This window comes from Lygodium microphyllum, chromosome 1 (assembly GCF_053477565.2).
Source record: "Lygodium microphyllum isolate KBCC chromosome 1, Lygodium_microphyllum_v1.1.10, whole genome shotgun sequence".
In the NCBI taxonomy this organism is placed as follows: Eukaryota; Viridiplantae; Streptophyta; class Polypodiopsida; order Schizaeales; family Lygodiaceae; genus Lygodium; species Lygodium microphyllum.
In genome coordinates, this window is record NC_141135.1 from 106,141,404 (window position 1) to 106,213,492 (window position 72,089).

The following is a 72,089-nucleotide window of genomic DNA, read 5'->3' on the forward strand; positions in this document are numbered from 1 at the left end:
TGCGGAATCATCTGCTATGGAATCACCCATGTACACACTAAATTAATGAAACACCCGAAAAGGATAGGCATCCCCATCAACTTCTCGCACAAAGAATCCACTTTGTGTATGAGCCCCGGTCATCAAAGTTTACAGAATCCATCGTAAAACCTCACGGAATCCACCGTGGCACGGAATCCACCGTGGCACGGAATCCACCGTGAAATATGCCTCCTAGCATCAGTGTCACCCTCATACCCACATATCACATTCATTGATTAGATGATGGATATGCAATGTAACTGGATTTAGATTTGATGGTAGGTGAATTTCACAAGTTATTATCAATGGGTGAATTGTTTTATTAAGTGATCAACCTTTTTTTTTTTAATGGTAGTTCATTTTGTCCATTAAAGAAAATTATTACGTGTTCACATTGCATTAAACAAACCCCAGACTTTGAACGTGACTCTAAAGGTCTCTAAATACAAATTCATTTTTATAAATTATTATTTATGGAGCATATTTTTGCCAACACTTGGCAAGAGTGACAGCAAGTTTATTTTATTACAAATTAAAAATATGCATGTGTATTGCACACGTAGCACGCATGTAATGTGAACGATAGGTTTATTTTAGTTTATTTGAAATTATGTGTATTGAGTATAGATGCACACGAAAAAGATGATTGGCTGGTTCATTTTAGTAATTAAATGTGATTTGTGGTGCAACAAAACAAAAAGAAAATTTTAATACATGTAGAATCTGTGAATGCACCCTAATCTAAATGAGTATATGAAAATCAATTGATTGTCGAAAGGAAACCATAGCCATGAAGCAATCCCAAAATACAATCCAATCAGCTGAAAATTTATAAAGCCCAAGGGAAAAATAGTAAAAACACCACATGTAATTTTGTCGATATATTTTGGACTTTTTGAGTTTTTAAAATTTTCATTTGATTTGTTAGTTTCTGGATTTTATTTTTATCCAAATAGCAATAAAAAAGTTAGAATGGATCATGGATTTTTTTAAATTTTAAAGTTAAAATTTTGCTATTTTGAATTTTTAAGGATTTTGAATAGAATTTTTAAGTTTTTTTCCATTTTTTCTATTTTTTATTTTAACTTTTCAGTTTATATTGGTGTGCAAAAAGTTTAATGAATTTTTAGTTTTTTACTAATATTTTTTTGTGCTTTTTTGCTTTTAGTTGACTTATTATTGTTTATTTTGATTTTTTAATGTTTTTGTTATTTCAACATTTTAAATTTGTAGGAAGGCATGTACCAGGATTTGTTAAGCTGTGTGTGAACAGTAGTGTAGAGAGTCACAGCATGACTAACACCCCATGTGCATCCTAGCGCATGAACGATAGCTTAAACAGCACATTGCACAATCAAAGAAAATCTCTGCATGCAAACAGACCTTAATGAATGAAAAGAAAACGCATGGATCAACATACGACCATGTACCGGCGTGACAAGGGACCTCACAAGGGGATCTGTATGTTGATGCTGGGTTTCAGGTTGTTGGAAAAAATGGGAGGAACGGGGACTGGCAAGGGAGGGTGTGCTTGCGAGGGGAGGGAAGGGGGGGCTATGGAGGGTGGGGGAAAAGCGTGGGATAGGGAGGTTGTAATGGGGGTGTGGGAGGAGAAGGAGCAGGTGGACTATTGGAGGAGGAGGATGAAGAAGGGGTTGGAGGACGGAGCACACTAGCAGGCGGCGTGGGGTGCACTCAACGGAGACGAGTGAGCTGGAGGGGAGCATAAAGGCCAAGTAGGGGCAAGAGGAGCACAAGTTGGGTGGAGTGGGGCTGGCGCGGCATGGGGCGACCAAGGCAAATGCAGGCAGCGGGGGCCGCAAAGTGGTGGGGGTGTGGAAGAGGGTAGGAGGAGCGTGGCATTGAGGGGCGGCCGGGAAGGTGCAGAGGGAGGAAGGTGGGGGCAGGAGAAAGAGTGGAGGTGGGGAGAGAGGGAAAAGGGGAGGTAGAGGAGATGGAGGAGGGGGCGGAGAGAAGGGACAAGGAGAGAAGAAGGGATGAGGAGATGGAGGAGATGGAGGAGGGGGGAGGGGCAGAGAGAAGGGACGAGGAGAGAAGAAGAAGAAGAAGGAGGAGGAGGAGGAGAACAAAAAGAGGAGGGAGAGGAAACTTGAACAAGGAGGGTTTGTTTTTTTTTTTTAAGGTTTTTGTTTTTAAATGATTTTTTTAAAATAAAAATTAAAAAACCCTCTTCTCCCCCCATCTCACACACAAGCACAGGGCGGGGTAAAAAATTTGCGGTGTACGAATGAATGGAAGGGGAGGAACACGAGCAGGTTGGCGGCAAGATGTTGGACCTGATGATATGCATTTCAAGGTGAAAACCACCCATTCATGTGGACATACAAGGCCATGAGACAAAAAATTCATGGAAATTTTAATTTGAAAAGATCCAAGCCACATCCCATTATTGTCACGAATATCAACTTTAATGGTAATGGTGACCATGAGTCCACAGACCAACATGGTCGCTTGCTCTATGGAGTTCAATTGTCCCTATTATGTCTATATGCAAGATATATATCTTCATGTCTAAGTTAGCCAATGGCCCAAACGTCTTCAAGTTAGGCCCAAATGACTAGACTCTTCAATAGAGCATGTTGCAGATGCCCACCTCCACTCCCCATACCCCCGGTGCACCTCTCACGAGCTTGCCTAGCTCGCGTGGGTCTAGCACATTAGCACTCTCACTTATACACCCTAATCCTTTCCACTGGGGGGGGGGGGGGGGGGGGGGGGGGGTGTGTGTGCGCACAACCAAAATAATATAGTATAAATATGCATGTGTGTATGCACATGTACATGTATACTAAAAGTCCTAACACACACACACACATGATTAGTTCAAAGAAGTGTAACTATATTTATAGTCTATGAATATTAGTATTATAACAACATGATGTCAAGCTAGCAAACACATGCACAATGATAGATCAAGATGATTCTCTCTCTCTCTCTCTCTCTCTCTCTCTCTCTCTCTCTCTCTCTCTCTCTCTCTCTCTCTCTCTCTCTCTCTCTCTCTCTCTCTCTCTCTCTCTCTCTCTCTCTCTCTCTCTCTCTCTCTCTCTCTCTCTCTCTCTCTCTCTCTCTCTCTCTCTCTCTCTCTCTCTCTCTCTCTCTCTCTCTCTCATTGAGCATATTGATAGAGCATAGAAATTATACGTTTTCACCAATCAACATCCCTTCTTGCCACCACAATAAATTATCTAAAAATGTGTAAGCTGCTTTAATAATGAGTTTTGTTTTTTAACCAATGTTTAGTGAGGTCAATAGAGCCATATATAAAGAAAAATTCTAAGTTGTTAATGGATAATCTCATATGGTCCTTACTTTCACAAAAATGCCAACAAACTCATGAGCTAGGAGTGTGCTAGCCAAACAATTCCATGGATATACTTGATCTCATAGTAAATGATGAAAGTATACGAAGGAAAAGATAACCATTGAGACAAAATCCACTTATTTGGAGATTACAAGTCTTCTTCTAAATTAAGCTTCTGATATCCTTAATGAGAAAAGGGATTAGAATCAAAAGTTGAAGAACAATTGAGAAAAATCAAATGAAGGTTCTAATATCCTTAATGAGAAAAGGGATGCGAATCAAAAGTTGAAGAAGAATTGAGAAAAATGAAATGAAGTTTAGATCCCCTATCAAATATTTGGAGTTTAGTTAGAATACTTAATGGGGAAAAACTTCACAATGAAGAGATTTTTATGGTTATGAAGGCTATTAAAATTTGATGTTTTTTCTAACTAGCTTAAGTGCCTTGCAAGAGTGTTACAATGTACACATTGCAAAGAACCCAACCCAATATGTAATTGACAAGTTTTCATGGATTGTGTAAGAGAAGAGAAGGCATATTTGGCAAACCTGTAGTACTTGAACAAATATTTTCGTATTGCAAATGAGAGAGAGAGAGAGAGAGAGAGAGAGAGAGAGAGAGAGAGAGAGAGAGAGAGAGAGAGAACTATTTGTTGTAACACGTGTCAGAATCCAATGTAATATAGGTCCTATCAATTGAGAGTGCTCGCATAGATGTTTCTATTTTACAAACATGAGAGAGAGAGAGAGAGAGAGAGAGAGAGAGTGTGTGTGTGTGTGTGTGTGTGTGTGTGTGTGTGTGTGTGTGTGTGTGTGTGTGTGTGTGTGTGTGTGTGTGTGTGTGTGTGTGTTGTTTGCCCAACCCTAAACCTGATTGTTCACAAGTAGACAAGGGGAGACAGAGACACACATCGAGACTTGTTTGTCCAACAAAGACAATTATATATGAATAAAGAGACATAGAGAGAGAACTCTTTGCTACAACACTTTTTATAATATAATAAAATACAAATTTAACGTATTCGAAGTGCTCACGTGAATGATTTTGTGTTGCAAATGAGAGAGAGAGAGAGAGAGAGAGAGAGAGAGAGAGAGAGAGAGAGAGAGAGAGAGTGTGTGTGTGTGTGTGTGTGTGTGTGTGTGTGTGTGAACTATTTACGAGTAAAGAGAGAATTATTTATTGCAACACCTTTCATAATACAATGTAATATAGATTCAATCAATCCAGAGTGATAGTACGAATGATTTTTGGATTGCAAATATGAGAGAGAGAGAGAGAGAGAGAGGAGAGAAAGAAGGAGAGGAAGGAAGAGAACACGTTGCTTATGGATAGAGAGAGTGTGTGTGAGTGAGTGAGTGAGTGAGTGAGTGAGTGAGTGAGTGAGTGAGTGAAGGTGGTGGTGGTGGTGGTGGTGGTAGAAGTGGAAGTGGAGGTGGGTACATCTAAGGGTGTAATAAGTGAACTATATGAAAGAATAATACAGGGATTGCCAAAAAGCTCACTCAAAAATCTCACTTCTTACCCTTCCCCAAACAAGACAAGAGATTGTCGCTAAAGCAAGTAAAGAATAAAAGCCCGTTCAATGTCTTAGTTGTTGTGCATAGCCCAATATACCCCTCCCCCTTATATTGACCTTAATTATTTGATTTGATTTCTAAATTGTCAATGGTAAGAAATTACCTCTCTATATATTTATTATAGTCAGTAATATTCTAGCAACTCATGTTCTAGTAGAATACCACATTAGAAGATGTCACTAATAAGTCAACAAGTAAGCTGAGGCTACACTACTCTAAGAAAGAAAAATAATTTAACTTCTAATTAAATTTTAAGGTGGAAATTTGGGTGTTCTATTAAACACTCTAAAATTAACAACTAGAATTGTTTAAAAACTATATTGAGCATATAGATTAAGCTTGAGTAGTTGTTTTTAGCTCCAAAGTATACTATTTTTTGCATTTTCCTCTCTTTTTTTGTTTCCAAATATGTAATAGTGCAATGTGTATGTACTTTAGCTATTGACTATATCAAGATTCTAGAAGAAGTTACTAACAAGGCCAAAAAAAAAATCATTTAAGATTTGTAGCTTAAGAAGTGTAAACTATGATATTCAAGAAAAAATGTTTAATTTGTCTTTTTATTGAAAATGGAAGATTAAAATCTATTGAATTACATCCATAAGAATTAAATGAGTTCCAAGATATTATGGACCTTTCCAAATTGTACATAAGATTAATGACAATGCTTTCCATTTAGGTATTTCACCTCATTTGCAAAATACATAATTCTTTTGACATTAATCTATTGAAACCTTTTAAAGGAGCTCTTGATGCTATGATCAAGGCCCTTTTTTGCACTTATGTTCAAGCCGATGTTGGTGTTCCATCAAAGGGGCGCACATCACTTCTGGCATTTTCAATAATGTGAAGTGACATTCTACTATAGCCACCCACTTATAAGTATACAAATATTTTTTTATGTTGTTATATATAAATGATCATCTAGACAAAAATAAATAATGTGATGTATTGTTGTACATAAATATATTTTTGAACAAAAAATCCATGCACATGATGAGAAACCAACCCCTATAGCACTTGGAAGAAGCACTACAATTTTTTGTGTAGGGGAGAACATAAGCTATAAATCAAGTTACTAGTAATGTGGTGAAACTTTAATTCAAAGTTTTTTTAAAATTAATTTTTTGACTTAGAATCAATCGCATGTATCCTCATGTTTTAACAAGTGGATGCATGACAAAATAGGTAATAATAAGTACACTGGAGCCTAGTAAGGAAGACATCAATGGATCAACAAGGTAAACACTTCTCTTCTAAAAGAGCTTCAGAGCATGGAAACTTTGCACGAATGATGTACCTTGACCCCTACCTCAAGAGACAGTTAATCCGAAAGGATTTATATTTTTGAATTGCATTTTGTATTATTGTGGGCACAATTATCTACATAAGCACCAACAACATTAAGTTGTGCTATTATTGTAATATCATTGAGATCCCAGTTTGATCCCATGCAAATTGTAAAATACCCCAAAGTCAAACCCATAATGAATGAGCTTGTGGGCACTTTTCTTCTATTCACTTTTAAGAGAAACATTTTGACTGACATAAGGTGTATGCATGTATGAAAAGGGACTAGTCAAGAGTCTAGAAGGTAGAAAGGACACTGAACTTATGGAGGAAACCCTAAATCCCAAATCCATGTATTGAAAAGGGTTGGTCAATATTCTAGAAAGGGCATCTAAGTTATGGAGGGAACCCTAAAGCCAAAAAGTGAATAGTTCATTCTTATGTGTGAAACTTTAAGAGCTCTCATCTTCTTGCTTCCTTCCTATCTTCTTATGCACCATATTGAGAGTGAGAATGTGAGTGAGGTACTTGAAGAGTGAAGCTTCTCTCTTATCTTCCATTCTTTCTCTTCTTCTTCCATAGCTTGGAAGGTGAGAGATGGAATTGAGGTTGAGACCACCATATCTCCTTCTTCTTTATCTTTCCTCTTTCATTGGAGCACTAAGGATTAGAAGTCATGCTTGGATTGTGAGACCCCCTTCAAGTCTTTGAAGTATTTGAACTATAACAAGCAAGGGTGAGAAGGTGAGCCTATTATAATCTCTTGGTCGTTTGCTTTCTTGCTTAGTTGGAAGAGTGAGGGAAGAGTGAATGGCTTTGAGGGTGGATTGTGAGTTAACAGTGTGACAAGGATTCGAATCCAAGAGGACTGAAGCTCCTAAAACAATATGAGTTATATCCAAGTCCCATATTTTACAAGTTTAGCTTGAATAAGTCAAAACGATACATTAGAATCAATGTTGTAGTGAGGGAGAGAGTTTTGCCCACCAAATTTAGAAACTACTTGACTCCCACTACTTACTCATTGAATAATGCACCTCTATCTCCCATGCAATTTGTACAGCCCTACAAGCATATTGTTACAAATTCCATGAGTATATTGCAACTCATGAAATCAAGAGAGAAATATAAGAAAGTTTTGTGGTTATGATGAACATTACCCTCAGTCTTTATTGTCTTCACTTACATATGATTGTAGAGTGTGTACTTATACAAGGGGTATCCCCTAGTTATTGACCATTGTTCTTTACCCTAATAACCTCTCACTTAAAGATCAATGTGCCTTTATGGGACTATAAAAGAAAGTGAAAATACTATCTAACGTCCAATAGCGCTCGACAATGTGCAAAGTGCTCAAAAGGTAAACTCTTTGTGAGAATATTTGTGAGGTGCTTATCGTCTAGCACCTCTTTACCTTATGTGCTTTGACTTTCTATGAAAAACAAAGTTCCATGGCTCCTAAATGGCACTCTAACTATCATAATGTAATGGAGATACCTCTTCTACAATAACCAAGTCTCTTACTAGATTAGTAAGCCATAGCTTCCTTGTAGGCCTCAATGCTTACAACATCAGCAAGGGGAAGAAAGACATGTAATTAGCAGAAAAATCGCAACAAGAACCAAGATCCTGCAATCTGATACAGAGTGGTGCAACAATGGAAGCATAGACAAGTACTAAAATAAACTGATGAACACGAGATAGAAAAGAAAGGAAACAAAAGGACACTGCAAAGAAAGAGAACTCAAAGATGTGCTAGGGAAATGGAATCCATATACCAAAGAATTGCACGTGGAACAGTGTCATTGGCTGTGTGGGCATTGGCTCATTGGCTCCTCTCTCCAAAAAGAAGACCACCTGAAGAATGATGATGACTAAATGAGAGGAGCTACTGAATAAATAGGCCCAACATATGCCAAATATGGCAACAAGTTAGCCAACTATAAATGCATAAATAATCACTCATATAACCTCTATAAAATGCCTAAATTACCCAGTAATATTAGATATAGTCCAAATTCACACATGAGCTAACTAGATTGCTAACATATCTTGCCACATCACCAAGATGCATAATGTGAACATGGTACAAAGAAAGGTAAAGCTATTAGTTGTATGACAAACAAAATGCTTCAAAGGAACAACAATTTGAATGAAATTGCCAAAATGGAAGAGTTTGGAAAAGAAGAGAAATGGGTAGAATACCTTCATTTCCATGCATGTGTTTCATTTGTATCATTTGGCACACCCAAAGTATTATGTTAAAGATTGCGAAATATTATGGCATTATTGTTCCACACATATTTCAAGTGCCAAAGGAGAGGCAAGTATTATGTTAACTTTTAAGAAAAAATGAACGATTGCACAAAAGAGAGACCAATTTATCCAATAATAGAAAGCTACCAATGTGGTAATGAAGATAATAATCGACTTCTATTAAACATAGTAACTATGACTTGCATTGAATCTTGATTGGCTCTTAATAACTCATGCAAGAGTATTAACATGAAAGCAAGCAATATGGTAATGAAGATAATGATTAACTTCTATTAAACATAGCAAATGATTTGCATTGAACCTTGATTAGCTCTTAATAAACCATGCAAGAGTAATGCCAATATTAGATTGGTGTATAACACATGTCCAAATGAATTGTCCATGTGAAAATATTTATTTTCTATTAAATGTGACAATTATATCTAGGCCTTCCCAAATAGTCTAATGTTAGCACCTAGATTGGCTCTAAAGAGTTAGAAGAGCAACCCATTGCAACCTTGGGCCGTGCAATCACAATTCATCTCCAATCTTGGGACTTTAAATCCAATATGTCTCTATTATTACTAGACCAACGGAAGTACAATCTAGATTTTGGTTTAAGTTATGGTAGTAACATTCAATGTGGGATATTACATTTAAGTAATACCTACATGAGCTCTTACAAATGTTTACATCAGTTTTACAATCTCACAAGTGACATTGGCTACACCTCTATATTCAACTTTAATAGATGATAATGCAACTTTGGGTCATCGATTTATGGGTTGACAAATCAAGCAACTAAGCATGTGAGTCAAAGTTTGATTCAAGGTGGTGAGTGTAGAGAACTGTAGACTTAATCAGCCACCTTATATGATTGAAACTTGAATAACCTTCTTTGAGGTAATAGGTGGAGGTGCCCACATAAACAAACTACCAAATCTTTTACAATCTTGCCAAACATTGTCTTTTGAATCTTGCCAAAAGGCAAGACATAAGCACCACATCCTTGAACAAAAGCAACCAACATAACCATAAGTACAACCTCAACAAATATCACTGTGTGATTGGCTTAAGTATAAAAATTGAGACTACTTTTTATATATTCTATTTAGCATTTATTTGGATGACTATTCGATAGAGCAGCCAAAACCATTGCTCATGGTTTTCAACTATTTAAGATGATCCATGTAATCGTTGCTCATGGCACTTTTTGACTCATTCCCCTTCATTTACTTATACTATTAACATAATATTCTTCCACCTATTATAAGGATCATAGCTCTTGTTCATATGACAATCTTACCTCTTTATTCCCCCTCTCTAAATGTGTCAAGACCATAGCTAATCTTTGGCTCCAGTTAAACATAGATATTAGATACTTGAGTGTGATTCCCTTCATGTCTTCCCAAGTTCTTGAGCTGACTAATCAAAATGCAGATATGGATCAGATTCTAAAATCACGAAGTCCATGTCGGTACAATACATTAATTGTGTCTTAAGTTATTTCTCGCTGATTTCCCACTCTACCCACTTTCATGCCACCTCCAATCACCAGGAGATTCTACACAAATGAGAAAAATCTTTTGTGCACTACAACTCCATGATGGAATTTCTTTGTTGGATGGTCCACCAAGGAGGAGACTACATTTGGGAACTTCATCAGTCTTATCAACTCTGAACTTCCGAGTTGTTTACACATTTATCTCATGGGGTGTGATATATGCCCAAATTTACCACACGAGAACCAAACATGTGAAGGATGATATGCATCATACTTTTAGCTGGATTAGCAAAAAGGGCAAGTCCAAAACGTGCCTGCATGCAGGCCTGTGTGCACACATGAATATATATTTACAGACGCACACATTTTCAAGTGGATAAAGACTTCCAAGATCATCACCACCTGACTCGTTGCCCTTTAGTCAGATCAAAGTCAGATGTTGCATAATGGTATGCAGCAGGTGCACGATGTAGTAAAGGATTTTGAAAATGATAGGGAGCAGAAGGATGATGAAGGGAATGATATTGAAAATGATGTGCAGGAGGAGCAGGATATGCAAAAGGATTTTGATTCTGCTTAGACGACATGAGTTGATCAGAAGCAGAATAACCCTTCTTCACAAGGCTTTGTACAACCAATTCCCTTGCCAGTCGTCTTTGTTCAGGTCTTCCAGTAATTTTTACCACTCGTATGGTTGGATCCCTCCTGTCTTCACAAATTTGAAGCCTAGCCCCAGACACCCTGGTTATTTCCTTGATGTTGGTTCCATGTCTCCCTATGACAGCACCCGCAGACGATGCCTCAATGGAGAGTGTCAAATCAGTGAGGTTCTCATCTGATGAAGTTGGACCTGAAAAATACTTCTGCCTTATTTCAGATGCTCCTGCACAGCATCCATGCTCAGTGACAAAGTTCACTACACATTCATCACAGTGAAGTCAAAGCATATTAAAGTGCTCACCTTCATGGTGTGTGACTGCAACAATTTTTCTTTTAGTACGTCTTTTGTTCGATGTGTCCCTGCTATCCCTATCGGCTTGCTTTCTCTTAGAGCCGGCTTCAACTCTTGATACCCCCTGATTTATTCTCACCTTTGAGCTTGACCTGTGAGCATCATATGTGAATCATTTGCTCCTTATGGTAAAACCCATTCAACTACTATCTACAAATGAAAGCCTCAATGGGGTCAAAGTATTTGATGAATTAAAAGCTTTTGCTGACCTGCGATGTTGCTTCTTAGTCAGTCTAACCATTCGATCATTCCGAGCAACAGAGCCTCTCAAATGCTTTTCTTCCAAGGCTCTCTTTCTGTCTCCCTCATTGGGCCAGCGCTACAGCAAAATAAACTTCCCTTAAGACACACACTAACATTTCAGGTCAGGCCAATGCCAAATAAACAAGGAACAACCTGCCGAAAAGTCCTGAGACGATAAAGGTTGCGACCTTTGATTATCAAAGGATATAGAGGAGGTAGCGCTTCTGGACCCCTGCTCCATAAAACTTCTACCTTTCAAAAAGAAAATTTGACATATGAGAACTTTCACTTCATGGTGCAACATCAATGCAGAAAATGAACCAACCTCCTATCTACCTCCCATCTAGCTAATTGCAGAAGTCTGTACAGGCAAGCTGTGAGGCAGTGTAATATGGCAAAACCAAGACCATCGCTTATTCAATAGAGTAGCAGCAATGGCATCAGTATAATTGAGTTATAAATCAGCTCCAATCAAGCATAGCGAGTAGTGAATATTTATTGGGGGAACTTTTTGGCATAGCGAGTCTAGACGTGTGAAAGTTGAACTCTATTCCCTACAGCAAAACATGGAATGTGAATGACATCTATTCCTAGATAAACCACACAAATATACAAGATGGTGAGCAGCAGATGGGAAGATTTCTTGCTCAACTGTGAAAGTATGTTGCTGTTTCTTAGCTCCATAACTTTCTTTCACAATGCGTCCAGCAACAACACGTTTGCCAATGGGCGGTTCTGTCGAGCTTCTTGTGACTTTGTCAAAGCTTTCATATGCACAGAAATCACAAACACTATTAGACAGGGCTGACAGATCATCTAAACATATTCCAAAGCAACAATATACAAGAAAACACTACCATGATTCCACTGCAACACCTACTTTTTATATACCTTCTGCTTGAACAAAACAACATCTCCTACGCAAGCATCCCCTGTCCTCAAAGGATCAGATTAAAATTAGGAATTTTGAGTGCCACAGAAGCTGAAGCCTTAATATCAATTCTCAGTGTTTTCATGATACAAACTTCCTTTATTGCCACACCTATTCAAATACTACAATCAAACAGAGAGTCATGCCAAAAGAACGCCTGTTGTTGTGAAGTTCCACTGACAGTATCCACAACATGGCAAGACTCATTCCTTTCAAATATCTCATAACTATAAAATGCAACATGATGCAGCTACAGAGCAAGACAGAATGTACTCGTCTAGTTTACAAGACAAATCACCCTACCTATGTTAATTTTCTTCTTCTGTTTTTTTAAACGACAACAACAACAGGAATGACAACATATTGCTGTCCAACTTGATAAAGAAACCACCTCGAAATCATATGTACAGATCACCTGTGCAATCCATGACAAATGTTGACCTAGGATACTTTTCCCTTCCACCTCCATCTTTCAGCCTACATTAGCACAAAGAGTGCACTATAAAAGACATGGATTGATATGTACTACAATTGAAGAACCCTAAGTTCCCACAAAATTCAGACTGAGCTTACACAAGATGTTCTTTGATCCGCTCAAGGAGAATTCCTTTTGAGCCAGACACCCTTAAAGAATGGAAACGCAAGTAAGCTTTGCAATGATCTAACTTGAGTGCCTCCAAGCTGCCTCGACCTTGAAAAAACACAGAACAAAAGCAGTGGACAACCTTCATGATAATGAAAACTTGGACTGGATACAAAACAAGAGATCTGGAAAATTGTTCACACCAGATATGGCATCCATCACCTCCCTGCATGTTTCCTGCTCACTTTTGCTTTTTGACCGCGAAGCCTTTTGGATATGACCATTTCTCATATTCTTCAGCTTACCTGACCTGATAATAACCAGGCTCTAGGTGAAGAAAGAGCATATGGGATAAAATAGAATTCCAACAACTTCCAGAAAACATCTACCAAATCTCCCTGATCTTTCTTGCCAACTTTGTCAGATATGTAATGCTGCTCAATAAAGCTTTTTGTATGGCGCTTGTATCTTGGATTTCGGAATCACAGTTTGTATCGTACAGTATGCTTGAGTTTGCAAATGTTTGAAATGGGATTTGAATGTTCACATGAATATATACCTCTTTTTTGGGGTTTTCAAAGAAGCTACACAACTTTTAGAAACATATATAGCTTTGGCTTTTGCCTTTCTAACATGTCACATGGTAGTCACTGAAACAACAGAGACTTATTAAGCCGTGGATACTTAACAAACCAATTGTGCATTAGCAAGACAAATGTGGATGATCATGTTTACTACTTCATATAGAATACACAAACCAGTTCAGCACAATGAAGAGGCTAAGCTAGAGTATCTCCCAATGATCATGTATAGGACATACTATACAGAGACGTACATTTTAGTTTCCTGTGGATTTGGAAGATGAACTCTGGCAGAATGGTGATTCTGAAACTTTCCTGCAAACAAATAATAAGAATTTTGAATTTTCACTTTCTACTCAAACCCTTTAAACACTACCGAATCTTGAGAATGATCTTCCAGCTATATTCTGTAGTTGTCTATTGTCACAATAAAAGAGGAAACAGTCAATGAATAAGAATGAATGTGTAAGTTCTAAAGTCACTGGCTTTCAAGTTTTTTATTTTTGACTTTGAAAGTTTCATGCAGACTACCATGCTTTAACTGGAAATACTATTCATCTAGACAACACCAAAACATTGACATCCTGAGAGAGAAGGAACAAAACTGATAGTAAAAAGGTGATGCTGTTAGTAAGAAACAAAACCGCACTGGATAGCTGTGCTAATAACTTGGATGCTGCCATAATACTGGACTATCTGACAGAAAACGACTCAATACAAGCTATCTACTGACTTGCTCTTACTCAAGAATCCTTTCACTGAGCCTGCTACACCTCTTAAAACTGGGAAGATTGCAATTATCTACAATCTATATATGGCTATGAGACACGTGTAGACCAATGAAGAATAAGGATCTTACTGACATGTCCAAAACCAGAAATATAAACAGCATACTGTTGGGATGGACACACTTCCTAGCTGCAAACCCCAACTTGTGTGTTCAATTTCAATCCTGTTGTTGGTAAATGATGACTGTGCCTAGATTTCTAGTCACTTAGTGAAGCAAATAGAAAAACCTGAGCTCATGAAAGAATTGCATATGTGCCCAAGTTTCAGTTCGACCATTTAAATAACTTTATATTTTGTAAGCAGATGACAGTGTTTGGTCTCTAATCACTCAGCCATATACAAAACTTGTTATCTTGACCAGCAAGCAGATTGGCAGAACCACTATGGTGAGGCAAGACCAATGTGGCAATCGGTTGGTAGCAGTTTAGATTATAAGTGCATGAGATTTCTGCAAGAGCACTGGAGCAGAATGGAGATAGTCGAGCCTTCAAGGGCAACGGGTCAGGTCTTGAGCAACGCACAAGGTGCATGCAGAAGCAGTCGACATGTGACCAGCACACAGGGAAACAATGGCAATCAAAGGTGTATGGACGAAGATGGCGGCACAAAGTGCAATCACCAATAAGGCTTGAGCCAGCACAATGGCAATGGCTCATGAGGCAGCTGGCCGAGTGGGGGACTCAATGGCAATGGCTGGTGGTGAATGATCACGAGCGATGGCAAAGGCAAAGATGGTAGGTGGCTCTAATACCATTGTTGGCCCAAGCATGGAGCAATTGTATAATTAATTTAATGGAAAATGAAAGAGAATGAAAGAATTAATCGATGTACAATGATACTCAATCACGACTGAAAATCGATGTATTAATGAGTGAGAGAGTACAATACTCAAGGCAATCACACTAAATAATGCCATACTTATGTGCAAGGCATAAAGTGTCTATTTATATTAAATAAAAACCCTAACAGCTTAACCATCATAGAAAACCCTAAAATAAACATTAACCCTAGGCCACTTAGTGCCTAGGACACTGGGGGCCAAATTTGCATTTAATGATAGTATAAATACCTAGGGAGCCTTGATCATGGATCAAAGTGCATCAACGTGTAGCCCATGAGATGGCCTACTCTCTTATTGGGTCGATGAAGGTATATGGTGTCAAAATATGCTACGTTGTAGAAAGACAGTAGGGTTCAGTGTGTACGACAAACACTGAGAGAGGAGAAAAACTCAGAAACACAAGAAGAACACAGTGATGATACACTGAATCATGCTATGAGAAGAAAAGTTGATACAGTGGAGCCGAAGCTCAAAAGATAATATTGTCCTATCAGAATCAGGCGGCAGCACCTATGGGAATCTGCACAATGAAGGGAGCAAAACACAATCCTTCGAGCGGACTTCGAATCATCTAATGATAAAGGAAGTGCCGTTGGTCGTGCTGAAGAAGCTGTCTAGGGTGTCAAAGATGTCGAAGAACTCCCAAAGGTGGCCTCTCGAACCTGAGTAGTGATGGTAGGGAAAGGTGAAGCCCATGCAAAGCCAAGGATAGGCAACATTCGTTGTCTCTCAATGGAGTGGACTGCACAGCCCAACTAATGGAAGGTGTCAAACAACCATTGTCTTGCAAAGGAGCGGACTGCCAAGGAGATGATAGCCAACAACCACTATCTCTCAAGGGAGCGGACTACAGAACCGTGAGTTGTCGAGGTGGCATTCCTAAAATCCTAAAAGAAGTAGAAGCAACTGTCGTAGCGCATTGCAGCAATCACAATAAGGTCCTGGCACACCGGACATGCTTCTCTTACTTGAGAGAATGCAGTGTGCCTTGGATGCATTTTATTGCCCTAAGCATAAAAATATGAAAGCCTATGCAAAATAAACTCTGTGGCCCAAAAGGGAGAGGTGGCACAAGTACCTAGGAGTAGACGCATACACTCTAATGGCATAGGGAGCAAAGGTCTATCTCAACAAGCATCGGTGGGAGATCCAATGATGCCGAAAGAGGAACACCCAGTAATCTGTCAATCTACCTGTAGAGAAGTAATAGCACCGAAGTGTCATCCTCTAAAAGGTACAATAGGTAGGAGAGGGAGAGAAGGGTATTTCTGTCTCCTAGTGATGCAACTAAAGGGGAGAAGTCAATAGATGATGCCAAATTCACAACCTATCTTTGCCTTCTCTGATGCACAAGATCTTCTTGGCTCACTAAGCACCTCTAGCTCTGATACCATGTCAAAATATATGACGATGCAGAGATACAGTAGGGTTTGCGGGGAGAAAGACATTGTGTGTACAGCAAACACTCAGAGAATAAAAACTCAAAAACACAAGAAGAACACGGTGATAATACACTTAATCATGCTATGAGAAGAAAAGTTGATACAACACAGCCAAAGCTCAAAAGATAACTACATTGTCCTATCGGAATCAAGCAGTAGCACTAGTGGAAACCTGCGCAGTGAAGGGAGTAAAACATAATCCTCTAGGCAGTGGACTATTGAAGTAATCACTAGAGGGTGAATAGCAACTATCAAGGGGGCGAAGTACAGTCCTCTAATGCCATCAAAAATGAGGAAGATGATCACCAATTGTCAAGGGAGCGAACCGCAGTCCTCTAACGCCGAGGAGTGGCCTAGCTAGCAAAATGCAAATCCCAAAGTGTGTTAGAGCTATCAAGCGTAGGAAAAGCAGCCCCAATATTGACACTAAGTGGAGTATGATGATGCCAGATGTAGAGGAAGTCCCCAAGCTGCAAAACGAAAATACATGGGGTGTATCGAGCAGATGCCAACGATGAGAAAGCTATCGCCACATGAAGAGTGTTGTCGCCAAGTGTTGGAGCTAATGCCAAGTAGAGGGAAGGCCTCCAAACGCAAAACGCAAGTCACAGCAAGTCGCCAAGCTGATGGGAGCTGATGCCAATGGAGAGTCTCTAGATGCAACAACCACAGAGAAGAGCATGATGCCAACTAATCGGAGAGATGTCGCCAACAATGGAGAAAGATGGGTGAAGAATGACTAAAGTGGCATAAGAATGAATGAAGTGACTATCTATTTATAGGCATAAGATATCTAGGGTGGCACGCCACTATGTGAGCGCCCACTAAAAAATTGATCATGTGGACACTAGCCTTTTCTAAGGCTATTAGTGTGAAACTCTAAATGAAGTGTGTAAATTGAAAAAGTGCTTTCTCAATACCCCCCTCTCAAGCCCAACAAGGGATGAAGAAAGAGGAGTGAAGAGAGATATGAAGATATAGACAATCCCGAAGATCCAAGATTTCCACCTGAAATAACCTATAGTAAGGAACAATAGACGAGATGAACTGCAGAACCTCACTACACCTTGGAAGAGAAGCTACTAGCTTCGTAAATGATTGCTCGAACATAGCCATCCCCAAAGAGGAAATGGTGGGAAAGAACTTCATGATGAGTAGGTGTCCCCTTGAAGGGTGGAGACAAAGAGTGTTATTGCCAAGTGTTGGGAGTTGATGCCAAGCACAGGGAAGGCCTCCAAATGCAAAACGCAAGTCACAGCAAGTTGCTAGGCTGTGTGAGATTGAGACATGATCAAAGCTCAGCACAAAGTGCAGTAGACAGTGTGAGAGCGAAGAACGACACCCAATGCAATAGACTAAAAGAGTGTAGACACAAAGTACAAGGTACAACCCTTAAACCTTAGGGTTGTAGAGCGTATTCACACCCGAACAAGATAAGTGCCCATAAGTGTGTGACATAAGCACATACAAAATAAGACTAAGTCTGGGGGAAAAAACCGCTCATACCGAGAATAAAAAGTACCTCAATGTCTTATTGACCACCGACACTCCTATGTTAGCGTAGGCGTAAGTAAGGCATAAGTGAAATACCCAACAAAACCCCCTGGAGTGAAGAGTGATCAAGAGTACAAGGATCATCCGGCACCAAAGGAGATCAAATTTAAAGCATTGCAAAATGCTTCAGATTTGTCATGAGGAAGAGATTTGGTGAAGATGTCTGCCACATTGCTGGTGGTAGGACAATAGACAAGGCTGATATCACATGCATGTAGCCTCTCTCTAACAAAGTGATAATGTATCCCAATGTGTTTCATGCGTGCCTAAAACACTCGGTTACGTGCCACTGCAATGGCACTCTAGGTATCAATGAACAAAGAAGTAGGCTCCATAATAGATACATCCAAATCAGCTAGCAAGCATCTAATCCCTACGCATTCAACTGTGGTAGTGAAAGCTGCCTTGTATTCAACTTCACATGATGATGTGGCAACAGTGGATTGTTTCTTGCTAATCCAAGATATGCAAGATGAGCCAAGAAAGAAACAATTGCCACTAGTGGAGTGACGTGAATCATAATCACTAGCCCAATCAAAATCACTGCAAGCATGTTACTACAGTGGGCCCCACTTGGCATAAAGCAATCCAAGAGATCTAGTACCCTGCAAGTAATGAAAGACCCGCTTAACAACTTGCCAATGTGACATGCGTAGCTAATGCATATATCTGCTCAGGGCTGAAACTGCAAACTATGTCCGGCCTAGTGTTGCATATATAAATAAGGCATCCAATTGTTGGAGCATATGTGTGTATATCAAACAAATCACTATCATCATGTAATGCCAGCTTCAGTCCACGTTCCATTGGTGTACAGACTGGCTTGCAATCCTATAAGCCAAACTTCTCAATAAGTTTACCAATGTATCTTGACTATGATAAACCAATACCTCTAGCATCATGTATGAACCGAATGCCCAAGTCTAACATTTCAAAAGTTTGCTACAAATTTTGTTTGAATGCTGAAATCTAATCAGCATGCGTCCCTGTAAGCAAAAGATCATCAACATATTGACAAATGATCAGCATGGATCCCCCCTCTTTACATACGTAAACAATAGACTCAGATAAGCTGTTTATAAACCCTTGGCTAAGCAAAAAGGCATCGATCTTTGCATACCAAGCCCTAGGAGCTTGTTTCAAACCATATAAAGCCTTTTTCAACTTGCTGACCAAGTGTTCCGATCCCTCAACTGCAAAACCAATGGGCTGTTGTACATATACTTCCTCATGAAGTTCCCCATGTAAAAATGCAGTTTTAATATCCAACTAATGCACAGTCCATCCATAATGGGCAGCCAAAGCAACCATAGACCTGATGGTCGTCATTCGGGAGGTAGGAGCAAATGTCTCCTCATAGTCAATGCCTTTCTTTTGTGCATAGCCTTTAGCTACAAGCCTTGCCATATATTTGTCAATGGATCCATCTGTATTTCGTTTCAGCTTGTAGACCTATTTTGTTCCAATGGCTTTCTTCCCAAAGGGCAAAGACACTAAATCCCATGTTTAATTCTTAGTGATAGAATCCAATTCAGCTTGCATTGCTCCATCCAACACACACTCTGTTGTGCATCCTCAAAACATTCAGGCTCCTCATCATCAAGTGTGCTTCCTGCCATAACAAACTCCATGCTACGTACAGTATCATGCATACAAGCTTGTGTCACGGGGACGTGAAATTTTGAGATGCTTTAATCTTGCTAGTAACATTTGATTAAGTTATTAATCAAATGTACAAGGTTGTTTAGTACATGTGATGCACATGGCAGTTATTTCATGGGAACGGGCCAAGGACCCCGAGGATGCAGTGAATGTTAAAGGCAAAAGTTGTGTTAAATTATGCCAACTAGGTTTTGGTGGTCAGTTGGTGCCAAGTTGGACCCTAGGGCAATTGTTTCGCCATTAAGTGTCAGTGGTGACACTAGAGACTAGTATTAATTAATTAATTAATGCTAGTCTAAGGGTCGACAGAGGTTGGGAACCACTCCAAGTTGCAAATGGCCTAGCCAATTTCATTACAGATGGGCATGTTTAATTTTGGGCAGGGTCAAAAGGGCTGAAATTAATTTTCAGAATTAATTAATTCTGAAAATTTAATTTAATGGCTGAAAATGCATTAGGAAGGCTGTCACTTGGCAAAACTTTTCCATGCAACTAGGGAGAAGGCTGTTGGAGGGTGGTAAAAGTGGATTGCAGCCATTCGGGAGCTTGGTGGAGGGAGAGGAGGTGATCAGATTTGACTCTAAGAGGCGACGGCGACTGATCACGCGCCGCGACAGGACAGGGGGCAGTAGGTTTTCTCTTCCACCTCAAGAGAGGTGGCGGTAAAAGAGGAGGGCTTGCCAGCCGAGCTCTGTTTAACCCCCCCTTTTGAAGTTGTTGGTGCCATCACGTTTGTCATCAAAGCTACAAATCAAAAGATACATTTCAGCTGATTTTCTCTCTCTCTACAACATTCTCTCATCTGCTCCAGTCTATGCTCAAGCATTCTCAGTAGTTCTCAGCCATTGGTAGCATAGTACAGCCAAATTTGGTGGACAAGAGAGTTTACTGCTGTAAACCCTAAATTACAGCAGTAATTAGGGTTTAGCAGCCACCTTGGGACCTCATTGTACACTGAAATCAGCACCGGAAATTCGTGGAATTGTGAGGATTTCAGATGCCAGCCCATCTATTGTGAATTTGGAGCAGCACTTGACCAGTTGGGGTTCCATTAGAGCAAGTCCTGGGTAAAAATCAAGGGGCACTTTGCCCAAAAGCTTTGCTGATTTTTGGAACAGCAAGGGGCTTTTGGATCAGCCAAGGAGATCGTAAAATCTCGGCTTGTAATTTATCCATTAGCAATTGAAATTAAAGAAATACCGAAAGGGGCGCCAGTTTTGGAGCCAACAGGGTGTCCACTAGCCAAGCTTATGAATGTAAAGTGAGCATTTCAATTTATGTTCATTTGTTGATTGTTGTAATTAAGTGCTTAATCAGGTTAAACCACCCTATCCAAGAAGGAAGGCTGGTTTCATAAATCAAGGGGCAATTTGCCCGAATGCTTCGCTGATTTTTGGAACAGCAAGGGGCTTTTGGATCAGCCAAGGAGATTGTGAAATCTCGGCTTGTAATTTATCCATCAGCAATTGAAATTAAAGAAATACAGAAAGAGGCGCCAGTTTTGGGGCCAACAAGGTATCCACTGTCCAAGCTTATGAATGTAAAGTGAGCATTTCAATTTATGTTCATTTGCTGATTGCTGTAATTAAGTGCTTAATCAGGTTAAACCATCCTATCAGAGAAGAAAGGCTGGTTTCATGGTTCAATTGCCGGGATAATCACTCAATCTCTTAATTTGGTGAGTCCGAGGCACCTGATTGCAAGCCAAAGCTTTGTGCTAGTGCTGATTTTTGTGCTCAGCTGAGAAATTACAGTAACATGTCTTCATACAGTGAGATGAAATCAAGCAGTGATGATGCCTCTGAGTATAGACATTCTCATGGGAATGAAGGAAATGCAATGCCTAATCTTGGACAAGGCTCTCATGATGGACAAGCTGAAAATGTTGTTGTTGGGAAAGTTGCACGGCCTTCAAGCCATCATGAGGTAGATGACCAGCAAAGTGAAGAGGAATTTGATGACCAGTTCAAGAATCGGATGAGGACAACAACAAATCTCTTTGCTGAATTGGCAAAGAATCCTCAGTTCACCCAATTTTTAAATGCTCCGAAGAAGGACAGCCAAGGCAAGAAGAAGAAGTCAACTTCTACACCTTCAGGACAGCAAGGTGCACCAAAGGTAGTGCCAAATCCTTCACTTGAAGCTCCTAAAGAGGCCAACGAAGCTAAACAGTTGGTACCTATGGGGCAAGGAATGCAAATGCAAGGCCATTATGGAAGTGCCAATCCAATCGATTTTGGACAGCCAGGCATGCATGCATGCTATGATGGGGCAGTCAGGATACTTTGGTGGTAGCACAATTTTTCATGCAATGGTTGGCCAAGGACCGCATACGGGAATGCATGGCACAAATCCCTATGGTATGCAGCAGCCAATGCATGGTGTGCAAAGCTCATTGTATTCGGGTATGGTTGGAAATGTGCAAAACCCTATATATGGTAGCATTGGCTTGATGCCTGGGGCACAAAGTGGAATGTTTGGCAATGCATCTGCACCCCCGAATGCTTATGGGGATCAAGGAATGACTGCTGGTCATGCAAATGCTTCATTTGGGCTTGGTCGTGATGTAAATACAGCAAATGCACCATTTTTGCAGCAGCCAGTGTATGACAACTTGACTCCCAAAGGGGAAGCAAAAGACTATGATGAGGGTGGAAAAGCAATGAAGTTTGAGTCCTTCAGTGGTGCACAAGATAGGCTGAAAGCTTTGACCTTCATTCAGCAGTTTGATGCAGCCTATTCAGGGGGAAACTTCACCGAATCCTCTAAGATTTGAAAGGCAGCCACTTTCTTAAAGGGGAATGCATTGCAGTGGTGGTCCACGCTCTTGATGCAAGGTAGGATTTCATCCAACTCCTCGACCAAAATCTCATCCAGCTCCTCAACCTCAGGCTGAATTTCAGCAAACATATCCTTTGGCACATCACCATGAAAAGGCCTCAACAAACTGACATTAAAGGCATTGTGTATCCACCAATGTGGAGGTAATTTCAGTCGATATGCCACATCGCTCATCTTCTCCAACACCTAGAAGGACCCATAGTATCTCATACTCAACTTCGGATACAATCTTTCTCTTCCTTTCATCTTTTTCAACCTTGCCTTTTCAAAATGCAACAATACATAATCACCATTTGTAAACTGCAAAACACATCTATGGAGATCACCTGCCCTCTTTCGCTTTTCTTGCGATCTCTAAAGTGCATATTTTATCTTTGCATAGGCTACATCCAAGTTTTCCACATAACGATCAGCCTCAAAGATCTTATCCTTAGTTTGCAGAATAGGTGGTACCTTCTTGCCACCCTCAACCACCTCAAATGGAGCTTTGCCCATAGAACTATGCATAGTGTTGTTGTAAGCAAACTCAACCAAGCTCGAATACTGCTCCCACTGTGTCTTGTGGTCTAAAACATAGCACCTCAGAAGATCTAACATTGTGGAATTTGCTTCGTTAGACTAACCATCTATCTACGAATAGAAGGATAATGAGAATTTCAGTGTGATATCCATATTCTCAAACAAGCCCTTCCAAAATAAATTGGTCATCCAGGGATCTCGATCATTAATGATCGACTTTGGCATACCATGATAATTAAAGATGCGCTCCAAAAACAATCATGCCATATCATCAGCCTTTATTTTCTTCCTCGCCGGAATGAAATGGGCTTGTTTGCTAAACCTGCAAATGATAGTCCATATCCCATCATTCCCTATAGGTGTCTTAGAAAGCTCAAAAATAAAATCCATTGCAATGCTCTACCAGGACCTATCTAGAATAGACAAGGGCTGCAACAAACCCAGTATCTTTTGCCTATCATGCTTTACCTTCTGGCATACGATGCATGTCTTAACAAACAGTTCTACATCATGCCTCAAAGCTAGCCAATAAAAGAAATGCTCCACTACCTTGACCGTGGCATCAATACCTCTGTGTCCTGCATACGGAGCAGCATGACTTTTAGTGATAACTCTAGGCTTTTATTGCTTTGTGACACACAATCATCCATGCATCATCAGAAATCCATCTCTTAGCACAAAGTATCCATGCCTTTGGCCATTGCAAAGCTAATCATAAACATTAGCAAAGTTTGAATCAACAACATATTGCTCTTTCATGGCTTCCAACTCAATGTAATAAACCATGCTGGCGGCTGAAATTTGTGGCTTACGTGACAGTGCATCAGCCACAACATTCTTTTTACCATCAATATGTACAATCTGAAAATGAAACATAAAGAGAAAATTTGCCCATCTCATATGCTTCTCTACAACTTTGTCTACGTCAGAAAGTACCTCAAAGTTTGATGATCTATCTGCACTGTAAAATCAGCCCCTAACAAATAATGTTTCAAGTAGACAGTGCATGAATTACAGCCAAGAGCTCTTTCTCATAGACCTGCAAATTCTTTTCTGCGCCATGGAGAATTCGGTTCTCATAAGCCACAACTCGGCCATCCTACATAAGAACAGCCCCAATGCTATTACCACATGTATCACATTGTTGACTTCCTTAGATCGGGCAACACAAGCACAAGATCTGAAGTCATCTTTTCCTTCAACTTTTCAAATGCTGAAAACTTCCACTGCTGTCCATCTAAATGGCACATCCTTCTTCTGCAAGGCATGCAATGGAGATGCAATTTCAGCAAACCCATGTATATACTTTCTGTAGTAATAACATAAACCCAAGAAGCTATAGATCTCATACACATTCCTCAAAGGTGGCCATGATCGTATTGCCTCAACCTTTGCAGGGTCCATGAGAATACCATTGGTCGATACAATATGCCCCCAAAAAGTGGATTTCATGCAGGGTCCAAAAGGCATACCAAGAAACTCATACAATCCAAAAGATGTCCTAAAAGCTGTCTTAGGCACATCTTCCGGTCTAATGCGTATCTGATGATACATACTTTTCAAATCTATACAGCTAAATATGACTACTTCTTGCAATCTATCCATAACATCATCGATCCGAGGAATCGAAAAGCAATTATTTATTGTGATCTTGTTCAAAGCACGATAATCAATGCACATACACCATGAACCATCCTTTTTCTGCACCAAAAGCACTAGAGAACAAAAAGGAGATGAGCTAGGCTGAATCAACCCTTTTTTTAACAGCTCATTTACCTAACTCATAATCTCCTCCTGTTGGGCTGCACTGACTCTGTAGGGTGGCTTATTAGGTGGGCTACTTCTAGGGATAAGGTCTATGCCATGATCTTCTAGCCTTTCAGGCGATAGCTGCCCTGGAAGTGACTAAGAGAAGCAATCAGCATACATTTTCAAAAATTATGTGCGATTCTTCTTTGACTTAGACATGTTTCCAACATTCTCACTATCATCTTTATCCTTAGTTAAAACCAAGTACGCTGAAAGATGATTTTTCATCACTTTAGAAGTGGCAGTTGCAAATACAACAAGGATAGATTCACCTTTCAACTTTACATCAAGTGTGAGTGCCTTTTCCTTATCCTGAATAGTGATCTTTTTTACACAAGAATCAATCACTACATGCATACGGTGACACCATCATATACCAAGCAATACATCACAACCCTCAAGTGGAGCAATGAAGAACTCTTCACTGTCCACATATCCTTGTATATGCAATCGAAGCTTTCCAATGAGCGCCGTGACAGGCTCTGCATGGCCTTGTGAGAGTGCGCAACGGAAGAAGAACACGAACACAGAGGAGAAGAGAGAGACAACAGAAAATGAAGGAAGAAAATCTGCACTGATTGTAATGAATGCTGAATACACTAAAATGGACTGATCAGTCCCTGCACGCAACCCGAAGCTTCAGTGAGGGCACCAGATCAGGCTGATGATGACGGCAGCACCGAAGACGGAGGAAGATGACGGAGTCGGAGTGTGCACCTGCCAAAGAAGGAGGGAAGATGATAATACAACTGACTGCCAAGTGGAAAATGGCTATAAATAGCCAAAAAACCCAAAAACTGGCCGACCTGAAATTTGAGGCCATAAATATGTCCGACCAGCATTTAATGCTGATCCGACCAGCATTTAATGCTGGTAAAAATGCGAGGAATGCTCAGAAAAATCCCGGAAAGGGCGGACAATGTCCGACAGGTGAGGCAGGCTAAAGAATGCAGAAACTGCCCCGGGAAATGCACATAAAATCCCGATTGGAGGAGAAAATGCACTGACATGCAATAAACTGAGTGCTCTAGAATGAGCTACCTCCTCCGTCAAAACAAGTGATAGACAAGTCAGAGCTCCTAAAGTCCTCGTCTAACTCAGACTGAGGCTCACAGGCAGGAAATGACAAGGCATGACAAACATGACTACTAACACCCCCTCTCAGATCTTGGATATGGCTGAAGGCCAAGGGAGAAACGGATCCTGGGGTGGCAAGAGGAATGCCAAGGTCGATGAAGTCCGTCGATGTAGACTTCTGCTGAAGGAACTCCTCACGATCCTGGGAATCCCCCTCTAAAACACTAGGGGCCAGGGAATTCACAGCCGCATCACTGAGATCGTCCTCCTCTGAAAGGAATGGGAGGTACAAGGGAACCACCGGAGGAGAAGGTGGGGGATGGGAAGGAACCTGTGGAATAGAAGGTGCACAAGCGGGAACGGGTGTAGCAATAGACTGCCTCGGAGGACCCTGCATCAAGAAAGGGGAATGGAGCCTGTAAAGCCCGCTCTCCTACCAACCTGTAGATAAGACAGCTCCTGTAAAAGAATCCTCAATAACAACGGCATGCTCGGTGAAGATCACTCGTGTGCCAAGCCTCGTAAGACCATAAACTGAGAGGAAGGGAAGGCCCAAATCCGGAACATGTAGGGCCTGGGAAAAGAAGCTCGAAGGTCGGTTGGTAATCAAAGGCAATGTGCCAACACCACTAATAGGCACCGATAAAATGTCACCAACAGTGTGACTGAACCCTCTGATGGACGGAGATCCTGTAACAAATCACCTCAGGGAGTCATATGACTCGAAGCACCACTGTGCACTAACCAAGGCTGCGCAGAAGACACTGCAGCCACGGAAGAAGGATCCTCCTCCAAAGCATGGATATGAAGGAACACTGACTCATGGGTAACAACTGGTGTAGAGGTAGAAGAAGGCTCCGATGTAGATCCATCCTTCGCTCCCGGACGAAGGTGAGGGTACTTCTTCCAGCATTTCTCCTCGGGATGTGTCCCTTTCCCACAGTGTGGGCACTTCGGTCTCTCTGAATCTGAGTCAAAGCCTGAAGAACTGTCCTTCTTCTTAGCCTTTGACTTCGTCTTCTTCTTCTTCTGTCCTCCCAAACCTGCAACAAAGGCTCTAGTGGAGTCGGATCCACTAGCACTGACCTCTCTGAGTCGCTCGTTATGCTCCAAGACAAGCAGGGATAGCTTCTCCCATAGAAGCTTCTCAGGAGTCCTCGATGTAAGAAGACTGGTGTAGAAGACATCAAACCGAGGTGATGGCAGCTGAGTCAAAAGAATCATAGCCATGTCTTCAGACAATATCGTCCGACCGAGGGATGCAAGCTTATCCCTCATATCCTGTAATCTATTGATGTGGTCCTTCATGGAAGGACTATCATCAATAGCGAGCATCCGCAACTTCTTTTCAAGAGATATCCGGTGGGCATTTCGTCTTCTGTTGATAGAGAGACGCGAGCTTTCTCCACACATCTGCTGCAGTCTTCAACCTGTGAACATGAACAAGGACAGAATCTTGCAAACTCAGAAAGAGGAAAGATCTGACTCTAGAATTAAGCCAATCCCATAAGGCTGCACGATCCATAGATATCCCATCTGCGAGATCCACCTTAGGCCGGGGAATAGGAACAGAAACAAGCTCCCAAAGATCGAAGGAGTCCAAGATACACTCCACCTTACAGGACCATAGAGAAAAGTTGGAGCCATCCAACCGGTCCTCTTTGGGCAGCTGAGGAAGTACGGGTACCTGTACAGGGGGTACCAAAGGCTGCATCTTCGGTCCACTGGAAGGGGATCGCCGAGATACACGAATAGAAGGGGGACGGGAAAGAGGAATAGACTCCGGACGACGGTCCTCGTGATAGAAATCACGCCTCCGTTCAGATGAGTATTGAGACAAAAGCTCGTCATCTGAGTCATCAAAGCCTGTAAACTGATGAGAAGACATCTTCCAATCTGCAAAACACCACACACCAAAGAAAACTGTGTCGAAGCCGAAGTAGGACCAGTAGTAGGGTCACCAACCACCAAAACACAGGCTGTGATAGCCTACAAACACCTGGAGCTGCAAAACGCAAGGATATCTGATGAAGATCACCAGAAAAGAAGTCGCCAACACCAAAACGCAGCCTGGGAGTGGGTCGCCAGCAGGAGATGAACCACCAAGAGTGGAAACGACCACCAGATCTGCAAAACGCAGCCTGATGATGTGTCGCCCAGCTGAAGGAGGGGCCACTTGATGGTAAACGCAAGCAAGAGGGGTCGTTTGATGACGTGGCAGCCTCGGAAGTAGTCGTCTGCAGCAAACGCAAGAAGAATGGCCACCTGGAGGGGCTGCCTCGGCAGTTGGAGATGAGGCGACAGCAGTAGAAGAGGGGTGAGGTATCTCTCCACAAGGTTAGGTCCTCCGTGCTCTCAGTCAGGCTCTGATACCATGTGAGAGTGCGCAACGGAAGAAGAACATGAACACAGAGGAGGAGAGAGAGACAGCAGAAAATGAAGGAAGAAAATCTGCACTGACTGTAATGAATGCTGAATACACTGAAATGGACTGATCAGTCCTTGCACGCAGCCCGAAGCGTCAGTGAGGGCACCAGATCAGGCTGATGATGACGGCAGCACCGAAGACGGAGGAAGATGACGGAGTCGGAGTGTGCACCTGCCAAAGAAGGAGGGAAGATGATAATACAACTGACTGCCAAGTGGAAAATGGCTATAAATAGCCAAAAAACCCAAAAACTGGCTGACCTGAAATGTGAGGCCATAAATATGTCCGACCAGCATTTAATGCTGATCCGGCCAACATTTAATGCTGGTAAAAATGCCAGGAATGCTCAGAAAAATCCCGGAAAGGGTGGACAATGTCCGGCAGGTGAGGCAGGCTGAAAAATGCAGAAACTACCCCGGGAAATGCACATAAAATCCCGACTGGAGGAGAAAATGCACTGACATGCAATAAACTGAGTGCTCTAGAATGAGCTACCTCCTCCGTCAAAACAAGTAATAGACAAGTCAGAGCTCCTAAAGTCCTCGTCTGACTCAGATTGAGGCTCACAGGCAGGAGATGACAAGGCATGACAAACATGACTGCTAACATGCCTTTACATGCCATTCCAACTTTCCCCATGGGTCCCATCTCATCCTCTCTAATGCCTAAACGGGTGGCCATGTCAACAGAGATGAAGTTGGCTCGTACACCATTATCAAAGAAAATCAATGCATGCTGATCCCTAATTTTGCCCCATGCTTTGCACAACTCAATAGCATCATCATTGGGCTGATCACTAACAACATCAGGCACCAATCCCACTCATGTTTTGGGCCTTTTTTCTTTAGAATCTCCTTGATTTTCTGATTTTCCAGCTTGCTGCCTATTGGGACAGTCCCTTGCAATGTGACCCCCTTGTTCACAAATAAAACATTTATTTGCAAACATCAATTCCCTATGTTGTGTCAATGTTTTCGAGCCCTTTCTTTGTTAATTTGGCCTCTTTTCAAGCTGATTTTCAGATCTGTCCCTTTCTCAGCCTTAAACAACTTTTTATTCAGCTTCTCCCCACTCTCTAGAAAGCCCGAATCCTTCCCACGCAGCAAAGCATCAACTATAGCACCAGTCTCTATGAGCTGAGAAATGCTAGACACGATGGATTTAAGCAGCCCACAAACATATTTTTCCACTTGCTCATGAAGGGGTACGAGGCGAAAAGAAGTAATAGGCAACAATGCATCCCAAAACTTCTTATTATATTACTCCAAATTCTTACATTCCATAGCATCCAGCTTATTCTAAGCTGTCATGATGTCTACCTCAAAGGTACTTGTTAACCAATTCAATGCAAACATTTGCTTGAATTGTACCCACGTTGACGGTGCTCTACCTTGCATCAAAAGAGTAGACCACCACTGTAATGTATTACCTTTCAAGAAAGTGGCTGCCTTTCGAATCTTCGAGGACTCCGTGAAGTTCCACCTTGAATAGGCTGCATCGAACTGTTGAATGAAAGTCAAAGCTTTCAGTCTATCTTATGCACCGCTAAAGGACTCAAACTTCACTACTTTTCCACCCTCATCATAGTCTTTTGTTACCTCTTCGGGTGTCACGTTTTCATACACTAGCTGCTGCAAAAAGGGTGCATTTGCTGAATTTACATCAAAACCAACTCCAAACAAAGCAGTTGCATGACCAACATTCATTCCTTAAGCCCCATAAGCATTCGGGGGTGCAAATGCAGTACCAAACATGCTACTTTGTGCCCCAAAAATCAAGCCAATGCTGCCATTTTATACCCGAATACATTGGGCCTTGCACACCGTGCATTGGTTGCTACATACCATAGGGATTTGTGCCATACATTCCCGTATGTGGTCTTTATCCAACCATAGCATGAAAAATCATGCTTCCACCAAAATATATTGGCAGCCCCATCATAGCGTGCAAGCCCGGCTATCCAAAATCCATTGGACACCACTAATAAGCATCAATGAGATGTCATGACTGTAAACTTTGGTGAACAAAGATTTTGTAACAAATCTCCTCATTAGTCATATGACTCAAAGCACCATTGTTAATAAGCCAGTGTAGAGATAGAGAAAGGCTCAGATGATTTAGCTCCATCATTAGCTCCCGAACGAAGATGAGAATACTTCTTCCAACAATTCTCCTTGGGGTATATCCACTTCCCACATTGTGGGCACCTGCACTGATGGTGCCATCATAGGCATCCAAGGACCAAAAGGACAAGCCCTATGAGAGACATGAAGAGAGGGGGGAGGAGATGGCTACTCCGATCTGTGTGACCTAGCAAGAGAGGGCTCCTGTTCAAAATGCGGCTCTAACCTTTTATCTACTTTATCAAAGAGTGGTCAACTTAGATCCTTCATATTTGCAGCACATCATTGGGACCTATGGCAGATTACAATAGCAAATCACAGCATATCTCCATCATTTCATCACGATTACTTCATCTATACTTTTTCACCCTATCCTTGCCTTGCAATGATTCCTTGCATGGAGAATATAAAAATCTTAAGTTTCATTAAATTTAAGCCATCAAAAAAGAGAAAAAAAAAATTGAAAAACCCATTAAATTGGGTTACATGAAAAAGTACATCCATTACCTCTACAATCATTGTAGGTCCTTGGGCAACCCATTGAGATACCTTTGGTCTAATACCTTGGTTTCTTTGGGGTGGAATCTTTCAATTATAAAAGAGGGTGGAGATGTGACTTACCATATTCGACACAAACTTTTTGGACCCAAGAGGGGGTGTTAAGTAACTAATATTAGGGTTTGTACTAATCATAAATTATAGTACATTAATCCCTAATTAGTTTTGCTTAAAAGTATCCCAGAAAGCATTTATTGCTTATTATCATCTCGGCACAAAATTTTTGGGCTTGAGAGGAAGTATTGAGCCACTAATATTAGGGCTACACTAATCATAAATTATAGTACATTAATCCCTAATTAGATCTCTTTAAAAGCAATTCCAAAAAGCATTTATTGCTTATTACCAAAAATACTTTATTTCATAACAATATGACAAAGGCAACAAAATCCTCTATAATAGAGTCACTTAGTTGTGCATCCTTAATCCCTCATCATTCTCAAACCAAGTCTTCAGTCTTCAACCTAATACACTCACATTACTTGTTACCAAAATGAAAAATGGGCTTGTGTTAATTAAAAATGAACTCTAATTCTAGTACCCCTAGCTCTTACCATGTTGACCATTGCACCAACAATGAAGGGCTTAACTCCAAGGTATGCAGTGGACAAGTGTATAAGCTATGTGATACAAGGATGGGCCCAAAGAAACAAGGAGCAATGTGAAACTTTCATTAATTGAAAGTTTACACCTTAGGTTTAATGATCAGTTGAAAGTTTCACCCAGTAAGCAACTAACTTAAGTTATAAAGTAGGCCTTGAGCTTAAGTTTCGTCTAGTGTGCAACTCACTTATATTTAATAGCCATTCATTAATTAGCCCTTAGTTAAGGAGCAGCTAATTACTCATTTAGAAAGCTTATCTCGACTATTTGGGCTCTTTTTCTCTCCCACTTTGCAGCAACCCAAGTTTGAAGATAGCTATTATTCTCTTCTTTGTTACAAAAATTGCAATTTTCAATCATGGAACATGAGTTGGCAGCGCAAGTGGAGTCAAGACAACAACCAATCTTTCCTTTTGGCATGGGAAATCCATTGGGTAGCTTTATAACTCCATTTAAGCAAGATATACTACTGTTCTAAGGAAGACAAGTTATTACAGCACTATCGGTTGAGATTCTCTTTTCTTCTCTAAGATCTCAAGTCTAGTGCACTTTCTGAACAACTTTGTGAAACAAAGGGCAATAGCCCTAATCCTTGCAATATGCAATCCACTAGGTACTGCCTTGCATTTCTCTAATTTTTCCATGCATTTCCCACGATAGAATGGTTAAATCTCATTTCCCATTATAGAATGGCTGAATTTTGATGATTTTATGTGGTACAACTGATCCACAAGTACACAAACTCCTTGTTATCTTCAATCTTGGTCTCCAACCAACTATAGAGTGTTCAAAAATGCACATGAACACTTCAGCTTGCCAAACCCTAAAAATTAAATCTTGGTGTGCTATGGCAGCAATGCAAATCTAAAGTGCAGGTTCAAATGTACTCAATTTGACAGTAAATTAGGCATGCAAAGGTTAAGGCAAAGCACTAGGATTGATACGAACAGGGTTGAGGCTTCGTAAAGTAAATCAAATGAGTTTGGAATTAAGATTAGCATGTATTACACATTGCTTGCAACAGGCAACAATGCCGGACCAAATTTACACCTCCAATGTCACTTTTGCATGTCAATTAAAGTAAAGACAGCATGTATTCTTATACATTACACTTGTTCGTGTGAATAGATAGATTTGTTGCGCAATTGTTCAAGGTTAGTAAGAGCAACCAAGGACACCACATTGGAAACAAGTCTAGGCTGATACAAGAGCAAGACACATAGAAATCACTGGCATTAAGAGAGCGTTGGTTTGTGACAGCAAGTCACTTGTGATCTGTGCAAGCTTTGAAAAAAATAAAGAAATACCGAAAGGCGTATGTATGCAAGTTATTTTATGATTACTAGTCTTTAGATTGTTTTTGAAGGCCTGTTCCACTGCTGCCCATAACCCATCAAAAGGAGCTGATGGTCATTCATCAGCTAATCACCATCTTCTACCTGCTGCTACCTGTCTGGAGGACATGGCCATCATTGCAGGTTCACTCTCACCTGCTGCCACACAGTCACCTGACAGCCCATGATCCATTCACACCTGTCCCAGCTGCATTTTGCAGGCTGCCTACTTTGTAGAGCACCTATGCAGGCCACCTACTGTTGGCAACACATCATCTGCAGCCCACCACAACCTATTGGAGACAATCTACAGCCTGTGTTTTGCTGTCTCTGAGATGGCCCAGCTGCTGACAGCAACATCTAGCTAGTCGCCATCACCATCCACCTTGCATGTTGCAATTTCTACAAGCTGTCCGCCAGCAGTCATCACTCGTGCAGCTGCCCATACAAACTACTGACATCATCATCAACCCTTACTCAGCTGGCCCTTGCATGTGTGGACACTGCCACAAAAGTAAGGGCACCAAATTGCCGATATAAGAGAGAATCTGATTGAGGAGAGAGAAGAGGGATGACAATAGCTGGGGTAGATGATAATCACGAGAGCAGAAGACAAAGAGGGGACTGGTCGCAATGATGAGAGAAAAAGATGAGGATGTTGAGAAACCCTTCACCCCAGTTTGCGTTTTTGCGTTTCTACGTTTCTCCTTTTCGCGTTTAGGGTTTGCAGCCCCAAAAAGGAGCGCCATCCTAGACTGACTATGCCTATTTATAGACCACTCTCTCATTCATTCCTCACGGCTGATTCATTCAGTCCGTCACCTTTTCTCTCCAGCCTTCGTGGCTGTCTTCATCATCTTCCTTGTGCTACGGCACCCTTGTTCCCTTGTATTACATTCACACCATGATTCAGATCTTCATCATTCCATTCATCAAAGTTTCCTCTCTCTTCTCTTCTCTTCTCCATGTTTGCCAAGTTCACTCCATGTTCCTCCCCGCCAACCCTACTGTCTCGCTGGTACATCATCTTTTGACATGGTATCAGAGCTGGATCTGCTCAACTAGCAATGAAGATCCTCCATTCCAGTGACAGCAAAGACCAGTGGCGGGTTCGGCATCCACTTCTCTTCTTCTTTCACTGCATCAAAATCTCGTTTTTGCAAGTTTCAGGTGTTTTTAGCTTGCTGCCCACACCCCTTTCGCGGAGGGCATTGCAGTCTCAGCTATCCCTTGCTGTCATCTACAATCTGACGCCTGTTTCCAACCTTCCACCCACAGTTTGCAGCGGTTTACAGCAAAGTGACTGTTACTAATCACTCTCCATTCAGAAAACAGTTTCGTTTTTGCATATTTCAAGTATTTCAGCTTGTTGTCCACACCCCGGACGCAGAGGACATCACAGTCTAAGCTGGCCATTGCTATCTAGAACAGTCTGGCACCTATTTCCAGCCTATCACACACTGCGGAGCTGATTTCAGCATATTGACTCTTGCAGGCTGTCTTGCTTGCGTTTTTAGTCTCTCTCACCTGCTGCCTACGTTTTTAGTCTTTCTCTCTCCTCACCTGCATTTTTCTATTGGTTGCAACCTCTTACTACTAGTCCCATCCTCCCACAGGCAGCTCACTTCCAGCCCTTCCACTACCCTTCCACCCCTTGAGGTAGACATTGCGGTTCGTGTTTCACATTGCCCTCACACCCCTTGAGGCGAACATTGCAATTCGTGGTTCGTGGTTCATGGTGGCTGACCTCTTCCTTCTTCAGCAAGGCACACTGGTATCCATGGCTTCTTTACCAATAGATGACCAGACTACTGGATGCTCCTACTTTGGCATCACCGGACACACCACCAATGCTTGCCAACTTCGACCTTTGCTCCCCACCCCTCCGGAGTACATGCGTCTTCCACAAGGCACTCCTTGTGCCACCTCTCCTTTCTGGGCCACAAAGATCGTTCTACATCGGCTATCAAAGTACTATGCTCAAGGCAATAAGATGCATCCGATGCGCACTAAGTCATTTCGAGCACATGGAGGATCGATTGGCGCTACGGCCTCCTGGAGATCGTCGCAATGCCAGCGGCAGTCTCGTCTCCTCATCAGTCTGCTCCTTCAAGAGACAGTGGCTGCTCCACTCCTTTTTCTTCTTCGGCTACCCAGTCTGCTCCACTAAGAGAAAACAACTATTGCCCACCTCTTGCTCATTCTGAGCCCTACCCTTCCCCACCCTCAACTACTCAAGTTCGAGAGGCTACCTCTGGGAGCTCTTCGGCACCCCAGATACTTTCTTTGGCACGACCGGCGGTACTTCCTTTGTCATCAGACATTTCAGAGTCCGTGATCCATGAGTTTTTGGATTTCCTATCTACTTCAAAGGGGGATGTTATTTCTTTGCCCTTAGAGGGGACATCTACTTCTTCGACTTCAGCAGGGGCCCCTCCAACTCCCACCTCAGAGGGGAAACCTACTCCACATGAAGTTCTTCACCCATCTTCTCCTTTCTTGGGGTGGCTATCTTCAACCAGTCATCTCTTCTACTGATACCCAAGATCTTCAAGTGCCACCTAGATTGGGACCTCAAAGGTTCAGCCGTGACTTGGTGACGAGGCCTTCGTATTCCTTCTAGCATGGATGCACAGAGCTAGTGGCTTCTCTCCCGAGGTTGAGTTTCAAATTCTCTAGTTCACTCTATCTACTATTCTTTACTTCAAGTTCCCTTTCCGGTGGAAATCTTGGATCTTAGGGATCCTCTACATCTTCTTCTTCCTCTTTTCTTCTTGCCTTGGTTACTTGGTCAGCATGGAGCCACCTCCCGAGATCGAGTACGGGCATATCCTTATGGTTCTCGGCACCACACAAAGTCCAATATTCCTCTTATGCATTGGATGTTTTCATCATCTTTGTACTAGGGCGCTTGGGCAAGTGAATAATTTCCCCACAAGGAACACTGTCCAAGTGGCACCTGTTGCATGAGCAGTCTTCAGTATGTAGCATTGCATCTCCACCTCACTCCTCTTGTTTTCCTTTTTGGGCTTGAGAGGGGGTGTTGAGAAACCCTTTACCCGTAGTTTGCGTTTTTGCATTTCTGTGTTTCGCATTTAGGGTTTGCGTTTAGGGTTTGCAGCCCCAAAAAGAAGCGCCATCCTAAACTGGCTGTGCCTATTTATAGGCCACTCTCTCATTCATTCCTCACAGGCCGGCTGATTCATTCACTCCGTCACCTCTTCTCTCCAACCTCTCCACTACCCTCACACCCCTTCAGGACATTGCGGTTCGTGGTTCATGGTTGTCTTCATCATCTTCCTTGTGCTATGGCACCTTTGTTCCCTTGTATCACATTCACTCCATGATTTAGATCTTTATCATTCCATTCATCAGAGTTTCGTCTCTCTTACTTCTCTTCTCCATGTTTGCCGAGTTCACTCCGTGTTCCTCCCCGCCAACCCTACTGTCTCGCTGGTACATCATCTTTTGACAGAGGAAGCTATAAATAGCCTAGGGAGCAATATCCTAGCCAACCTGCAGCCCATAACTGGGTCGATGTGCAAAATTCAGGTCCAACTGCATATAGTGCTATTGAGTGGGCCAGAAATTGGCCACCTAAGTCTGCCTCCCTACAAACTATCCAACCAAGCTGGAATCTGTCCGCCCTAGATTGAAAATGTACCACTACCATACTAGCAATGTAGGGAATGAAGTTGCCTACTACTGAAATGATGACACGGGCTGCTGGGTAGAGAGAGAGAGAGAGAGAGAGTGTGTGTGTGTGTGTGTGTGTGTGTGTGTGTGTGTGTGTGAGAAACACTAATCTCCACCTGATATATCTAGGATAAACATTGTCATCATAAATAAGGATTTGGCAGAGGGAAAGTGACAAAGCTCTAAAAGTCCTCACCAAATTCTAGTGGAGACTCACAAATAGGAGAGGGACATAGAAGAATACAAGAAATAATATGCCAACTAACATAAAAAAGCCAGTGATCTATGTTTGAGATCTTTGGCTCTACATATGTAGTAGCCCCTCTTGGTACTTCAGTAGTTCCATGAAGAAAAGATCAAGATAGTTACTCACTTGACTAAGTGGGCCAAACCCTCAAACAAGCAATGGTATTTCCCCATGATCTCATAATATATTGGATATTTACAGATGTAATGCTCCTCTGACTCTATCTTTTCATGACAAAGCTTGCATACCCCACCTTACATGGCCACTCATGCCACTCTACCTACCTCAATCTTAAGGTGGGTGATGATACTCTCATCTAGCCAATAGCAGTCCTCATAGCATGAAAGATATGCATATCCATGTAACACGGCCGTTTGATAAACCCATCACCTACTATGAGTCTAAGCAAATGATCTTTGCAGTGCTGCATTGGGGTAGAGGACCCAACCAAGTATCTTGAATATGCATTTGAATTAAATCCTATCTCAAACTTTTGTTTCTTTCCTCTCAAGACAATCTAAAGCATGGGGAGTTATCATCGTACTCAAAGGATAGTAATCTGTATATGCCTAATCCGTGCCCCCAAAACCAATGGAGTAACTTTCAGCAAGTGCAGCAACTACCATCCTTGTTCCCATCCATGCATCTAACCATTAATTAAAATGAACACTATAGACCCCAAAAGAAATTAGAGATCACATGAGGTTATCACGTACTCCACAACCTACTCAAAGTTCAACGAATGCACATACTCCTAGCTAGTCACCATGAGAACGAGCACCATCAATAATGTGAGAGAGCTCAACTAGAACATCTTCATGATCACACATCCCTCAATACTATCCAAGGTTGTATCAAGGCCTTTGGTGTAGAGTGCTTGCACCCAAGCTTGTACATTCCATCCCAGCTTGCATTTTGCTGCTGCCTAGCTGGAAACTGTCTCTGGCCATCATTATGAGATGCCCATCCTTCCAAAGTTGTGTTTCAGCCTCCTGCTGCTGGGTTTGCTGTCCCAGATATATTTCTTACACCTGAACTGTTCGTTGTAGACTGCATTCCACTCCCATCTCAGCAGCTGCCGACATCATCAACCAGTGGACTACTGTTCCTGCCTGCAGTATCCATCTCGGTATGACACACCCTCAAAGGTGATCTCGCCATCTCCAGCACCTCTCTCGGCTCACCTCTGCCCTACTCCTTAGAGACACAAAGGCTTGAAGCCCCTTTGTATCAAACTTGTTTCTGCACACCCTCTTCTTCATTGAGCATTCTTCAGATTGTGTTCATTGTGTGTTGTATACTTTGTTTGCCCAAGCATTTCCTTACAATACCATATCAAAATTAGAATGCAAGAGACACATGGGCATGTGGGGAAGGAAAAGATGCAAGACAAAATTATGCATGAAACGTAAATGTATGAGAGAGAGAGACTGACTGACTGACAGACACACCTTTGAAATGTTGAGAACGTTCTTTCATTGCTCCCTTTTTTTTCAATGGTCCTTCAGAATCCCTGATCAGAGAAACAAACATTGTCCGAGTCACTAGTAGGGGAGTTACTAGTAGTGAATATTCCACATACCAAGCGTGTCTGCTAAATGAGTACAGCAAGATGATGTAAAATTTCACATCTATACATTGAAATCATGAATGGAGGTCTAGAGGAGATACATGGAAGATGAAGAGTCGTCGGGAAAAGAATCGTCTGGTGGCGAGTAATCGCTACGTTCAGTGGAATCACTGTCGTCGTCGTCGTCGTCGTCGTCTTCTTCTTCTTCTTCTTCTTCTTCTTCTTCTTCTTCATCATCATCAAGAGCAGAATCATCGTCACCATCGGCCTCGCTCTCGCTGTCGCTTTCCTGATCGCTGCTGGATGAGATGCTAATGACATCCTCGTCGCTTGCGAGCTTTGGTTGTTGACGATCGCCAGTCTTCTCCATGCTGTGGGTTATTAGCGTATGCAATACAAATGAGCCGCTTTAACGAAACAAGGCGACTACAAGGGTAGCGTGCGAATCATTTCAACGAGAGAGGACCTTTGTTTTTTTTCAAATCCTCCAACAAGCCTTAGCCAAACCTGCAGCTTATGCATCCAAACCAAAAATGAGAGGAAAATGATTCCCACGCATGATCTCTCTTCCTATCCCCTTTCTCTCTCTTTACTATTTTCTACCATCCATTCCCCACACACTAGGCTAGGCTGGTTGAATGGAGGGTTTTGACTTTCCATTAGGCTAGTTGAATGGACCACGCCAATTGCATACAAAAATAAACTACAACTTGGCCCTCTCCCTCCTTCGCATAAGTCCTCATTGCCCTCTCCTCCCAAATTGGGATAGATATCAAGATAACCCCCACCATCATAGGCGAGGCACCGATGGAAAGTTATGGAGTAACATGCAATCAACCAATAGGCAAAAACTCTATGGGTGCGCACTTCATAGAATTTAAACCCATACCCCATGGGTGGTAGCCCAAGATCCAACCGTCATGTCAATGCATGTGTGCTTGAATTGAATGCTTCACATGTACATGTTATTTGAAAATATGTTGAAAAAAGGCACTCAAGCAATGATTGGCTCTAGCAGTCATAATAACCAATATATACGAGCCCATGGCAAGGTCCATATTGAAATCGAGCTTCATCCTTTCCTCCCCTTGTTGCCTTCTCCTTCTCTCTTTCCACAGTACATTTCCCTACCCCCTCTTCTATCTACTCCTCACTCCCCCATACACTCCTCTTCTCCTCCTTCCTCTCAAATCAACATTGAGAACTATGGATCATGCTAATGCAAAGTCTCTCTCTCTCTCTCTCTCTCTCTCTCTCTCTCTCTCTCTCTCTCTCTCTCTCTCTCTCTCTCTCTCTCTCTCTCTCTCTCTCTCTCTCTCTCTCTCTCTCTCTCTCTCTCTCTCTCTCTCTCTCTCTCTTGCGTCTCCACATGGAGAAGGGCTTGATACGGTATCCTCATCATCACTCAATAAAAAAATCAATGAGAGAGGGATGTTGGGTTTGGCAAAGTATAAATCAAGCACCATAGGAGAAGGTAGGAGCAAGCAAGCAATAGCTTGAGGGGGCAACACTAGAGAGATGAAGCTATGGTAGAATGCAGAGTCAATACAATGAGAGAGCAAGAAAAAGAGGAAGAGAGCAAAGAAGCGCACATAATAAGTTTTTATGGGTACTCAGTTACCATTATTCTTCATTATCTTCAATTATATATGATTCACAATGTATATTAGTACAAAGGATACCCGCCTAGCCTTTGGCCACTAGCCCTTACTCCAACAACCTTCCACTTAAAACCCAACATGCCTTTAAGGCAAAATAGCAAGTGAAGATACTATCGAATGCTCATTGGTACTCTATAGAGAGCAAAACACTCTGAATATAAATTCTTTGTGAGAAGATCTACAGGGTAGTCATTTATCTGAATCTTGGCAAGCTCAAACCACTTGCCCTCAAGCACCTCCTTGATGGAGTGATACTTCACCTCAATGTGCTTTGTCTTTGGATGAAAGACCTATCCTGTCCCAAGTGGATGGCACTTTGATTGTCACACTACAAAATGGGTAACCCTCCTCCAATACCCAAATCTTCCAGGAGACAAGCAAGCCATATAGCTTCCTTGCATGCAATGACTACAACATGTTTGGCCTTAGTGGTAGATAGAACCCCACATGGCTACAATTGAGAGGCCCATGAGACTTCACCTCCTATGAATGTGAAGACAAAACCTATTGTAGATTTCCTAGAGTTTGCATTCCTTACAAAATCAATACCTACATAGCAAAGGACAGATGCACCCGTCCTTGCAAAGAGAATGAACATGGCTCTAGTGCCATTCAAGTATGTCGTGATACTTTTCACTACTTCCTAATGGTTCTTGCCAGGGTTTGCTATAAACCTACTAATCACTCCTACTATAAGCAATGTGTAAATGTGTAGCAACCATAGTGTACATCAAGCTACCATGCATGGATGCATAAGATACCTTGTTTGTTTTAGTCTACTACTCATCAAATTTAGGGTTATCCTCTTGACTAAGTATCAAATACGGAGGCAATAGATCACTGATAGCCTTCCCCCTCTCAACATTGAAGTGTTGAAGCACCTTCCAAATGCACTCATTTTGATACAACTAGAGAATCTTATGATCTTTGTCCCTCATAATTTGCATTCCAAGAATGACCTGCATTCCCCAAGTCCTTTTTGTGTCAAAGGTTTCATACAACCTTTTCTTCAGTGCATCCACATCCATGAGTGACTTCTTAGCAATACAAATGTTATCCATATAAAGAATCAAGATCATACAACTACCATCCATAGCTTTCCATGTATGTAAGCAATAATTAATCTCACTCCTTGTAGAGCCTTGAGACCTCATAAAAGCATCAAACTTGTGATACCATATCCATAGCTTTCCATGTATATTAGCAATAATCAATCTCACTCCTTGTAGAGCCTTTAGACCATATAAATAAATACAATTATCATCCATAGCTTTCCATGTACATAAGCAATGATCAATCTCACTCCTTATAGAGCTTTGGGACCTTATAAAAGCATCAAACTTGTTATACCATTCCCCTAAGATCTTACTTCAATCCATAAAAGCTCTTATGGAGCTTATATACCAATTGTTCCTTCATGTTCACAACAAACCCATCTCGCTATTGCTTATAAGTATTCTCATACAAATCCAATGTAAGAAAGATACCTTAGTATCTATCTATATGTGTTGCATGTCTTTCTCGACAATGTAAACCCTATATGAAGAGTGTTCATCTTGACTACTAGTGAAAATATCTCATCAAAGTCTATATGCTTCTCTTGCTTGAAGCCTTTGGTTAATATTCCTACCTTGTACTTAGGTAATGCATTATTTGGAGACATTTTCAACTTATAGATGCATTTATATGGTAAGGCATGCTTGCCCTTAGGCTCCCAAAAGTGGCACTCTTAACCAAAGAGTCCATCTCTAACTGCATAGCCTTCTTCCACTTATGGCAATCATCCCTAGTCATAACATCGGCATAACATGAAGGCTCTCCACAATATGTCACCATGATATAATCAAGAGATGGAGTGTGCCTCTCTAGTGGTCTAAAGACTCTTGTAGATTGTCTCGACATTTGCTCAAACATGAGCATTTGTCTATCTCGACTAATTTTCTTACTATATGTGAGGTTTCCCACCTACCTATAACACTTCCACTTCAACTTTTCATGGCTTTTTAAGTGATGTATCACATGGGAAAGGTCATACATGTTGCTCATATGTGGTTGTCCATCCTCTTAGAATATGACTATGCATATATCAATTGTCTTGACGACCTATTTGTGCATTTTCTCCTCATTGAAGATTACATCATGGATCCCATGGATGACATTCCATGTCCCTTGAATCAACATATCTAAAAAAGTTTGCATTTGTTGGACTTAGGATCTCAAGCTTGTTCAGCTTGTCCTGTGACATATGCATATAAGCCTTAAAGTTAAACACCCATAAGTGACCATAAGAGGGTTGCTTGCCAAATTGCATCTCTTTTGGAAACTTGCCATCCAAGGGCTTGCAGCCAGCTAATCAATCAATCAAGTGAATAGTTGTCTTAATAGCTTCAACTCAAAAACCATAAGTAAGGCCCACATTAGACAACAGATTCTAAACTCTTTTGTACATGGTTATATTCGTCTTTTGAGCCATCCCACTTTGAGTTGGTTTTTTAAAAGTAGTCAACTCCCTCTCAATACCATGCATCTCCAAAAAGTTTTGGAATACATGAGAAATATGCTCTCCATCCACTATTAATCAATCCTTAAGCATTTAAGCTTCATACCTAACAATTTTTCCACATAAGCCAAGAACCTTTTTTAGCACAAGACATGCTTGCTAGAATAAGCAAAAGGCTTGCTTGTGCCATGAAGCAAGGGGTGGTTTTTAGCACAAGACCTACTTGTTGGAATAAGCAAAAGGCTTGCTTGTGCCTTGAAGCAAGGGGTCCTTATCTTTGTCAAAAATAGAGAGAGAAGAAAAGATAATCATCATCAACTTATGAACATACACATATGGCCTTCTTTATCAAAAACCAATTATGTTGCATTGATTCATACCTTGCAAATTCATAACAACTAGCACACCAATGCTTGTGACCCCATAACCAATTATCACATTACACAGAGTGAAAGGTGAGAAGGATCGAAGCTTGCACGCGAGCTATGACGGGAGAGCAAGAGCAAGAAAGAGAGAGACAAGAAATGGGAACTCCAACAGTCACAATGTGTGACCGGGCCTTCCTTTATTCAAACTGTCACTAAAAGAATAAAGAATAAGTGACGTGACGGGCGCCCGCCACCTGCAGTGTGCAGTGGCGGGTACTGTCAGTGTAGTAATACACGGGGCGGCACGGCGGAGGCGCCTTTACCCCCAACAACCTCCCACTTAAAGGCGAATCTGCCCTAGTGAGAGAGAAAAGAAAAAGAAAAGACAGTACAAATGTACATAGGTGAGGAAAGGTGACATCTCATCCAACGCCCATCAACCTCCTGAGGAAGGCAAAGCGCTCAGTAGTGAGGCTCTTCGTGAGTAAATCTGCAGGATTCTCGTCAGTGGAGATCTTGACAAGGTCAATAGACCTGTCCTCCACGACACCACGTATGAAGTGATACCTCACCTCAATGTGTTTCGTCTTCGCATGGAAGACCGGATTCTTAGCCAACTGAATGGCACTCATAGAATCCGAATGCAGTGTAGGTGTAGCATCAATCCCAAGGTCAGCAACTAGACGGCCTAACCATATGGCCTCCTTGCAAGCCTCAGTGGCTGCAACATACTCGGCCTCAGTGGTAGACAAAGCCGTACACTTCTGAACCCTGGACATCCAAGAGATAGCCCCTCCAGCATAGGTGAATACATAGCCAGAAGTGGACTTCCTACTATCTGCATGTCCTGCATAATCGGAGTCAGTGTACCCCACGACCCCTGTATCCTGGCTGCCATAGCAAATACACATATCTGCTGTGCCCTTCAAGTACCTCATGATACCCTTCACGGCATCCCAATGTCTGCTGCCAGGTGTAGCCATATAGCGTGCCACAACACCAACTGCATGTGCAATATCTGGACGAGTGGCTATCATGGCATACATCAAACTGCCCACGGCTGATGCATAAGGGATCTTGGCCATCTCGGCCCTCTGCTCATCTGTTTGCGGACAATCGGCCTGTGATACCTTCACATAAGAAGGTAATGGACAGCCAATAGGCTTTACGTCCTGCATGCGAAAGCGCTCAAGGACTTTATGAATGTACTCCCGCTGTGAGAGATACAAAAGTCCCTGATGCCTATCGCGCTTAATGCGCATCCCAAGTATATGTGAGGCATGTCCCAAATCCTTCATCTCAAAGCTCTTCTTTAGCTGAGATTTAAGAGCATCTAGCTCATCATGAGCTTTCCCTACTATCAGCATATCATCAACATAGAGTACCAAGATAAGCAAACTGCCATCATGGGCTTTCTTCGTGTAAAGACACGGATCCATAGCACTCCTGCTGTAGCCCTGTGACTGCATAAAGGCATCAAACTTATGATACCATTCCCTAGGTGCCTGCTTCAAGCCATACAAGCTCTTCTTCAACTTGCACACTAGGTGCTCCCTGCCAGGTTCTGCAAAGCCCTTAGGCTGATCCATATAGATCTCATCATGCAAGTCCCCATGTAGAAAAGCCGTCTTGACATCCATCTGATATAGATCTAAGTCAAGCTGTGCAACCAAAGCCAAGACTAAGCGCAGGGTGGTCATCTTAACCACAGGAGAGAAGACCTCATCAAAGTCCACACCATGTTCCTGCTTAAAACCCTTTGCTACCAATCTAGCCTTGTATGCCGGCTTGGGGTGTCCAGGGGTACTTTTCAGCTTGTACACCCACTTGCATGGCAAAGCCTTCTTGCCCTTAGGCAAGGCAACCAAATCCCAAGTCTCATTCTTATGCAGGGAGTCTATCTCAGACTGCATAGCCCTCTCCCAGGAGTGACTGTCACCCCTGCGCATAGCCTCATCATAAGTGAAAGGCTCTCCTGCATCTGTAACCAAAACATAATGCATAGAGGGCTGAAATCTGTCAGGTGGACGTCTATCTCTAGCAGACCGTCTCACCGCAGGCTCTGCTGCCTGTCTAACTACCTGTCCAACATCCTAGCCCTGTGGAGGAACTGCTGCAGGCTGTACTACTAGCTGTGCTGGAGCTTTAGGCTCCTCCTGAAAGATCACTCTGCGGATCTCAACCACCTTCTCAGGCTGCCTGTGCATCTTGTCTTCATGGAAGACGACATCATGGCTGCGTACTATTTTCCGCGCCTGCGGATCCCATAGGCGATAGCCCATCTCTCCTGACTCACCATAGCCAAGGAATATGCATTTAATGCTCTTTGGATCCAATTTACTCCTCTTGTCCTTGGGCACATGGCAGAATGCCTCACATCCAAAGACACGGAGATGCGCATAAGAGGGTGGCTTACCAGCCCAAACTTCCTCTGCAACCTGGAAATCCAATCCACTGGAAGGCGATCGGTTTATGACATGCACTGATGTACTAACTGCCTCAGCCCAAAAACTCGGGGGTAGGCCTGCATGGCTAAGCATAGAGCGCACACGCTCCTGAATAGTCCTGTTCATGCGCTCAGCCAAACCATTCTGGGGTGGGGTGTAAGGGGCGGTCAACTGACGCTTAATACCCCTGTCATCACAAAACTGCTCAAAAGCATGCGAGACATATTCTCCCCCATTATCTGTCCTAAGGCATTTCAGCCTATACCCAGTCTGGTTCTCAACAAGAGCAAGCCATCTCTGAAAAACTGCCAAGACATCGGACTTCTGCTTTATGGGATAAGCCCACACTTTCCTAGAAAAATCATCAATGAAGGTAACGAAGTACTTCGCGCCACCCATAGACATGCAAGGCATAGGCCCACAAACATCGGAATGCACCAATGCCAAGGGCTCACTCATGCGTGGCCTACCTGATTTCTTATGCGTAGACCTATTCTGCTTACCATAAAGACAATGATCACACTAGTCAAAACATGCATAATCCAAAGGCGGAAGATACTGCAAACCAGATAACATTTTTATTCCTTTCAAAGACATATGCCCCAAACGGGCATGCCAAAGTGATACATGTGGGATAGAGCCCACTGCCAAAACATGGTCTACAGAAGACCCAGATACAACAAGAGGATAGAGGCTGCCAGCCTTGGCGCCTCTAGCAAGCACAAGTTTGCCTTTGGTAATCTTCCAGGTAGAATCCCCAAAACAGACATGAAATCCTGCATCATCCAACTGTCCTGCAGACATAAGACTACGCGTAAGCGCAGGTACATGACGTACATCCCTGAGCAAAAAGGAACTGCCAGTGGAAAACTACAACTGAATATCTCCATAGCCCACAATATCAAGAGACCTGTCATCTCCAAGTTTGACTGATCCAGATACAGTACGATAAGAGTGAAACCACTCACGGTAAGGCGTCACATGGAAGGACGCACCTGAATCCAATAACCAGCACTGTGCATACATACTAGGTGTCTCAGTCAAGTGTGAAGCATCAGAAGAACTAGCTACAAGTATAAACTCATCACCACCATCGGACTCTTCAGTCTGCGTGACATTAATTTCCTCAATCTTGACGTTGGACTTCGCAGGTACTATGCTGCGATCAGAGGACTTCTCCTGCACTTTATCTTTCCCCTTATCCTTGCGCTTCTCATTGCGCAACTCATGACACTGTGGTCTAATATGGCCCTTTTTCCCACAATGATGACAAGTGACATTTGCATTGCGTCCACGCGACTTACTACGCGACTTGCCACCACGAGATTTAGACCGACCCTTCTGCGAGTCACGGCCTCGGCCATTACCACGGTCATACCTGTCATTCCTGCCTCTAACTGTCAAAGCATGACTACCACGAGAGGCATCCAAGTTTTTGCGATTCACCTCTTCCTGAAGAAGAGCACTCTCAACATCTGCCAATTTTAGAGTAGCACTAGAGGCACAAAGAGCAGTGCGGAATACATCCCATGACTCATTCAGAGTTCCAAGCAAGAAAAGAGGAGTTACTTCCTCTCCAAACGTGATATCCTGCGAAGTCAGGTTCTTCAGTATAGCATGGAACTGGCTCAAGTGAGCAGACATAGTCGCATTATCCTTCATGCGCAGATCCATAAGCTGCTTCAACCAGTACATCTGACTCGCCGGACTTTTCTTATCATAAAGATTCTTGATCTTATTCCATAGATCCCATGCACTCTGTGCTTCCTCAAATACATTATAATGTACCTGTTCAGTGAGAGACAATACAATCGTGGACTTGCATAGCTCATCAAGTTCAAGCCAGTCGTCAATGTCCATAGTTTCAGGCTGCTCCCCACTCAACCGAAGTGGCTTAATCTGAGATTTCTGCACCAAAACCTGCTATATTTGACTCTTCCAGTAAGAGTAGTTGGTACCATCCAACTTTGTAATGTTAAAGATGGCACTATCATGCGAAGATGACGCCATTATGCAGGCTGGAAATGCCCAAACAGTCCAAAACTGCTTGCTGTTTTACTGCAGAAACTGCCCAAAAATGACCAAAACGGGGTCCAAAGGGTGAGCAAAGTGTGCCAAAAGTTGCTGCCCACTTAGTACTAGGTGCGGTACACCAAATCAGGATATTTCAGCATGAAAAGTACACCTCAGTCCACCAATAACTGCTTGCTGTAATAAATTGCAGGTATGCAGTCTAGAGAGCAAACTGTCCCAAAATAGGATCCAATATCAAGCAAACAATGCTAGGTCCAAAGCCGGCATGAAACGGACATAAGCAAGGCCAATGACAGTGAAAAGAACATGAGCTCAACACCAAGCATGTCAAAATAACATCTGCCAGTGAAAGGCACACCCCCAGACACTCTAGGCAAAGTGTTCCTGTAACTGCCAAAACCTGACACAAATAGGTATCTGCTCAAAGAGAAAGATCCAAATATGAGACTCAGCTCATAAGCATCCTGTGAACCAAGAGTACATCAATGCATATCCATAAAGATTGGAGTATGATCCCAAAGTCTCAATGTGTATGTAGCTGCTCAAGACATAAACTGCTTCAAATACATGTAAGTGCTCCAATAGCATGCAACTGTCAAAGGTCAAGAAAGCATGTAAAATGCTCCCACTGGCACAAAAGGCGTACAAAGCGAGCTCAGAAGCTCAAATAACCCAAGAGAAAGCACCAGTGATAAGTGACCCTGTCAATGCATCAAGCGCATCCAAGAGAGCATGACATACATGAAGCACCGGTCGTATTAACCATGAAGCAATACATAAGCCCAAATAAGCTCTCGGTCAACTCAATGACATCCAAATAGCAACCAAGATCAATGATCAAGTAAGCCGGGAATGCTCAAATACATCCAAATCCAAGCTCCAAATGTCGGTATGGCATACACGAACCAAATAGCATATGTCACGAACCAAAGCATGTAATGCAAAAGCCTAACTGTCAAGCAGAGACATGAGGCATAGGCGGTCCACGAGCATGCCGAGTCGGTCCAAATGCCAGTGAAGACGGAGCTAATGCGAAGCTCAAAAGCATCCCATAATCTCATACATATGCTCCAAGTCGTCCCCAAATGTCAGAGATATCATGCCAAAGCTCAAAGCATACATCCGGTATCGGTAGGTAAGTGCCAAAGCATGTAAAGTACCTTCAGCCCACTGTTATTCCAGCATGTATTTACTGTTCTAAACAGTAGATTTCAGCCCCAAATTCAAGCCAAAATCATGGTCAAACCAAATGCATACATCCCCAATACATCCGGGTAGGAAGTAGACCGCATACGGGCATCAAACAAGGTAACCGGAGTAGAGTATAAGCATTAAATGCCAATGCTAAGTGTGGCTGCCCTGTTTCTAGCACTGTATAACAGTAAATAACAGTCCCAAATTAGCCAATATTTCAAGTCAAAATCATGGCATAATCATGTGCATACATTCCCAAGGCACTAGGCATCATGTAGACCGCATACGGACATCAAATAGCACAACTGGAATGGAGTATAAGCAACAAATGCTAATGCCAATGGTGCTGCCCTGTTTTCAGCCTGTTATGACAGTTTATGACAGTCCCAAATCTGAAGAAATCAGCCCCGAAAGATCAAGACCAATACCCAAAGCTTGAATGACATCAAACATGAAGTCTATAGCCCTCTTGATCAAGGTAGAGAGCAAGAAGCAATGGCCAAGTGTGGAGCTGAAGTAGATGAGTGCTCACAGCCTGGAAAAAATGATGCAATCTGCCCTGTTGGTGCTGAACTTGCTGTTGCTCCACATGGGCTGAAAAGGGGGTAATGGGGGGCTCAATGATGGCCCAAGGTAGGCACATACCAAGCCATGAAGGCCCAATGCAAAGGGGAGGGAAGATATGAGCTATGGAGCTCAAGAAGAGTGGCTGCCCTTTGTTCCTGCCCTGTTTCAATCTGAGAATACACTCAAATGCCTGCAAATGCTGAAGCAATACCTCAAGGGCAAGGCCCTGATGAAGCTCAAGAAGGCCAGGATGGAGCTCGGGAAGCCGGGGAGAGTCGGGAGCTCAAGAGGTCGGCTATGGCTGCCGGGATGGAGACCCAATGCGTGAAGCGAGTCGATGTGAAGGTCGGGAAGCACCGAGTCGAGCTCGAGCAAGAGAATGCCAAGCTCTGATACCAGTTGAAAGGTGAGAAGGATCGAAGCTTGCACGCGAGCTATGACGGGAGAGCAAGAGCAAGAAAGAGAGAGACAAGAAATGGGAACTCCAACAGTCACAATGTGTGACCGGGCCTTCCTTTATTCAAACTGTCACTAAAAGAATAAAGAATAAAGTGACGTGACGGGTGCCCGCCACCTGCAGTGTGCAGTGGCGGGTACTGTCAGTGTAGTAATACACGGGGCGGCACGGCGGAGGCACCTTTACCCCCAACACAGAGTAGGAACACTTGTTATTGTATATTATGGCCAATGTTAGTAATAAGGTATATCAATGAAGGGGCATATAAACCTTGATCTAACGCCAATAAACATGTGCATGTATAGCACATAAGCGTAGAAGCTCTCGGCATCATAGAGGTACATAGTTGTTAATACTATAATTAGCCATAGCTTAGAATAATATTGATCGTGGCGTAAAATTTCGAGCAATAGGAGAAGAGTACGAGGACTGCTAAAGAGGAGTGATAGCTGATAGTGGATATATTTTGGAGGATGTTTCCGCTTTGTTTGCTCATTTTAGTAGGTGTTGCAGAGTCTAATCAAAGGTTTCTAGTCTGTGTTCAAGCTGAGCAATTTATAGCAAAAGGCTACTACTACCGATTGCATGAAGTTATTTAACTTCAAGGATTCCATGTAGCCTAAATGCCCAATGCTCTAATGCTATGTCTCATAAAGATGCAACCCAATCATCTTTGGTAGGCATTGACAATATTCATGCTATAAATGCAAAATCAATACATTCTCATGCTACACATTTGTTTGGATGGCCGATAATACAATGGGGCATTTGATGTGTGAGAAACCAATTATGTCTGAAGTGAAGATTGATCGAAGTCATTACTATGTTTTGGGTTATCCCATGAGACAATACCCCAAGATATGTTGAGTTGGATGATGGCAAGAAAGCCAACTAGCATGAGTGCCATATATATCCTAATTTCTTATGAGATTAATGATTGTACCATATTAGAGTGAGCAAGATGTCAACTACATTAGGATTTAGGGTTATCAAATGGCAAGCATTTTGATTAAAGGGAAATGTTAATGAACTAGTGAGAAATATAGAGATGACCTTATAGCATAGGTATTTGTGTTTTTGAATGTATAAGGTATCCCTAGGCTAGCCTTGCCACTATAGCTAGTTCAAGCCAATGGAAACATCATGTTGAGGACAAAATCCAATGTTTAGCTTCTTTTTATATGTATAAGTAAGACAAGCTACAGTTAGGATTGTGTTTGCTCTCTTTCCTTTAAAGACATAAAGAGATATGTATATGAGTGTGTGCATAAAAGGAAGCAATATATATGTGTAACACAAGGGAGTATGTATAGAGTTGTCAATGGTTGGCAGACAAAAATGTGATACGTGTGGAAGTACTATAATAGTAGGAATGGCCAAACATAGTGTACTACCCAATTATGGTGCCCCAATAGTCCTTTCTATTTTTCTCACCCAAGGCCAAATCGTAATGTGTGTGAGTGTGTGTGTGAGCATATGTTTCTTTTGTGACACCATACGTGTGCGATTGAAATATTAAGCAAAGTAGAGATGTGTGGATGTAGGTGCGTGCCAACATAAGCATATGATTGAAACATGAGGCAAAGTAGAAATGTGTGTGTGTATCCCACCCCATTCCTGAGGGTAGCTTTTGCAAAACTAGTTGGTTAGCATAAAGCTAGGTTGGGACAAATTTGTGTTTTTATAAATTATTAACGTTTCAATAAACTTATACTAGCGTTTCATATACGGAACGCTAGGCCGCTTCGCTGCCCTGAAGCAGTAAGCGAAGTTTGCACTGGCAACTTTGCTCAATAATCTATTTCTCATCTTTCTCTCTTCTCTTTTCCCTCTTTGTTTCTATTTTTTTTTATTTACCCTCTCTCTCTCTCTTCCCCCCCTCAAATTCCCTATGTCTAATTTTCTCTCTCTCTCTCTCTCTGTGCCTTCTATTTTAGTTTATTTTTTCTTTTCTCTTGGTTCTCTTTGTCTCTCTCCTTTTTTTCTCTCCCTGCTTTTCTTCTCTCTCTCTTTCTCTCCCCCCTCTCTCCTCTCTTTTCCTTCTCTCTCCCTCTCCTCTTTTTTCCTTTTTGTTTTTCTTCTTCTTCTCTCTCTCTCTTCATTCTCTTTTTAAAAAAATTCTTCTCTCTCTCTCTCTCTCTTCTCTCTTTTCCTTCTCACTCACTGTCTTCTAATTTTTATTCTCTCTTTCTTTTTAAATTTTATATTTTCTCTCTATAATTCTGTATCCATGTTCCCTCCCTCTCTCTCTCACTCTCACTCACTCACTCACTCACTCACACACACACACACACACTCTCTCTCTCTCTCTCTCTCTCTCTCTCTCTCTCTCTCATTCTTCTTCTTCTTCTTTCACTTTCTTTCCCCCCTTAGTCTCTCTTAAAATATGTAAAATTTATATTTTCCCCATATAAAATTCTCTCTCTTTTCCTCTATGTTTATATTCTCTCTCTTCTCCTCTCTCTCTCTGCCCCCTTTTCTTCTCCTCCCCTTTCTCCAAAAATTTTTTCTTCTCTTTCTCTCTCTCTTTTAAATTTTATATTTCCTCTCTTTATAATTCTCTCTTCATGCTCTCTCTCTCTCTCTCTCTCTCTCTCTCTCTTCTTCTTCTTCTTCTTCTTCTTTCACTTTCTCCCCCCCCCCCCCCCGAGTCTTTCTTAAAGTATGTAAATTTTATCTTTTCCCTATATATAATTATATAATTCTCTCTCTTCTTCTCCTCTCTTTCTCTCTCCTCTCTCTCTAACCCCTTTCTCCTAAATTTCCTTTTTTTCTTCTCTCTCTCTCTCTTCTTTCTTCTCTCTCCCTTTCCCCCTCTCTTAAAAAACATTTAAATTTAAAAAAGACTTTTCTCTTTTCTATTTTTCTCTATCTCTCTTTCTCTTTATTATTATTATTATTATTCTCTCTCTCTCCCCCCTCTCCTCTCTTTTCCTTCTCTTTGTTATTTTTTCATTTTCTTCTTCTCTCTCTTCATTCTCTTTAATTTTTTTTCTTTTTTCTTTCTTTTAAATTTTATATTTCCTCACTCTATAATTCTCTCTCCTTGTGTTCAAATTCTCTCTCTTCTTCTTCTTTTCTCTCTCTCTCTCCCCTTTTTTCTCTCCATGCTTTTCTTCTCTCTATCTCTCTCCCCCCTCCTCTCTTTTCCTTTTTTCTTTTCCTCTCTCTCTCTCTCTCTCTCCTCTTCTTTTTTTGCTCTTTGTATCTCTCTCTCTCTCTCCCCTTATTTTTATTTTCCTTTCTTTCTCTCTTTCAAGTTTTTTTCTCTCGTACTCTTTTCTCTTTATATATTTTTTCTTCTCTCTCTATTTTTCTCTTTTCTCTCTTTCCCTTTCTCCCCTATTTTCTCTCTCTTTCAAATTATATTTCTCCTCTCACTCTCTCTAAGTCAAAAACTATATAAAAATATTTAATTTTAAAAATACTATTCTCTTTTCTCTTTCCTTCTCTTTCCCCCTTCTCATCTTTTTCTCTTTCCCCCTTCTCATCTTTTTCTCTTTCTTCTTCTTCTTTTTTATCCTTCTTTTTCTTCTTCTATCTCCCTCTCAAAGTGTGTGAAAAACTATGTTCAATTTTTTTTAATTAATTTAATTTTTTTAAACTAAATTATATTTCCTCTCTGTCTCTCTCTAAGTCAAAAACTATATAAAAATATTTAATTTAAAAAATACTATTCTCTTTTCTCTTTCCTTCTCTTTCCCCCTTCTCATCTTTTTCTCTTTCTTCTTCTTCTTTTTTATCATTCTTCTTCTTCTTCTATCTCCCTCTCAAAGTGTGTGAAAAACTATGTTCAATTTTTTTAAAATTAGTTTTAAAAAAAAGTTTAACTAAAAAGAAAGTTTAAATTAAAAAGTTTAATCTAACACACACACACACACACACACACAAAGCCTAGGCCCTACACATGAGAGAGAGAGAGAGAGAGAGGCGGGAGGGGGATAAGAAAAATGTTTAATTTAAAAAAGACTATTCTCTTTCCTCTTTTCCCCCCTCTCTGTCCTTTTCTCTTTCTTTCTCTTCTTTTTTTATCCTTCTTCTTCTCTCTCTCTCTCTCTCTCTCCCTCTCAAAGTGTGTGAAAAACTATGTTCGAAAAACTTTAAACTAAAAAAATTAAAAATGTTTGATTAAAAGAAAAATTTAAATTAAAAATTTTAATCTTCCACACACACACACAGAGAACCTAAGCCCTACACATGAGAGACAGAGGGGGGAGGACTTTAATTAAAAAGGAGAGAGAGAGAGAGAGAGAGAGAGAGAGAGAGAGAGAGAGAGAGAGAGAGAGAGAGAACCTGAGCCCTACACATGAGAGAAAGAGAGAGAGGGGGGAGGGGAAAAAGAAAGAGAGAGATTATAAGTGATAGAGAGGGGAGGGGGTTTTAATTTTAAAAAGGGAGGTGAGAGAGAAAGGGGGGGAAGGGGCTTTCAATTTAAAAAGGGAGGGGAAGAGAAAATGAGAGATTACACTTGAGAAAAAGGGGAGGGGAGGGGATTTTGATTGAAAAAGGGAGGTTTGGAAAAGGGGGTAGGTTTGGGAAGCCCTCTGGAGGTTCGCGGCTTTGTGAACCTATAACGAGAATAATATATTAGTAAGATGATAGTACTTGACCAAGGTTTGGAAGAGATAAAGGGTGTGTGTGTGTGTGTGTAGTATTAAATTCCCCTTTAAAAAATGAATCATATTAGGTTATTAAAAACTTAATAATTATTGCAAATTCAATAACTAATTCAAGGGCATCCAATGAGATAAAAATGAATCAAAAAATGATTAGAAATTACAATCAAATAAAGATCCTTTGGGTATAAAAAAGAAAAATATAACGTATACTTTGAGACAATATTTTAACAATATGCCATTGAAATAAATAGAAATAAACAAAAAATACTGAACTTCATTGATAGTAGTTCAAGGGCATAGTCTTTCTAAGTTTGCATGGGTGAAGTGTCCGGTCATTACTTGCATCCATAAAAAGATGAAGATAAGAACATTATCATCTAATGCGTATTGTAGGTATCATCACGAGACCTGATTGTGATCCCAATTGCACCTATATAGATATGCTAGAAAAAACTTATCCTAAGGGCTTTTTAAAGAAACTAAATAGTTAGCAAAAAGATTTGTCTAATAGAAATAAATTTTTAGGTTCTTCCAACTAATTCAATTTAAGCACCCAATTAGTAGGACTCCATTTTATATACAATTTAGGAAAACAAGGTAAGGTAAGAAAATGGCATAACCACTTGATGTCCATAGAGAGAATTTGCTTCAATAGTTCACAATACATCAAAATAAGTAGTCTGCCCCTTTGACTAGTATTTGATCACCTTATGCACGATAAGGAGTTTAAAACATTCGAGATCATATTTTTATGATAAGGATATTGCATATATTGTTATAATATCCACATCTTTTCTGAAAGACGATAATAAGGTTATGCATAGGCCTTTAAAGAGCACTATCGATTGTGAAACCCATAGTACACCTCAAAATAAAGGACTCAAAACATATTGTCCATAATTAAATCTTTAAGGAAAAATTACACACATCACAATGTAATCTAATAAGTATCTCATAAGACTGCATCATAATGTAACCTAATAAATATCTTATGACTAAGCTACATTAATATGAATCTCAATGGAGTTTGACAAGAATCTTGCCCAATATATAAAGCTACCTCTAATACCATAGCCATAATGCAATATCAACTTATAGATATGACACAATTATCAAAACTTGGCCTTAAATAGTTCTACTTTCCAATCATATGTTCCTTTGACCCAATGAATATAAAATCTACATCTTTCTAGCCCCCTAAAGAGAAGTTTTTAGCACAATGTCCACCATTCTAAAATGAAAAACATACACAATGTCAATTAACACTGCCAATAAACTTCCTCAGCATTTGGTATCTCAAATCATTATTGCCCATAGAGGTTGTAAATGCTTCATTTCAAAGAAATACACTAACATATATCTTCTCATAGAAGTATCGCTTTGCTTGGAGTGGCAAGTGTTATCCTAACAATTAAACATCTACACAAATAAGTCAAAGCATGAAAGAAAGTGAGTGTCTCAGGCCAATGCATCATAACATCATTATTGTGATAGTAAGTTACTAATATGTGTGAAAGGTGGTGCTTTATTATATCATACTCTCTCAATTTGAGAGGCTATATTAGACCTTCTATTGATGAAGACTACTAGGAGGCTAGTTAAACCAAGCTCATCTTTGTGGACGAGAGGTATACGCAAGTCCAGAAGTTGTAGCTTTGCAAACATAGAGGCGGCAACGATATCAAATAACTTACTAAGTAGGGAACTAAATAATGTTATTTTGATAGGATGAGAACTTACATAGCTAGGTCAAGAACACCTATGTGTAGGTGTACTTAGCTTGATGAAACGACTATAACTTGCATTTGGGTGCTCATTTAATCTACAAAGTTTTATTCTACATTTCATGAAATAGAATGACATGAAAGAAGGTCTAGTTATGTCAATTCATGGGAGAGAATAAAACAACCTATATTTGCAAAGTTGGCTATTTAGAATGACATTAACAGCAGTGTATGATATTACTAAGTTGAAGAAAATCATAAGAACTTTGCATTGAGCCAGCTAAAAGTTTATGGACTAGCTATGAAACATAAAGTCAACATCTCAAATGTTAAAAGAATTTGTTTATGTATATGTTTTTGCAAGGTAATAGACAAAATAAGTATGGCCACGAGGTAGGGGAAGTACAGGTAGCATTGAGATCAATTATGTTACCTAATCACGAAGCATGAAGCAAGCAACAAAACATGTTATTGTGATAGCATGAAAAGAGAGAGGATTTGAGACATGTGGATGCCCTATTATCCATAGTCATAATCAATTGAAACTATTAACTTGATAAGCCTTACATCCTTCCAAAATCCACTAATTGGCAAGATATTAATCAACGGCCTTAAGAAAACTTGCTTTTTCTTTATGTCAGTGTCATGTGACCATATGAAAGCAATGGAAAGGTTTGTCTACACAAGGAGCTTAACAATATGCATACTGTTAACCCTCAAACAAACAAAGGTGGAAAATCCGAAAAAGCTAAAGCAGAAGACAAAGACAAAGGCCAAGGCAAAGAGAAACGGAAGACAAAGACGCATAAGGAGAAGAGTCCTAAATAAGGGAGAAAGGCGCACAAGGAAAAGCGCAAGTCAAAACTTTTGTAAAAGAGCGCGAGCGCATCAGGGTTTAATTCAAGGAGCGCCAGGCTCTCACCCGTGCAATTTGTAAATATAGACAGGCAGTGGAAAGGAAGCTAGGAAGATAGAAGGACAATGGGAAAAAGGGGCCTACGCTACGGCCGGCCATGTAAAAAAAGAGGAAAAGGAGATGACCGCCCAAAAGGGATTTAGAGTTTTGTATATAAAGTTAAAAAGTGAGAAGCTCATTCTTGTGTGTGGCCAAAAGTAGCTCTCTTCTTCTTCTTTTTCTTCTTCTTCTTCTTGCTTGCTTGAGCTTGTGCTTGAGAGAGGGAGTGTGAGAGTGTGAGGGAGTGAGTGTGTGAGGGTGAGGGACCAAGCATGAGAAGCTCTCCATCTTCTCCTCTCTTCTTCTCTTCTCTTCTCCTCTCTTGTCTTGCTCGTGGCAATGGAGCTTGGAGCGTGGAGCTTGAAGGACGGAGCTTGCTTGAAGCTTGCACTTGGATCGTAGAGCTACCGGAGTGCGCGGGAGAGGAGGTAACTCGAACGGCATGGAGGTAAGCTCACTACACCCATAGATATGGATGGTGCATCGGCTATGTGAGAGGTAGCCATTAGTGCTCGGCTTGGAACTCTTGAAACAATAAGCGGTCCGTGGGTCTTGGCGGTTGAGTGAAAGCTCCCACATTTTGGTTCCGTTGCCGGGACCAACAGATTCAAGCCTTGAGCGCTTGCACCCTTCGAATCGAGCATTGGAGTAGGGTTTTCCCTGAACCAGTGCTTGAGGTAGATAGGTAGGAAGTGAGAGAGTTTGAAGAGGTATTTGATCTCCTTAGCAAGTAGGTTTTTGGTTTTTTGGATTTGGAAAAGCATGTTGGAGTAGTGTAGGTATATTTACTTTGTGATTTGTATGCATTTAGGATAGGAAAAAACAAAGAAAAAGAAGCAAACAGTAGGGTTTTCTGTTGCTGTATAACAGGCTAAAACAGGGAAATAGGGGCATAGATCCTTGGAGTGCCATTTGATTCGAGCACCATAGTGATTCCAGGCATGTCTTACATTTCCTTGTAGTGTTTTGCACCTATCTGGAAGGCGCTGGACGATTTGGTGAGGTAGATGTCAGCCTAGAGGCATCGCGTGCAACTCGCGGGCCATCGACTGCATAGTTAGGCCGTCCGAGTCCCAAAATCGGACCAGTCCATAATCGGACCAGTCCAGAATCGGAGCAGTCCATAATCGGACGCTCAGACAACTGTCCGATCGGACCAACCCGTCCGACTCGGACACTCGGACTCAGACACTCAGACACTCGGACTCGAACCACTGGGACCAACCCGTCCAATTTTGAAAATCGGACCACTAAGACACTCGGACTCGGACCACTCGGACCATCCTGTCTGATCGGACGCTCGTCCGATCAAGGCAATCGGACCACCCTGTCCGATCCGATTCCCAGAATCGGACCACTCCAAAAATCGGACCACTTTTTTTATCCGACTCCCAGAATCAGACGTGACCAAAATCGGACCATTGGGCCGATCGGACCACCCAGAATCGGATGTTCGATTCTAATAATCAGACTCCTGAAAATCGGACATCTGAGAATTGGACAGGTATATAGAACACAAACTTTGACACATCTAAACCCCGAGATTGACCCCAAAGGCTACGTAAAGCTAAAGGCATATCACAGATCCATCATTGGGCTAAAATTTAGAGTACGTAGTTCAAAATTTGGCTATAAACGGCCCTCCAAATTGTGCATGAATTTTACCATAATGGCCCTGCGGGCCGGGGGGACTGTCCCCCCCCCGCAGACCCCCGTAGAGGGCCCCCTTCGTACCTTCCCCAAGTAGATTGGAGGGAAAACACGCACCATGATAGGTCCTCCAAATTGGACCCTAGTGTAGCAATGGCTCTACACGAGCATGACTTCTCACTTGCAAAAGAGCAACCAAAAGCCCATACCCAAATAGAGAGAAACAAAGACCCTAGAACATCAATGGGCCAATCTAGCCATCTAGGGCAAAAAGGCCACACCACAAGAACACATGTACATTGTGTTCAAATTGCGTCTAGTCGAAGCAGAATGCAATATCATCAAGCTATCAATGCGAGGATGACTAGACATGATAGTCTTGATGATAGATGTACCTTGAGCAGCGCTGCACAAATGACCCAAGACCTTAGTAGAGAATCCACGTCTGACTGTGCAGTTAGGGACTCAAAGGCATCTGTTAGAAGGCTTGAATTTACAAGCCAAGACCCGGAAGATGAAGACATAGTACCACCTGCTTATCTTAGGGTCAAACTCACCGCAAAAAGAGAGCATAGTGTTGATGCTCTCATTGATGAAGGAGCAGATTTCAATATCTTGACTTACGAAGCATGGACTCTACTAGGTCAACCAGAGCTCAAACCAACTGATGCAACTCTTAATCCTTACGGGAACACCCACAAGCACTTCTAGGAAAGTGCAGAATCCTTGTAACTATTGAAACAGAAAGCTTGCCACTCCTGTTCTATGTTCCTCCCAATAGCAAGAATTGTGGAAAGGAAATCTTCCTAGGAAGGCCCTTCAAAAAGGCAACGAAGTGTGAAGCCGACTATATAGCACAGAGGATACACCTAACACTACCAGGTGTGAGGATAATCACGACTTTTAGCAAGGGTGACCTCACCAAACCTCGAGGGAAGGGCAAGGAGCATTCTGACATACCAAGCAAGCCTGGTAATGAGAGCAAGGAGTTGTTGAAAGAGTTAATACAAGCGCAGGTTGAACAGAGAGAACCAGTGAGTGAGGCCATACTCGAAACAAAAGGATTAGGAGACAAGGCCAGGGATAGGATCTCATACAAATATCGTAGAAGACCAAGACGGAAGCCCAAGCCTTATAGACGAAGGCATTGATGGAGAGCTAGCACAACACCACGATGGATATCCAAGGCGTTGCTTCGTGCTCAAGGGTATTATGCAGGCAATCAATGGATTTGGGTACCAAAACCCCCTGCTAGACCACCTCTGTCAGAAGCCCAAATTATGTCCAAAGCAGAGAGGCGTAGGAGGAAACCTAAACAAAAATCCAAGTCTTGAACCAAAAATATTGGAGTGATTGAGCCCCTCACTATTGAAATCAAGAAACCAAACATGGCCTATCAAAAAGTGGATCCCCAGTCTAGCGTACTTAGCAAGCAGATATCAGAGGTAACTGTCGAGCGTGCACAAGGTCCACTAGTGCCCAGGGAGCCGTTGACTTCCCAGGAGGATAATGAGCACCATAGGCACAACATTGCTCAGGATGAGGTTGATTGCTCAACAAAGCTAATGACAAAATCGTCTAACAATCACGAGCAAATTCTTCAGGCAGTGCCAAGCCCACGCAGGAGCTCCAAATCTTCTACATCCTCTTTTTCCAAACGGACACAGGAAGCACAATAGCGGTCGTCAATGGCGGCTGCTCGCTCTCAATCTCTATCTCCATCAAGGCTTCCAAATATCCAAGAGGGGGGATACGACACTAGTCGTGTCTCTCGGCCCAAGGATATGCCTACACAACCCAATGTGACCAGATCAACTCAAGCTTGATCTACACTGATGAATGCTCAAAGGGCAACAAAAGACGCGACCACCTCCGATCGCCTTAAGGACCGGATACCGCAATCCACCAATAGTAGCAAGTCCACCAAACTAGCTGCTAGCACTTCAAATCAAGGATCACAGCCGTCACCACAGCCTTTGGCCGTGACAATGCCCCTTGCGGAACGTGCCCTTAGTAGTTTACCTGTGAACGAGGTGTCGCGACCTACCTCCTTAACAACTCCAGCACTTCCAAAGCGCCTAAAACCTAGGCTGGAGGGGTTAAGCACAGGGGAGCGGGCGGAAGAGCTAGACTCTCCCAAAAGAGAGATAGTTGTACCCATGTAACCTGGCAAGGCTACTCCGCAGGCCATGACTAGGTCCCATGAGGACCCACTAGAGAAGGGAAATGCTGAGGCCCGATCAAGCACATCAATGGTCGATATAGCCCAAGGTCTTGAGACGTTAGATACACCTGCACTGACCAAGAAAAAGAGGAGTAAACAACGAAAACAACAACAGTTGCAGGTGGTTGCAGACCCCAAGGACATTGGGACAAAGAGTGCTGGAGAGCTAATGAATAAAGCATCGAGTCCATCCACAATGAGCCCACTGATGCCTCTCTTAATAGCGGTGAAACCTCAGTCACATCCATGTGCTCCGACAAATCAAAGCAGTCGTTACCATCAATGGCTGCTTGCAACACTCTATCCACTGACAATAGAACTCACACTGACAAATCAAGAGTGGATACAACACTGTCACGACGAGGTGACGAATTCGCACCAGTCACACCCAAGGAGAACCATGACGCAATAACAAAGCCTCACGAGAAACATGGAAACCCCAAGAGCATGAGCAATCCTAGCGTTGACCAATCTTGCTCATATAGGCCTGAACCCCCAGTTATGCTAAAGCCTAGGCAAACTCCTAGAACCTTGCATGAGATAGCAACCGAGCAAGCCCTCGTTGAACATAGAAGTGTCACAGAATGCTTAACTGAGTTGAATGCTAAGCTCAAGGTGTTCGCTCGTGTCTATGTCTTGGCAGACATGCACGTATTCCCTAAAGAGCAGCTTGGAGATTACTTGCCCTTCCCTTTATCCTGGGAAGAGCAAGAACATCTTGACGAGCACTATAACAAGCTCTTACATGAATGCATGTGACTCATCCCTGACGAGGAGGCTGACGAACTACGCTTAACCGTGACATTTAATGAAATGCTCTGCCAATCGAACCTCGTAAACATTGAGCAACTAAAGCTATTGTCAGCAGGCCAGAGTCAATTTGAACAACGTTGGTGTGAAAACTGCGTTGCAATGGCCAAACTAGGAGCTCAGATCATGACAGTATCTGAGGAGTGATTGGCCAAATGGCGGTCTCAAAGAGACCCAACCTATGTGGCACCAACTTCCCTTCGAGTGCTGACTGCCATTCGGGGTACAGACTTGGCTGAACCTAGCCAAGAAAACTCTCTGTTTGATAAGGTTCTCACTGAGGAGGAGGAGTTACATGTTGCCAGTAGACTCGGACAAGGGTCCATGTTGCTCGATGTTGCAAAATATCTATCAGTACTACGTAAGCTGCCACGAGTGCTAGATGCTTGTGCCATGCTCCAGTACAACCCCGAGCTCTACAATTGGTTCTTATCCTCGTAAAGTGACATGGATTCATAAATATGTATATAAATAAACACTGATTTTTGTGTCACCGTGTATAAACAATATCAATACACACAAGCAATGATAGTTAAGCACAGGGAGAAGAGTTGGGTCTGATAGGCTAAGCTCCTAAGTCCTCCTCTCATCACGCATTTAAAAGCCGTGTGACCATCCCCACCTCCAAGTGAAGGGCATGCAACCCACATTACCGCCATAGGAAGCCTTGACCAACAACTCTGATGGTGTAGACAAGGTGCAGCCCCTTTTCTATACACCTTCTTCCCTTCCCGATCTATCCTTCCAAGGTTGAGCCCTGCCTAAATTCATGACCCCACTAGCCGATGTAACTCGGCATGAGCCAAGATCTGCTAATGGCAGGAGGCTAAATATACATCATGGGGGCCATCCCTCTACAACAAGCACTGCATGCCCCGCCCCTCCCCTTCTCGTCCTATGCGCTTGATAACCTGTACTATAATCCCTTACATATGAATGGCCTTATCATGTAACAAATCCTAATCCTTGATTCGCATCTTACAGGCCCCCTGCGAGGAAAACATGGAGAACCAAGGGCAGCTAGCTTGCAAGGACGCTCTCTGCCAGCCGACGGGAACATGCAGCACATGCCCCTCCGCGGGTGCACTACGTGCCCACTCTTAAAAGGTCCGCTAAGAAATGCGGCCCCAAGCGACACCGCCTCGGACGAAGGCCGAAGAATCTGCAGGCCAGGGGAGTGGACGCTCAAGGAGGCGCACGCAATGTGGCCACACCAGTGGCACAAACCCCCAACGTATGCTCGGGCACCAGATGCTCAAGGGCAGAAAGGATAGCTCGGAACATGGAAGAATTCAATGAACTATTTAAAGGCATTTTAGAAATGGTGGCGGCCTGGGACTACACCATTCATGTCCCGGCCGACATGTTCCCTGCCCAATCCCATGGGAGCCCTGCACTAGTAGAGCCCTAGTCACCTGACCACCCAGACTCGCCCCGCCTCGTACAAATGGGGTAGCCCCATGTTGAATAAAGGCTTATCAAATGCTACCTGGCCAGGACTTTTTGCCTTTAAATGGTTCAGTGTTGACATGCTCCCGAATTGTACGAACTTTTCATATCTGCGTTTAATATATTTCCCATCTTTAGCAAAAGAAAAAGCTAATCAAGCGCAGGTGATAAATATCTAAGTCAACACCATAGAATTCAGATAAGTGATGTCTCCTTGCGTTGCACTGGTTTATTATAGTTGCGACATATACCATGCATGTACTCTCATGAAGTGACAAGTGGATATAGGATGACATAGGTCTTTGTGCGAAGGTGTTCAATGCCCGATCACCACAAGACCATCGACCCCACAAAGAGCCGTGACAAAGCCACGCTGTCGAAAGCAAAAATCACCCTTTCCGATTGCCCACATCGCATAGCCCAAAGCATATTCATGGGCTACGCTCTCTTTCTGGGTCAAGCTCTATAGTTGGCTCATGGTAGTCGTTACCTCAATTGTACCAACATCGCGTGTGTCGCAAGGAGGTTTGCAATATCTCAAGTGTATCTCCCCATCTCAACAACTGCTTCTCTAACAACGAGGCCAGGGCACAATCATCACTGTAATATCCATTTCTTCAGCCTTCGAAGCTTGACATTTTCCAACCCACTGAAAGGTTGATAGCCTCAACATATTGCAATGGTTGTACTCAGGCAAGTCCAAAAAAAAAAAAAAAAAAGAGAAAGAAAGAAAGAAAGCAAGAAAAAAACACAAGAAAAAGAAACAAATAAGAAAACAAAAAAAAGAGAAAAAAAAGAAAGAGAGAGAAAAAACAAAAAAAACAAAGAAAAGAAATGAACGAAAAGACACATCCACAATCACAGCACAGCACCTAGGGGTCCTCAAATTAGGTATGTCCAGTGACCTTGATCGACTGGCTTCGTCCCTAGTCCCCTAGCCCTTTAGCATCACCCACAATTGTTCAAGGCACATTAAGGGCAGGACATACCTAGGGAGCTTGTCTCACCTATGGTTAGACCTGTCACCCTGACCCACTTGCACAATTCCCTCTTGCACTCTGCCTTAATACCATTGCAATCAATTATAGTAAGCACCGCACAATTGGCCATGAAATGTACACCGTCCTCATCAAGCAAGTCCAATAGCTTCCAGCTCCCGAAAGTGCGGTGTCCCTGTACTCAATTATGCTACGTCGTGCAGTCACAATGCAAAGGATGTCTCATATACCTTCACGTGTACTTCTTCTCAACATGGACAACTTTGCTTCATCAACACATTGTTACGAAAAACTAGCCCGCGGTCTTCTAACTCCGTAATATCTAAGTATGCACGAGCACTTACATAATATCTGCATCGAAGTATATACACAGTTTGGGTCCTCAAGTGCAGGACAATACTCTCAGCTTGCTTAGAGTTTGACCTGTCTCCCAAACTAATCAAAATATGACTTGAGCATGATAAAAAGACTAGCACTACCCCTTAGGGAGAGACCACATGAGAGGTTTTCAATTGCAAGTATTGAAGACTCCACAAAGGTGTCGTTCGCTCTTCATCAACACTCAAATCTCTGAATTCCTATCCTTATCACCCTGTAAGCCTGCCAAGAATCAGCATGTACAGAATCCCCAACAAACCGCCACTTGTACTCCATCAATGCAACCCGGGCAAAGCACAGCCCTACCACCAACTCCCATTGCCCTACCACCTACCACTCAACCCACCAATGTGCCCCCAATGACCTTCCTCCCCACCACTACCAACACTCCGCCATGGTAACCACAGACGTCCTTGCCACCCACGTCTTTGGTGCATGGTAAACGCTTGCTATTTATGATGGTGAGTGCCATGGGACTGGTACTCGTCTAGGAGGGGGTAATGTTAACCCTCAAACGAACGAAGGTGGAAAATCCGGAAAAGCTAAAGCAGAAGACAAAGACAAAGGCCAAGGCAAAGAGAAACGGAAGACAAAGACGCACAAGGAGAAGAGTCCTAAATAAGGAAGAAAGGCGCACAAGGAAAAGCGCAAGTTAAAACTTTTGTAAAAGAGCGCAAGCACATTAGGGTTTAATTCAAGGAGCGCCGGGCTCTCACCCGTGCAATTTGTAAATATAGATGGGCGGTGGAAAGGAAGCTAGAAAGATAGAAGGACAATAGGAAAAAGGGGCCTAGGCTATGGCCAGCCATGTAAAAAAAGAGGAAAAGGGGATGACCGCCCAAAAGGGATTTAGGGTTTTGTATATAAAGTTAAAAAGGGAATGAGAAGCTCATTCTTTTGTGTGGCCAAAAGTAGCTCTCTTCTTCTTCTTGTTCTTGCTTACTTGAGCTTGTGCTTGAGAGAGGGAGTGTGAGAGTGTGAGGGTGAGGGACCGAGGAGGAGAAGCTCTCCATCTTCTCCTCTCTTCTCCTCTTATCTTCTCCTCTCTTGTCTTGCTCGCGACAATGGAGCTTGGAGTGTGGAGCTTGAAGACGGAGCTTGCTTGAAGCTTGCACTTGGATCGCGGAGCTATCGGAGTGCGTGGGAGAGGAGGTAACTCGAACAGCATGGAGGTAAGCTCACTACACCCATAGATATGGATGGCGCGTCGGCTATGTGAGAGGTAGCCATTAGTGCTTGGCTTGGAACGCTTGAAACAATAAGCGGTCCGTGGGTCTTGACGGTTGAGTGAAAGCTCCCACACATACACACAATTAAGTGTCTTATTTCATGAGGCTTTGCAACCACATGCTCTCTGGTTTTTTTTTTCCCCTCATATCGAAGTGTATCCTTGTATACCATGGTCAAATTCTCTGCTGTGGAGTAGTATTCATTTCCTTGACATTTGAATCCACAAGTAGATACTTATCCCAATCTGGAACAATAAAGTCAAAACTTATTACAAGATTTTGTGCAATAATGGCTAGGCAGTAATCCTTCCTAATGTTAAAAAGGGCTTGGATATCAATTGTCAGGAGAATACATTGCATTTTGCGAAGGTGGAGAATAGAGCTGTAGGACAATTAGCATCATCCTCCTAGTTCTCTTTCTCATCAATAGAACCCACCTCTGTGTCCTCCCTTCTCAAAGCTTCAACATCAAGTTGAGCACTTTGTTTTCTCTCAATGGCTACATCTGCTAGTTGGAAAACCTCTTGCACCTCATCAGCCTTTGCTTCAACAAGCTCTTGTGTATCTTTTGGATTTTTCTCTTTATCCCCTAGCAATGCTTGAAGTTTTCCAAGAAGAATCTTAAACAATGAAGTATGAAAAAGTGGACACACAACCACAAGGAAAATTTGTTGACTAGCTAAAATAATGTAATCTCTAAGCGATGATCATTCATTTCTATAATAGTACATAATTGTATGCAATCACATGAAAATTTTCACTCAAAAATCTTACATATTTAATTATAACATTCATTATTGGTTATTTTGTATTGATGGTGTCCAATAACTATCATTCTTTTGCCATATACACTCTCAACAATGTTTGGAGTTCGCTTGAGGGAGAAACTTGGAAGGTCAAGTTGAGAAGGTGGAATATTATTTTTTTGACATCAAAAGTGTTAAGATTATCAAAGAAATCATCATTAACATGAAGATCAAGATCACACCCTCAAATCAATATCATCATCACCAACATGGAGATTGAGATAATTTCTCATCAAAAATTTATTTTCTTCAAATGTTGGTAGAATCCTAATGTAAATATAGTTTATGCTACATACAACATACAATCTTCCATAGGTGGACAATCGACATTAGGGGGGTGCATTGGAACTATTAATGTGAATTTTCTAGACATTGGATTGACACCCAAAATGGTGCATCAATATGTGTGTGTGTGTGTGCGTGTGTAAAATGCCATGGATGAAAGAATTGATCTATTTTTCATGTAATCACCTATTTCTTCTAATCTATCTCCGTATGAGGGCTACCATCTTGATAATGCCAACATGGCTATAGCACCCCCTCTCAAATCTCCATAGGATGCATCAAAGTAAAGCGCTAAAGAACACATAAACTAGTTGAGTAGTTGAGCATCATATTGTAACAACATTCTTTTTTGTAGTAAACAAAAATGTCATTTGATTAAATGTGGCTAGGATGGGCAATCCCATTGATCCATCCTCAAGGTGTGCTTAACCTTATCTAATGCTTTGATGATGAGAGGGGGAATCCTAGTGACCCATTCTTGTCAATTATCCATTTCTAAGCTTGTGGAGAGAGAAGGGAGGGAAAGAAGAGGGGAGAAAGAATTGGAAGTGGGTGGTTACTATGAAGGAGGAGAGTTCATTTATTGCAAGCTCTATGTCATAGTGAAGAGTTGTTTTTCTTATTGTACAATTTATAAATTAGGCAAAATGAGAATAAATGTTTCTATGTAATTAACAATAAAGGAGCACCTCTTTAAATATATAGGGTGATAAGGCTTTGAAGCACAACCACAAGAGATTCAAGAAGGAAGTCAAGGTGTGGAACTATCTCGACATATTGTGATGATAAACCTTTGAAGTGCAATGGAAGGAGATCTAGGAATGAAGTGAGCCATGGATGGAAAGTGAGGCCTTCAAGATGGATAACTATCATAGCAAAGAGAAGCCTAAATGCACAGAGAAGGAGAGGTGATGTCATTGCATAGTGAAGAGGCACAACATCATCACATGGAAAGGGGCAAAGGGGAGAGAGAGAGAGAGAGAGAGAGAGAGAGAGAGAGAGAGAGAGAGAGAGAGAGAGAGAGAGAGAGAGAGAGAGAGAGAGAGAGAGAGAGAGAGAGAGGAAATAGGAGGCAATGGAGCCCTCAACATGCCCTATTTTTTTGCAACTTCTTTTAACCCTTTTTTCATTACCTTTTGTGCAAAATTTCAATCCAAAAAGCATTCAAAAACATCATTGAGTTGCACTTGATTGCTCCTAAGAATTTATCAAATCAAACATTCTAAGTGCATTCATTATTAATAATTATAAATAATAACAATTTTAGTTCTCAAATGCTCAAATATAGGAAAGGGAAAATAGAAAAAGAACTTTAAGGCCTTCTTATTGTAGGTCAATCAAACACACTCCATTTGTAAACTTGTAGGAAGTAGATGTAAAAACAAGTGGAGAAGTCAAAATAGAGTTGTGTTATAGATGCACTTAGATAGATAGCATATTAATGCAATGTGTAATGAAGTGGCAAAAAGCTTGTATTGCATATGGAATATCTTCTCATACAATTAAAAATATTGTGTTTAAAGATGTTGATCCATGTATATCCATGATGTTTGTTTTTTGCACGAGTATAACAAAATATTATAAAAAATCATCTAGCTAATTTAAAAGATCAATCAAATTATGGTGGTTTTTTATTGATAGATTGATGATTTTTGCAAAAAGAGAGTGCTAGCGGTATTTTATGCTTCTACTCCCTCAAGACATAGTGTTTTTAAAATTTATTGATAAATGTGACCTTGGAAAATCAACAACAACATCTAACAAATTAGTAAATCACCAATAGTATGTGTTGTTGTTCTTGAAGATAACATGCATTGTGATGAAGAATACTGCAAACTATCAAAGTACTTGCCATATGACATGGAAAGAAACTGTTTGTAGATTACATGAGTATGACTTGCTTGTGCTTTTGATCTATCATTACAAGATATATGAAACTTATCATTTTTTAATTCTACTCTTTTGTGGTTGAATCCATGGAGCATCATGGGACCCATGCACTATTCCATTTGAAGCCTTTATATGCCTTGAAAATCTTTTATGCCATGATTTGTGATGACATACATTATTGAGAAATCATACAATTCTAAGTGAAAGAGATAGTTAATCAATGATGGGATTCTTACCAATTTTACATTGTAAGAGAGAGTTTTTAATCAAAGATGGGATTTTTGGTTGTTAAACATGTGCAAGGCTCTTGCAAGTGTGAAAATTGATGCATAATCAAAATCTTTGGTGCAATGGTAATAACTTTAGTGTCAATTTTTGAATTTTCTTTGAATACTTGAATGGAGAGAATTTTGTACTTTATTAAAGCAATACAACAAATGAAAATTTTGTAGTTTGAACAATATTATATTTAATTTTATGTGGTTTTCTTTATGGAAATTATGGTAGTATTGCCTTGATTACTAATGTTATAGAAGTTTCCTTTCTTTTGAGATTATGCAAGTATTGTATTTTCTGTTAGTTTCAAAAGCCATATATTTGTTTCATTGTTATAACACACTTGATCTTTTGATTATATTATAAAGTCAAGATTGCTTACAATTGACTACTATTTTTAGTCATAGCTATAGTGATGGGGACGCCTGTCCTTTTCGGGTGTTTCATTAATTTAGTGTGTACATGGGCGATTCCATAGCGGGTGATTCCGCAAAATGCATATTAAATTAATAAACGTTTATGAGTTTAGAGTGCGCACTCGTAATAAATTAAGGTTAGGATTTATTTCTAACCAGTTGATTTATTTATATAGTTGAAGACTGCTAGGTATTCACTTTTGTCGGTTTAATTGTATTATTTTACTAACGATTGTGAATGCTTCAGTTGATGTGTAGAGATAGCAGCAGTGGCGGAGGAAAGCATTAGAGTCTAGCGAGTATTCGACCTATGGATTATATTTTGTTAGGCGCCACACCTGTATTTTGTTATGTCTATTGAGGCATCGATTATTTCTTATTATTTGGTATGCGCCTATGCGCACGAATATGTTATTTCTATTTGGACATTGTGTTGGGCGTGCCAGACTCTTTGGGCACCGTCCATTAGCTTTATCTCCTATTTTTGTAAAAGCAAACTCAAAAGCTAAAAGCTTGTCATATTTTTGTAAATTGGGCTATTATTGAGCATAAAGATGGAAATATACATAAAAATGCATGCTTTGTGAAGTGCTCACACAATGTATGGGGGGAGATTGAACCCAATTGGTCTCTTGCTCTTGTCGTTCATGCTTTTTACATTGCAATTTGTGCAAAAAGGTAGAGTTCATTGTTCTTGGGGACCTTTCGGGATTCACTACGTGAGCATACAGCGACCGATCTGCGCACCAGTGGTATCAAAGCAGAGCTGAGATCAAGAGCTTCCAATCACTACCCATCTCGTGCGAAGGCGGAGCTCCTGGAACGATCGGGCTCTACAGTCAATCTCGTCGCGAACCGTTGATACAGGCAGACTTCTCGCAATCAAGAACCCTTGTTTCTGTCATCAGATCGCGAAGGACCAGGCAATACAGGCGGAGGACCACTCCCTCATCTCCATAAACAAGTCGTGGGCAAACTGTGAGAAATTTCATATCTCCTCTCTTCCAAAGTTTAATCTTCAAGTTTATAAGCTTGGTGAGAAGCTTAAAGCTTCACAAATCAAATCGTCTGGTCTCGGAGTATCTCCGAAAATTCTGCGTGGCGGAAAAAACGGCTCCCCCCCCACGATTGCGCCGTTTTCTGAAGTCAAGCCCCCCTTTCAAGCTTAAGTTATTAAGCTTAATTCATTAAGCTTTAATCAAGTCAGACAAATCACCACTGGTTACAAACTCCAAGTCTCGCGCCTCAGAGATCAAGTTCTGTAAGTTCACTAAGTCGGCTAAGTTCTGCAAGTCTGCAACTCTGCAAGTCAGACTAGTCAACTGGAGTCAGAACTAACTTGTGCTAAAAACTCCTAGAAGGCCTATTCCTGCGCAGAAACTCCGAACTGTAAAGTTGTTCGTTGGAAGATATTCTACCCATATGCAGGCTTGCTGAAGTATTTTCAGTATACGAAGAATGAAAAATCGCAGATTTTCTGAAGATTGAGAAAGAAATACCAAAAAACACATAAGCCTTGTAACCCCGAATTTGAGCTACGCTCATCCCGCTAACCTAATTTTGAGTGAGAAAGGTCTTTTGAGTTTTACAGGATGACGGAACCACATATGGATGATCCTATGGCTGAAGACGACCTACCTGAGCCTACGATGGAGCAAAAGCTGGACTTAATCATGATGCAATTGGAAGAAGAACGAAAGGCTAGGCAAGCATTGCAAGCGCAATTGGCAAAATTACAAAGAGCGTCTACCGACAAAGAAGAACCTCAAGCTGAAGATTTGATTCGACGTACCATCGACACCACTCTTGAAGCTCAAACCATTCGCAAGGAATCAAAGATAAGTAAACGAAGTCTCAAATTTCGTACTTTCAATGGCATACGAGAAGGAAAGACCGTTCTAGCATTTATTAGTCAGTTTGATGACTATTTCCATGAGGAAACTTATCCAGAAAAAGATAAAATCGAGTGTGTTACTAATCATTTGGTAGACAGAGCATCACTTTGGTGGACTGTAGTACGCAAGAGCATAGAATGTCCTGCTACTTGGGAAGATTTCAAGAAGAAGTTCATGCAGAATTTCCTTCCACCGCAATTTCATGAGAAGGCTATCAAGCAATGGGATCTACTCCAGCAACGGGATCGTGAGCCTATACCTCAGTATACAGAGCGTTTTTGAAATGTACTCCTCCAGCTACGCATGCTTGAAGACGTACCAGAGACGACACATAAGCGGAAGTATATGTCTGGACTTCTTGGACATTACTATGCTGAAGTGAACATGTTCAAGCCTGCTACCCTTGAAGACGCCATTTCACTAGCTCACGACACTGAAGATAAGCTACGAGGTAGAGATAGACGACCACAGCAATTCCAAGCCAATGGTAATTATGGATCTAAACAATTCAATTCCAATTTTAGAAGATTTAATCCAGGTCGTTTCTCTTCATCATCTTTCTGCAAGAATTGGGATAAACCACTTGCATTACTATCCAATGTCAATCCAAATCCTAAGCCTATTCCACAGCCAAATCCAAATGTACCTAGACTTTCCGCCATTGCAAATAATGTAACCAAAGCCAAGCCAATAGTATGCTATAAATATCACCAGCCTAGACATCTCACAGCAAATTGTCATTCAAAGAAGCCACCAGCTCATATCAACTATCTTGGAGCCATGGACGAAGACGAACATGAGGATATGCCTGATTTCACTGAAGATGAGGACGACACTACTACT

General features: G+C 41.7%; 1 protein-coding gene across 2 annotated transcripts; it reads right to left on the minus strand.

The window, feature by feature from the left end:
* Positions 1-10,131: 10,131 nt before the first annotated feature.
* Positions 10,132-38,862, minus strand: LOC148041500 (uncharacterized). Of its 2 annotated transcripts, none has more exons than XM_087680261.1 (12): positions 38,516-38,862; positions 38,296-38,357; positions 13,576-13,636; positions 12,944-13,050; positions 12,731-12,848; positions 12,573-12,634; positions 12,107-12,158; positions 11,879-11,990; positions 11,380-11,478; positions 11,193-11,302; positions 10,933-11,075; positions 10,132-10,821 (listed from the first exon to the last, which is right to left on the minus strand). In XM_087680261.1, the coding sequence occupies exons 1-12, from the start codon at positions 38,782-38,784 to the stop codon at positions 10,367-10,369; spliced, it is 1,650 nt and encodes a 549-aa protein (XP_087536387.1). In that variant the 5' UTR covers positions 38,785-38,862; the 3' UTR covers positions 10,132-10,366. The 2 variants fall into 2 exon arrangements, with proteins under 2 accessions (XP_087536387.1, XP_087536379.1); XM_087680253.1 differs by having other exon boundaries at positions 10,132-10,854; positions 38,516-38,857.
* Between the last annotated feature and the right edge of the window lie 33,227 nt (positions 38,863-72,089).

Excerpts from the sequence above, each read along its gene's own strand:
- LOC148041500 (XM_087680253.1), bottom strand. The coding sequence starts at position 38,784 with ATGGAGAAGACTGGCGATCGTCAACAACCAAAGCTCGCAAGCGACGAG. Across the intron at positions 11,991-12,106 it reads AAGCAGAAGGTATATAAAAA|CTTTGACAAAGTCACAAGAA; the intron begins GTAGGTGTTGCA and ends TGCATATGAAAG. Across the intron at positions 11,076-11,192 it reads ACTAAGAAGCAACATCGCAG|GTCAAGCTCAAAGGTGAGAA; the intron begins GTCAGCAAAAGC and ends TGATGCTCACAG.